The 60,948-nt window shown below is 38.3% G+C and overlaps 1 protein-coding gene across 1 annotated transcript; it reads left to right on the forward strand.

The window, feature by feature from the left end:
• The first annotated feature begins 13,286 nt into the window (after positions 1-13,286).
• On the forward strand, positions 13,287-60,625 carry RRP15 (ribosomal RNA processing 15 homolog). The gene is made up of 5 exons (XM_082857913.1): positions 13,287-13,448; positions 25,506-25,780; positions 28,226-28,323; positions 30,721-30,922; positions 59,029-60,625. Exons 1-5 carry the CDS (start codon positions 13,304-13,306, stop codon positions 59,170-59,172), a joined length of 864 nt encoding a protein of 287 aa, XP_082714039.1. The 5' UTR covers positions 13,287-13,303; the 3' UTR covers positions 59,173-60,625.
• The last annotated feature ends 323 nt before the right edge of the window (positions 60,626-60,948 follow it).

The following is a 60,948-nucleotide window of genomic DNA, read 5'->3' on the forward strand; positions in this document are numbered from 1 at the left end:
GGAGTCCAAAATGCTGGAAAGTTAATATTTCAATAGAGCCTGAAAAGCACAGCCTTGTTTTCCATGGAGAGGCAACGTGATGCTGAAGAAAGAACGCAGAGCTGGGAGTCAGGCCCGTGAGTGTTGGACAGTTCCTCCTCCTGTGTGGCCTTGGGCATATCAGTCTCAACCCACCTGCTCCCATACATCTAAGGCCTTGTCAGGCATTAAAATTCTATGATTAAAAGAAAAAGGGGCACATATCCAGAGAAAACTATAATTCAAAAAGATTCATGCTATGTTCATAGCAGCACTATTCACAATAGCCAAGACGTGGAAACACCCTAAATGTCCATCGACAGATGAATGGATAAAGAAGATGTGGTATGTATATACAATGGAATATTACTCAGCCATAAAAATGAATGAAATAATGCCATGTGCAGCAACATGGATGCAACTAGAGATTATCATACCAAGTGAAGTAAGTCAGAAAGAGAAAGACAAATACCATATGATATCACTTGTATGTGGAATCTAAAATATGACACAAATGAACCTATCTATGAAACAGAAACAGAATCACGGACATAGAGAACAGATTGGTGGTTGCCAAGGGGGAGGGGGTTGGGGGAGGGATGGAGTGGGAGGTTGGGGTCAGCAGATGTAAGCTTTTATATACAGAATGGATAAACAAGGTCCTACTGTATAGCGCAGAGAACTACATTCAATATCCTATGATAAACCATAATGGAAAAGAATACAAAAAAGAATGTGTATATATATATGTATAACTGATTCACTTTGCTGTACAGCAGTAATTAACACAACATTATAAATCAACTATACTTCAATAAAAAAATAAAACAGAAACAAAATGAAAACAATCCACAAGATCACATGCTTTCTTTTAATCCTCCATGACTTCATATGACCATGAGAGACAACAGAAAGACAAATTTCCTTGCTAAGAAAGGGGAGGTTGTCTTTTGGCGATTCATCCCTAATCTCCTTCTCAACTTGAGAGCTCCCTCTCCAGACTCACTGCATATTGGGATCCTTTACTGCCCAGGTCCAGGATCATTCTGAAAATAGAAATGTTCTTCTCACACGGCTGGGCAGCAAGTGTTCAGAACAAGAGTGAAAGGCTAGACAAATCTCTCCATTGTCTAAATGTCAAGATTCTTGGTATCACCCATCTGTGAATCAGAGATTCAGAAAACAGAATCCCTGCTTTCTAAGACAAAGAAGCCTGAGGTCTGAGTGGTGCATTGTGCCACGTGCGGAGCCCATATTTTGAACCCAGCAAGTGGAACCAATACCCCTAAATTCAATAAGAAATAAACACTGAAAAACTCTGTAGGGTAACAGCATCAGTGCTCTGTGCTTAGCATCCCTTCCAGGTACTGAGAGGAAAGCATATTCAGTGCTGGTGGTAGTTAGTGCAGTGAAACAGCAGAAAATCTGGTGACAAAAATCCTTATGGCATAATGTTTAGTGGAAAAGTAGTATATACAACTTTGATCCAAATTATATTTAAACATAAATGTAAATTTTTTTCTTTGTATGCATCTTTTCCAAAATTCTTACAGTAAAATTTGATTAATTTTGTTGTAAACAATACAACCAATTCCATTTTGAAACTATAGAAATATTTAGCAAATCTACGTGAGTTGAGAAGTCACCCCAGTTTTAATTTGTATTTTTCTCAAAATTTTATCCACGTATTGATGACTTTGGCTTGTTATGCCAAAAATTTACATGCTTTTTGCTAAGCACAGGAGAGGTGGATATTATGTTACAGCATTCAAATGCTCTCTTATTCTTTTGTGTGTGTGACCCTGTAGGGCAAGTTGGAAGATTAAGAATAGCAGCCGTAAAATTCCTACCATCCATCTCATAGCACTTGGCATTATATGAATATTTGCCTGCAGTGTTTTATTGTGCAATAACAAAAATGGGGGGTGGTGGCTTTAAAATAGCTAGTTTACAAACATTGTATCTTTACAGATAAAGCTGAATATGGTCGACTTTCCTGAATCAGTGGGGTGGTGCTAATGAAATTACAATTAGAGAATCGATAAAAATAGACAGACCTTAAATACAAAAGACTATGCACTGTACAATTCTGTTTATACGAAATTGTAGAAAAGGCAAAACTAGAGTGTCAGAAAGGAGCTCAGTTGTTGTTAGGGGGCTGGTGGTAGATTGAAGGGGTCTAATAGAAAGAGACACGAGAACACTTTAGGGTGAGGAGATGATGCCGTATCTTAATTATTGTGGTGACGTGATTCTGTACAAGCACTCATCAAACTACACTTTTAAAATTGGTCAATTTTAGTGCATGTAATGCCTTAATAATAATACCTTAATAATAATAACATAATACCTTAACAGGCATAAAAGAGGAGGAAATGGGCAAGATTTGCCTAGACCTATTCATTTGAGGCAACACCTAAAGTTCTAGAAAGGGGACAAATTGCAGCATTTACCATACATGGTAAGAGTTCCATCAAAGATCCACAAGAGGATCTTTAGCTGACATTTTCCTTGTTTATTTCTTGACTGGTTGATGGGATTTTTGTTCACTCAGTCCCATAAGAATATAATCTCCATAAGAAGAAATGTCCTACTTTGTGTCGTTCTTAGCTGTATCTTAAGCACCTATGATAGTGTCTGGCATATAAATATGTTTTGACTGAATAAAATAAACAAATACATAAGAAAATTTCAGATCCCAGTAGGTGCTATGAGGATGCCTTATAGGAAGGAAGGTTCCCAATTAAATTTGCCTGAACGAAATATTTTCTGTATGGTGAGCCCGGATAATAATTTTGAGACATTAAGTTTTTCTCTCTAGACTCCTCCTTTCTTTTTAGTTGCAAGCAGATAACCAGGCCTTTGTAATTTATTGAACCTGAGACTTACAGGGTGATAAACAAGCTGTTTGAAATTTGTTACTCTTCAACTCTTTGTAAAATCATGAATTCAATCTAAGAGATTATATATCCCAGGGCTGTTGGGAAGGGAGGGAATACCTTTAAGTAACAGAGGGGAGAAGGGAAATATCCTGTGGACTGGGAACGGGGAGTTACTCCAGCAACAAAGGAATGCCATGACTGTGAAAAAGGGTCACCTTCAAGCCAGTGGACCACTTTTCCCAGGTGAGATCACCCCTTGCCTAGATTGCTACAGGATTTCCTAGTTGTTCAGCGAGCCCACAGACAGATATCAAAGAAAGACTGACCTGTATCTGAATTTTGCTCCTTTCACTGGCTGACGATCGGATGAACTCCATCATTACTGCATTTCCCTTTTTCTCCCAATTCACCATCTGAAACCTCTGGATCATCCATTTTCACCCAGACACTTGTCCTATGCTGCTTGGAAAACCTCCGATCTGATCCACTCGCTCTACTCCCCCGTCCTCTCAAACCCTTCTACTCCGCCCTACATCATCAGCCAAACCCTGTCATCAGCAAATTCCCTACATCTTCAACCTCTTCCCTCAGGATTCCTTTCATATCCTGTTCAACTGAAACTTGACTGACCTTAGAAATCTCTCATAGGGAGGCTGCTTTTTTTTTTTCCTGTTGCACATGAAGTAGCCAAAGTATTCTTCCTGTTCCTGTTTGCCCATCTTGCTTCTCCTTTTTTAAAACCACATCTTCCTGAAACGTCTGCTCCCACTCAACTTGTTCTGTCATCCTCCAATCTCAGCACCTTATTCATTATGGATTTGAGCACCGTTCTCATCCTTGGTGACCTCAGCAGCCACATAGACTCACGGCTCTCACCTTCACTGTGTATCAGAATGAACCGGAATGCTTGTTGGAAATACCAGGGCTGATGTCCTATCCCCGAAGATTTGGATTTAGTTATTCTGGAATAGGAATTATCTCTCAGTGGGAAGTGGATCTCCCACCTCAGTCCACTCCTATCTGCCCTACGGAAGGAGGCAATAGTGCACCACTCTTCCTGCCCAGTGGTGTCCAAAGAACAGGGAGCTGATTTTCTTCCCACTGCCTGATGGAAGCAGGCAGGGCTTTGATGCCTGCCAAGCGGTGTCAGAGGCTGAGTGAGGAACTGCCCTTTGTCCTCCACTCTGCCAAGTGGTGCTCTGGTTCCCTCACCAGGACAGTGTCAGCAGAGCCCAGCAGACAGCTGCACCTCCACCCCCATCTGGCAGCAAAGAGGCAGAACAAGGCATAATGAGGGGGGCGGAGGTGCAGCCTCGTGTCAGTAGGGCCCCCGCAGCCACAAAGCTCATGTCAGAACTCCACTCCTCCCCTCCCTGGTATCAGCAGTGCCCAACAGAGAGCTGAGCTGACACCTGCATTTGGAAACTACTAAGCAACATGAATGAGTTCTACTTCTCTTGGTTGTTACTATATATTTTTAAGTACAATCACTTGTTATAGTAACAACCAGGAAAATTTGCACTGTAAATGCGAGGAGACAATCAATAGACTCTGAGACCACGATGAATCAGATGTTAAAGCTATGACAAAGATTTAAACAAAAGCCATCTTAAAATGCCTCAACAGTAACTATGAATTTCTTGAAACAAATGAAAAATTAGAAAATCTCAGGAAACAACTGTAAGTTATTTTTTAAAAGGACAGAATGGTATTTATAAAACTGGAAAATACAATCGCCAAAATAAAAACCTGGCTGGATAGGTTCAATAGTAGAGTGGATATGATGGAAGACATGACAGAAGAAGAAGAAGGACTGTATGAATATCAGATAAAGTGGACTTCAGAGCAAAGAAAATCACTAGAGGCAAACAGACATTCTGTAATGATAAGAGGATTAATCCACCAGGAAGGCATTAACAATCCTGCATGTGTACATACCAAGTAACAGAGACTCAAAATACCTAACAACTGATAGAGTTGAAATCTTGATTCTGGGCAGTTCACATGACCTTTTTGAGCCACAACGTCCTCATCTGTAAAATGGGGCTCTTAAACCCCTGTTACATTGCCTGGTACATAACAAGTGCTCAGTAAATAGAGCACAGGAAATCGTAGCCTCCCATGGCCATGCGAGAAGCCTGACCAAATGGTCCAGGCCTCCTGATCTGTTTTACTCAAAGGAAGTCTCCTCTCTCAGCACAAAGCAGCTCAGGATTCAGGCTGCAGCTCACCAGGGAACTCAGGGCTGCTCGAGCCGAGGGCTGCGTGGGGCTCCGCAAAGCTGGGTTTCAAGTTCCTGGCACAGCCAAGCAAAGAGAGTGCTCTTTATAAGCCAAAGGAGGTATGGGTGCCCAGCTGGCTGCCGGCCTTGGTGGCAAAGCCTCTGGTCATGTCAGTGTAGACTTCAAAGACTGTCACGTCTGCCAGATAGGACCAGTAGGGGAGCCTCAGTCTGCGAACAGGAAGGAAGACAGACCACTAGTGCTGACGAGACTCAGGACAGGTGCCCTACCCAGTGTCCTCTGGGAGTAAGCAGGTCTTAGTATGTGCTGGGGAATCCCAGGGAAGAGGAGGTGCAGGGGGAGGGGTGTGAGGACCGTGGTTTGTATCTGGCTGAGCCTCCCTGAACCTCAGCATTGGCTCTCTTCTGTGGAAGGGTCACCACCCCTCCCTCTCAGCCTGAATGAGATGATGAAAATGTTCCCCTGTGCGGCGTTCCCACCGTGACCACTCACAAACTTCTAAGATAGATGAGATCAGAGTGGAGATTTCTACTTTGAAAACACCCTATGAATACAATCTTATCCTCACCTATCTTGGTCTGACAAGAGTATTTAACAAAGATGATGCTAGTCTCCTTTTTGAAACACTTCTCTCTCTTGCTTTCTTAATTTCCTAATTCTTTCTACTTTCTGGCTATCCATTTTCATGCATTGTCTACTCATCTCTAAATATTGGAGTTCCTGCCACCTGGACTGTAGCCTCCTTTTTCTCTTCTGCCTGGAAAACCTGCTCCAGGTTTTAATACCTGGGTGTTAAAACCCACCAAAATGATGTCATATGCTATCAAATTTTATACCTTGTATCTCTATCCCTGGCTTCTCTCTTGAGATCCAAGTACTTATTCAACATCTTGATTTAGATGTTAAGATCTTACACCTAATAAGTCAAAGTAGAAACAATAGATTTTTCCCACTAAGCTGTTCTTCCCAGCCTTCCCCATATCAGCAAATGACACCATGATCCACCTAGCCATTAAATCAAAAAATCTAGGCATAATTTCTATTTCTTTTTCTCTCACATCCTATATCCAAACCATTAACAACTCTTTCCATGTCTAACATATACCCTTAATATGTCAATTTTTATTTATCTCCACCCCAGTCTGAGCCACCATTATCCCTCACATAGAATTTTACAGTAGCCTCCTAACTGGTCTGTGCATTGACACTCTGACCCACAAGTTCTCCAACAGAACTAAAAGGGTCTTTGAGAAATGAGTTCTGATCCTGTTATTACTCTGTTTAAAATAGTACCATGGCTCCCCATTTCTCTTGGCACGAAGTTGAATGTCCTTTCCATGACCTACAAGGACATATTTAACCTGGCCCTTCTTAACCCTCTTATCTCAGCATGTCCTACAACCTCCCCTGCTCACTATGCTTTATTCATGCTGGCTTTTGTTCCTCAAAGGAGCCTGGTTTCTCCTGAAAAATTTCCCCCCAGATTGTTGCATGGCCATCTCAGTCGCACCATTCATATCCCAGCTCAAAGGTCACCCTTAGAGTTTCTCTGACCTCTATCTAAGGTACCCCACTCCAGCCATCACCCTATTCCAAATCATTCTCTATTACATGACCCTGTTTTATTACCTTTCTAACACTATTATCTGCAGCTATTCATTTTATTTTTATTTACTTATTTATTGTTGTCTCACTCACATAGAATGTAAGCCTCAATAAGAGCAAGGACTTTGTCTGTTTTGTTAGGAATCCCTAGTGCCTAAAACAGAACCTGGCACATAGTAAGGGCTCATTAAATATTTGATGAATGAATGAGTGAATGGATGGCATGTCTAGGAAGGCTGGACCCTGGGACCTTACCACTGGACAAATAATCTCTTGTCTTGGATGATGAAGCCATTCAATTTCAGAAGGATGAAATAAGAAGGCCGAGCTCTTAAGACCTCTTCCATCTGTATCACTGGTCTATTAAGGACACACAGATTGGGTTCAACTGTCACCATGAGAAAGAAGTGGCAGTTCCTTGTATACAATTCGGGATGCACTTTGTACTAGTAGAAATGAGAATCTGAAAGTCTGGAAGGATCGAGGTAGCCCACTTTTCTCTTTTGGTTGCTTGATCATTCAAAAATCCAGGGCAAATCTTGCCATGGCTGATGAATACTGCCTAAGAGACTGTTAACTCCCATACGGAGGTGAGTGTTTAATGGAAAGGCTTTATGCAAGGTGGACTATGTCTTCTTGATGCATGAAAGTACCTGTGTCACTAATGAAGGCTCTGAGACCAGGAGTCCAAGAGTAATTTGTTCAAATGAAATAAAGCCTGCTAGTCTTGCCAGTATTCTCCTGCTTCATTGCTTAACACCAACCGGATGATGTAATCTGTCCGTTTCTTGTTTACAGGGATGTTTCTAAAGAGGCAGTCAAACATTGCCTCAGTCTGGTTAGGAATAATGAGGCCACTGCCTGGGTCTTAATTATATCACCGGCAGAAGTTCAGTGCCAGAGAAGAGTAAAGATAAAGAGGAAAGCTATCCTCTTTTTGAGGATGTTCCAAAGCATTCAGAAACATGTGTCCTTAAAATAAAGATGATAAGATTCAGAAACAGCCGTATGAACAGGAGTCTGAAATGCTGGGGTTTTGTTGGTAGTTCCACTTTTCCTTTAGAGAGCAAAGCTACCTGGTTGGAGAGGGAATGGAGCTCTAGTTAGCTGCTCCTTAATGGATTTCAGAAGCCTTAAGGTGACACATGAAAGATCATTCCTAGGAATTTCTAGTCAATCTCCAGAGGAGACACAGAGCCACACACTCATTGGCATCTAAATTCTGCGAGTCCTCTTTTCCCACAAAGGAAGTTTCTCTACTTTGCTGTGTTCAGAGCCTTTCTACACAGGAGAATTTATGTTCATCTTTATATTCTTTCCACTCTGTTACTACTTTAAAAAAACACAGAGTTCAGAGCCAGACATTATCATCAACATCATCATTATTATTGTTACTATTAATTTTAGATTACTGCTATTAAATAACTTAGGAAAAGTTTGCATATCAGTCTTGAACCTTAGATTTTGAACGAAGGGGGGATGGTTTGGGAAAACAATGTCTACCTGGAAATTTATTCTATAATGGCATAGAAATGTAAGCTGAAAAGATTTTTAGAGTTTATTTAGTGCAGCTCCCTTATTTTTAATATGAGGAAACGGAAACACCTTTACCCTTTTGAAGGTAAAGCAACTTGACCAAGGTCATGTAGTGTATCCAGTAGTGTATTTTGGATGTAAAGAACAGAAAACCTGACTTATTATATTATAAACTGACCTAAACAATGATCCAATTTATCTTACTAAAATGAAGGACATGTATAGGGCGGGAGTATTAGTTTTCTAGGGCTGCTGTAGCAAAACACCACGGACTGGGTGGCTTAAATAACATATGCTTATCTTCTCATAGTTCTAGAGGCTTCAAGGTGCCAGCAGGGGTGGTTTCTCCTGAGGCTTCTCTCTTTGGTTTATAAGTGGCCACCTTTTCTGTGTATATGCAGCGTTGGTATCTTTTCCTCTTCTTTTAATGACACCAGTCCTATTGGATTGAGGCCCACCCATAGGCCCTGATTTAACTTCAGTTATCTCTGAAGACTCTATCTCCAAATAGAATCACATTGGCAGTTAGAGTTTCAACTTATGAACTTTGGGGACACAATTCAGTCCCTAACAGTGAATGCAGTTGGGCCTGGTGTTTTCTGTTTGGGGTGGTTATTAATTATTTATTCCATTTATTTGAGAGATTCAGGCTTATTCAGATTGTCTATTTCTTCTTGTGTGAATCTGGGGAAAATGTATCTTTGAAGAAATTGGTCCATTTAATCTAGGTTATCAAATTTGTGGGCATAGAGTTGTTCATAGTACTCCTTTATTATACTTTTTACATCCATAGGATCTGTAGTGATGTCCTATCTTTTGTTTCTAATATTTGTAATTTTTGAACTTCTTGAAGTTCTTTTATTCTTCGCCTGGCTAGAGGCTTATCCATTTTATTGATCTTTTCAAAGAAGCAGCTTTTGTGTTCATCGATTTTCTCTATTGAGATTCTCCCTTCAATTTTATTGATTTCTGCTCTAACGCTTATTATTTCTTTTCTCCTGCTTACTTTGATTTAATTTGCTTTTCTCCTTCTAGTTTCCTAAAGTAGAAACTTAGATTAGTGACTTTAGATCTTTCTTCTTTATATATATATCACTATATATATATATATATATATAAAATCAGTATATATATATAGAAATCAGTATATATATACATATATATATATAGAATCAGTATATAAATAAGTATATATATATGTGTGTGCTTTTATTTCCTGACTTTCTAGTTTGTTCAGTTGATCTATTTGTCTACTTGATGGCCATACTATACCATTTTAATAACTGTAGGCTTATAATGTCTTGAAATTATATAGTGCTAACTCTTCAACTTTGTCCTTTTTCATTTGTTTTTTTGGCTATTCTAGGTTTTTTGAATTTTCATATGAATTTTAGAATCGGATTTTCAATTTCTACAAAAAAAGTCTGTTGGAATTTTGATTGGGATTTCATTGAATCTATAGATCAATTTGGGAAGAACTGATAATAATGTTGCATCTTCTGATCCATGAACATGGTAGACCTCTCCATGTATTTGGATCTTCTTTAATTTTGGCTCAGCAATGCTTTGTAGTCTTCAGCATATAGGTCTTTCACATCTTTTACCCCTAAGTATTTTGTGGTTTTTGATGCTATTGTAAATAGCTCAAGCCCCTCTCCTGTAAGTCAACCCATTGCATGTGCAAATGTTATCTAGCTCTTTTTGAGTCACTCTGTGGTGGGGCTCGGAGAAATGTCTAAAAAATTGCTGATACTCTTGCTACTACTATTGCTCTGAATAATAAATAATCTGCCCTTCCACTCTTACCCAAAAGTCTTGTCTTGTGATCATGAAATTTTGGCAGGCTTCTTGTTACCTTGCAAATAAGATAAAATCTCATACCCTTAAGTTTTTGATAGATACTCTAACCAGTACCCTGTGTGTTGTGAGATTTTGCCAGTCTGGCTGGTGGGAATAGGCACTATTCCCAGTCCCACGTGTGCATAAGTAGCTGTTGACTCTAATTCTTTTGGGTGGTTCTTGGGTAGTTCCTCACGTGTATGTGTTGATCAGTACTGACCTAAATCCCTGAGGGAGCCTCTTCACAGATCTCTTGAGTTGTCTCTCTTCTCTCTGGTACTCTATCCTGCTAACTCTAGTTGCCTTGGTCTTCCCTGACTCTCAGCTGTATCTTTCCAACTTGAAAAGTCTTCCAGGCTCAGCTTCGATCCCCTCTCTCTGTGCCCGGGTCTGGAAACTTTCTCCAAGCAGTATGCTGAGGAGATCATGGGATCACCTAGTTTGTTTCCCATCTCTCATTGGTCATTATCCTTCATTATCTAATGTCTGGTTCTTGAAAAATGTTGCTCTGTTTATTTTGTCTATTTTTTGTTTCAGGTGGGAGGATAAATTTGCCCCCTGTTACTCCACCTTGACCAGATGTGAAAGTCATATGAATTCTTCATGTAGTCATCTCAAAATCGATTTTCTGTCTTATTCACATTCTATTTACCTTTATATTTTGGTCATTTTCTTAGATACACAGTTTTTGGTTTTTATATAATTACATCTATTGTTCTCTTTTTCAGAATTACTTCCATTGATTTTAAACTTGGAAAGTTGTTTCTACAATCCAATAAATCAGACTTTCACTTCTTTTTTTTTCCTTATATTTATTTCATATTTAATCCTGGAATTAATTTTAGGGTAAGATGTGAGCCTCTAATTTCTTTTCTCACTAAACAGTTAATTTTACTAAAATAAGTTTTGCAGAATTTTTCTCTTCTCTCTTTTCCTCGTGATAGTTCCTGCATAATATTTTAAGTTTTTACATATTCTAGAGTTTGTTTCATTATCACTTATTTTTCTTTTGATCTGTACATTTTAATTATTGTAGCTTTACGTATAGTATATTCTAATATCTGAACAGGCAAGCTTTGTCTCAAGACTCCTCTTTTTAAAGAATATTATTATCATTTACTTATTTTGAACCTTAGAATTATTTTATCAAGACTTTGCTCTTTTCCTTTCTTCTCCCCAAACTTTCCAATGGCACTTTTGTTGGAATAAATAAATTGCTTTAGAAAATTTGATCTGTCTTTCAGGAATATAGTACATCATTTCTTTTCTTTTTCTTTTTTTAAGTTTTCCTTTACATCTCTTGTTAAAGTGACAAATCAATTAAATAGTTATGATTTCTTTTCCTGTGAGTCCACATTTGATGACAATCACTTCTTTTGGAGAATGTGTCCCACTAGTGTTTAGAGACCTAGCATTGCTCTTCTCGTAACTCTCTATCCTCATCCCTCTTTCTTATGCCTTCCCACAGAGCAACACTGATCATCATTCCCTATGATCATTCTCACTGATCATTCCCTATGATCCTAAGATATCTTCTTTCTCTTTACACTCTCCTTTTATAGATTCCTTTCTCTGTAGAGAACCCAAGAATTATTACTTAACCCAGAATATCTTTCCGGAGCATGCAGACCTTGCAGACCCAGCACCCCCTGCTCTGGATACACTGTGCAATTACCTCTCCTTCTCATCTCTTCCATGTCCAGTAGTTCAAAGCTCTTCGATGCACTCACATCAGCCAAGCTGCAACAAATCATCCAGAAGAAATTGTTTTATCTGTTATCGTCCTATAAATATTTGCATTTTTAACAAGGAACTCTACTCTGAATACCCCCACTCTTCTAAAAATGACTAAACCTTAACGGAACGGTTTAACGGTGCTGCAGGCTGGTGGGGACAGTATTTGGGTACTGATAATATTTCCATCACAACACTGATCTTTGTATCAGTTAAGGCCAATCAGGAGATGGAAACCACTTAGTAATTTGATTCGGAAAGTTTAATATACAGAATTGTTAACTTTAACAGAGGATTGGAATAACAAGGGATTGGCTAGTAAGACGTGAAGAGAACTCTACAGAAGATAGTAATAGCAGATAAAAGGAGCAGAGAGATAAGAGCACCCAAAGAAGAAGTGTGCCCCTCCCCCTTTAGAAATTTTGGGTTTTAAAGAAAAACAAGAAATGCTCTTCCAGGAAAATGCTAAGCTTAGGGAAAGTCTTTAGAATACGCCTGGCCGATGGAACACGATGTAAGAGTTTGCTACATTATCCGTTTGACTCATTAACTTTGTGAATGGTTGTATCCTGTCATTCATTCATTCATTCATTTCTTCCAAAAATATGTTTGGGTTCCTATCACGGGCCAGGCTCCGTTGCTGGCCTCGGAGGTAGGGTAGTGAATGATATATGGTCCTTATTATCCAGGAGCCGACAAGTTAGGGAAAGGAAATAGGGGCAGCTTGTGGGAGCAGCTTCGAGGGAAAGCGGGGCTGGGAAAGCTGGTGTCAAAGGCTGACCTCAGGGAGAAGCTGGCCCCGGGAGGGAGGCAGGAGCAGCCCGCGGAGAGCAAAGCTGCTGTTTTCTCGGTCTCCACCGCGCGGTCGGGCGCCTTGAGCGGGCGGGGCGGAGCTAGGTGGGAGGGAGGGGTGGGGGCTGGAACCCTTCACACCTGAGACCCAAGGGAAGAACGCGAGATTCTATTCGGTTGGCAATTGGAAGCCACTCAGGGGTTAATCAGAGCGAGATTTCGACCCCTCACGCGACTGTCCTCGCTTCCTCCCTTCTAGTGCGTTTAGTAGGCACGTTCCGGACGTTAGTCCAACACCATAAACCAACATACGGCAGCAGATACGGAAACAGCCGTGGGGAGGAAATGAAAGTGGACCGGGTCGGGTTGGGGGTCAGAGTGGGGCGGCGGACCAGGACAAGGGCGAGCTGGCAGAGGAGTCGGCCGAGAACGTATATTCACTGATTTTTATTATTATTATTGTCTTTTACTGGAGCAGATAGCACGTAAAGACAGCCAATCAGTCCTCTTTCCAATCCATATTGTGAGCCTCCAGCCCGAAAACTCCCGGCTAAATGGCACCGCCCCGGAACCTTGTATCACCGGAACTAGATGCTGAAGTCCTTTGTGTTACAGCCGGACGCAACGCTCACGGAACGCTTCCGCTTAGGAATCATGGCTGCGGCCGTTCGAGAGTCACGTGTGAGTGCGGGGAAAAAGCTGAAAAATTCACTAAAGAAGAAGGGGAAGATGAAAATGATATCCCCGGCTGCAGCATCGGAGCTGGAAGATAAGGACACACATGCTACCGATAATGAAGGTAACGTACTAGGGCTGAGTTTCGCTGCTCAGAGGAAAGGCCGGCATGAGTTTGCGGGAAGCAGGGTATGCGAATGCACTTGCCGCTAGCCGCCCGAATTTCGTCTCCTCAGGACGGCAAAGGGGCGACTTTGGCTCCTTGAGAAGGCTTGGGAAAGTGGTGTTCAGGGAAGGGTCCCTGTTGCGTGTTAAAGCTTCCAAGTTCTTTTATTAGACATTTTTATCGTCACTGTAATTAATTAAAACAGATGAAACTGCTCCTTCTTATAGCAGCAAAACGAAGCTTACAGTAGCAAGGGACGAAAGGAAGGGGGATATTTGGAATTACAAGAATGAGTTAGTTCTCATATGGAGCAAGGAGCAAAAGGCCGAAAGAGGAAGACGGATGGTATACTTGAATTTTCTTGTGCGGTAGGTGCGTGCATCTGTTGGGGAGTTAGAGATGAGATAGTAAATGGAAGAAGAGTAGGTGGTTAAAGTAGAATAAATAAAAGTAGCAGTTGATAACTCTCTCTCAGAGACGTTTGCTATTGAAAGGAAGGAAATATATTTTAAGGCTTTCAGCCATGATGTGTCCATGCTTCTACTCTTTACTGTCGTTCTTGGCACTAGTTTCTTAGGTTAAAGGGGTCGCAGACGACCCCTGACTTACTACCGCCAGTGATTGCTCCTTTGTACTGTCTAGAGCTTTGTAACAGCCAGACCTATTCTTTTATAATGTACCTCAGATCATGTCAGTTATCTGCTCAAGATGAGCAGTGGCTACCCATCTCAGAATAACATCCAAAGTCCTTAGCCTGTGTATGATCTAGTTCAGGCATCTCTCTCATCATCTGCCCCTCTGCTCTGCCCCTTACTAGCCACATTGATATCCTGTGGTTTGTTATACATGTTAAACATAACTCTCACACCATGGGTTCTGCACTTGCTGGTTTCACTGCCTAGAATACTTTTCAGATGCTTGCATGGCTCTCTCTCTCGCTCACTCCTTCAGTCTCTGATTCAATGCCTTGTCTGCGAGACTCGTCCCTGACCGCCCTATCTAATGTACACCACTACTCTTCTCCGTGTCTCCCTGCCTTCACTTTTTGAGTTACTACCCTGCTTTATTTTCCTCAGCATTTCTCAAACCCTCTGACATATTGTGTATTTGCTGTGTGTCTCTCCCAGCTGGAATGTAAGTTCCATAAGAGGAGAGACTGCTCTGTACCCAGTGCCTAAGACAGTGCCTGCCGTGTTGTGGATCCTTCGCAGCTATTTAAGTAAATAAGTGAATAAACCTCGACTTCCAGGACTAAGAAGAAGAAACTGTTATATACTACTGCAGTCCCTAGGTAATTGGAATCCTTATCTCCTGCCAAAGGAGTTAAGGAAAACAGACTATTCATTGAGCAGGGATTGGAACACCTCCATATATATATATATTTGCTGTTCGCGGGCCTCTCACTGTTGTGGCCTCTCCCGTTGCGGAGCACAGGCTCCAGACGCACAGGCTCAGTGCCATGGCTCACGGGCCCAGCCGCTCCGCGGCATGTGGGATCTTCCTGGACCGGGGCACGAACCCGTGTCCCCTGCATCGGCAGGCGGACTCTCAACCACTGCGCCACCAAGGGAAGCCCTCCCAATATTTTTTGAACTCAATAGACTAGTTCCTGTGGGGTTGTCAGAGAAAGAAGTACTACTGCATTTGGAGCAGAATATCAGTATTGCTTACAGATTTAGGTGGAAAGTAGATTTCTCTATTCAAGTACTGGATAATTTCAAGTTAGAGCTCTCCTGACTTCTCAGTGCATTATTGTAAATATGATTAGGTTCTAGGGTTCTCTTGCTATTATAGTTCAATTACATTTTGGGTTAAGAAGGCTTTTGGCTAATATAGAGACCTTATTATTCAATTCAGTTCAATGAACAATTGTGTTCTTCTGTATTCTGGTCACCCTCTGGGTGTTGAGGATACAAAGGATGAGTAAATTCCTGCCCTAGAATTAGTCTTCGGGAAGATAGATATTAAACACAGGACTGTAATACAATGTATTGAGTATTATTAAGAGCTCATTATAAAGGTTATAGTTACCATGATCCTGGTCCAGTTAAAAATGGTAAGGATGGAGACAGAAATCCGTATCCTATAGAACCCAGCCTAGGCGTTGCTTCCTTCTATCTTATACATATTACTTACGATGTACTGTATTATTATTTTATTTTAACGTGTCTCTCTCCTTTTGGATATACGTTCAAGTGCTGGAACGATGTCTTATGTATCTTTATTTTCATAGGGCCTTCCTTACACATTTTGGTACTAAGTACGTTTTCTTGCTGAATGAATATGGATAAGTAAGGTGTCATTTCATCGAAGCCTTAGTTTTCTAGGTCTGGGGGTGGAGAGGACAGTTTTCTCAGACATAGGAAAAGCACATACAGTGGCATGCAGCTTCTTAAAACTCATGGCTGGTTAGGTTGAGATGAATTGTTGGCTGTGGCTCTAGCTCTTCAGAGGAGTCACTGAGACTAGGAACAGAGGATAAAGCCAGATTGTAAAGGACCTTGTTTGCCATATGAAGGAAATAGGATTCTCTATTTGTAGGCAGTAAGGAGCACTTGAGACCTTTTAAGCAAGAGGGCGACACATCTTTATAAACATCACTGCTAACTGTATGGTGACTGCCATAGAGAGCCAGAACAATCAGGCAATTGCAAAACTCTTTCAGGGATTGCACTAGCAAAGTACAGGGAAGACAGAGAGAAGGTCCCCACTTGAAATGTGTTTCAGAAGGAAAGCATTCAATTTTCCAGATAACCAACTTCCAAATAAACTTGTAGCACCATAAATTTCGGGTGTACTATACTGTTAGAGGAATTAGGTAATAATAACAGTAATATTAGCTTAGGCACTGTTCTAAGCTCCCTATGTATCACTTTAATTCTGACAACAACCGTGTGAGACAGGGTTATTATTATCCTCATTTTACTTATAAGAAACTGAGACACAGAGAGGTTTTATCTTGCTCCCCCAATGCACAAGCTGATAAACAAGTTGGTAAATGACACGACCATTACTGAAGTTTGCTCTAGAGCCTGACCCCTAACTCCGCTGATATGGTTGAGGAACCAGGAGGATAGAGATGATCAAAAAAAAAAAAAAAGCTCTCCGGAAAGTAAAAGAGCAAGGGCATAGAATCTTAAGAAAGATTGGGTATGAGGAAACCTTGGTGTTGAGACAGATTTTTCTTCCACTCAGGGAGGTTCCATCACTAAGGGGTGTTTTTGTGGTCAGATTTCTGTAGCATTCCTTCCGCTGTTTTTAACTGTGTAGTCTTCGTTCCTTCCTCACTTATTCCAGCCTTCCTTCTTTTCTCCTAATATCCATGTATTATCTCTAGAAATGAATGATCACTTTTACTCAGTTGTATAAGAGGCACCTGTGTTTGTACTGCTTCTTTACTGACCTGCCTCAGTTTCCTCATCCCTAAAATGGAGGTGATAAGTGTCTCCTCAGGATTTTTGCAAAGGTTCAATGAGCTCATATATGTAAAGCATTTAATGTTTGGCACAAGGCACCTACTCATAAATATTTGGGTTAATGATCATGACATTTTTTCTGATCTAACAAAACTGCTAGTCCCATCTCTTGACCACCCAATAAGCCTTCCAGCCCTTGATAACCGTGATGTTTATAAGCTGGAGCTTTCTCCAGAAGAAAGATTAGAATTTCCTCTGGTAACCCTGCAAGGTAGCTGATGGCGTTTCTGTTTTACAGATGCGGAGACAGAGGCTTGGAGATACTGTTTCCATTGTGCCTCCCAATGGAAAACTGTTCAGTCCATAGTTGCAGGATGTTGTCTCTTAATTCTGTCCTTCTTACTCCATAATCCAATCATTTAGTCATGTATTTGTGGTAAAATTCAGGATTAATAATAGTGATTTTGACAACTATGGGTTGTCTATGCTTAGTTGTTCCATAGATACCTCACACTTAATATTTGCAAGGCTGGACAGGAATAAAGACACAGACCTTCAAAAAATGTCATGAAGAACCTAGGGGTAAGACAGGAATAAAGACACAGACCTAGAGAACGGACTTGAGGATATGGCGAGGGGGAAGGGTGAGCTGTGACAATGCGAGAGAGAGGCACTACCAAAAAGGCACTACTCTCACTACCAAATGTAAGGTAGATAGCTAGTGGGAAGATAGCTAGTGGGAAGCAGCCGCATAGCACAGGGAGATGAGCTCGGTGCTTTGTGACCTCCTGGAGGGGTGGGATGAGGGGGTGGGATAGGGAGGGTGGGAGGGAGGGAGACGCAAGAGGGAAGAGATATGGGAACATATGTATATGTATAACTGATTCACTTTGTTATAAAGCAGAAACTAACACACCATTGTAAAGCAATTATACCCCAATAAAGATATTAATATATATATATATGTATATATATATATTTGCAAGGCTGAATTCATAATTTCATTTTCCCAAATACAGAAGCCAGTGAATGAGGAGGATGGACTATATCATTGTGAACTGGTGGTAGTCTGCATACCCAGCCTCCACGATCTGACGGCTGCTTACTCCTCAAGGCTCACACCTTGTCGCCCCCCAGCTCGCTAGTGTCACAGTTTCTGAACTCCTCGTTCCGTGAACACATTTGCTCTCCTCCCTCCTAGCCATGCTTATGCTGTCCTAGTAGCTGCTATTTTTTCTTCACTTTCTCGTAACCAGCTTCTCTGTGTCCTTTAGATTTCTACTTAGTTGTCTCCCTCTGCTGTTTCTTTCAGGATTTAGAATGTGTCTCTTCAATAGACATAAATAATAAAGGGCCTTTTATTTAATAAATTCAGTAATGTAGGTCCTTTGGATGGGACGTTTTCCTTTGGTTTAACTCAGAATTTGCTATTTAATATAAGAAGTTGATTTTTTTCCTCTTGTGAAATCAGATATTTCTGGAAAAAAGTGAACCATGGAAACAGCTTTTCTAGTTCAGATATTTGTGTACATGTGGCCTTGGCAGAACTATTAAGTTATCAAAAATTTATAGAGAATGGATTCTGAGAGATTATAAAGGCAGACGATTGAAGCTGACTTCAGACACATGAGGAATCAGCAAATTATAGACTTATTATTAAAGTGTACCAGCTCATTTTATCAGGAAGTTGAATTAGAGACTAGAGACTTATCTTTGAATTTTAATTGGTTCATAAAAATTGATAGGGATGTGCCTTATATCAACATTTGAAAGCAACTTCCTTTAGCAAGATGCTACTTAAATTCCATAGAAAACACACAGGTATAACCCATGTGTTGTTTTAACTTTACTTTTTATCTTCTGGCTTTAATTTCTTTTGACACATTGTTTAAGAAAGGTAGAAAATTGTGCATTTATGAATGTAAACCTCTTAAGTATTATTTGTCAGACTTTGCAGAAGTTTCCTAGTTCAGTGGGGAGAGACCTTGAAAGCTTTGGTTACAGCTGTGTCTCAGAACTTGGCATAAATCCTGAAACATGGTGTAGTACTCAATATCCATTTATTATAAATTGGAAAACTCTCTTAATGTGATTTTTACACTCTTTTCTCATGTACCAGGTATTTTTAGCTGAAGTTAAAAATTAACAGAAGTTGTATGTAATATAAACTTGAATGATAGCAAAATGATTCAGGCTGAAGTTTTGGTAAATTGTAATACTCTTCAGTAGGGTTTGAAATCTGGTCATAGTAAAATTGCAGATGATCATGAATCAGAGGTATGTGAAAGGTAAAATGCTGTAGTCAACATTCGAGTAACACATAAATGTCAAGCATTATAAAGGAGAGGATGCCACCCCTAAGTGAGTTAACCTGGAACTACTCAGATTTATTGAATTGATACCTTCTTGGAGGTTTAGATACAATGTATACTTGGCTCTTAAGTTTGTAGTCTAAATAAAAAACAGGTACACCTAGCCTTCCCAGTCAGTAAATCGTGAAAAAAATGAGAACACTGGTGATGATATCAGGTATTATAAAGAGGAGTATGATAACCTCTACCTCTGAGTTATCATTGACCTACTCAGATTTATGGAATTTATGCACTGTTGGAGATTTAGACACAATACCTACTTGCTTCTTAAACTAATAGTCTTTATTTAAAAAAAAAAAAAGCTCTGTAGTCAGTGAATCAACCCAAGTGAAAAAAGCCTTGGTCCAGTGCCGTGAAGTGATTGGCCCCTCCCTCACAGAATGTGTCCATATGCCTATAAACTAGTAGAGAGGAATGGTAATTTCATTCTTTTCTGAATTATCTGGTTACATACTTGAAAAATGGCCATATACTTCTAACACAAGACTTGATAACAATCGGTTTAGAAGATCCGAGGAGCTATCCCTTCATTTTTGATAAACTACAAAACAGTGTTCAAGATGTAATAACCTAGCAGATAAATGGGCTTTTCATCAAACTGTAGCTTATAGCCTCCTTCATCGTTTAAGTTACTTAAATAGCAAAGGAACATGCCTAAGAAATGAAGTATATCATAGTCCTACTTGAGTGGTTTAGCAATTTATAGGACAGACTCAGGAAACAGACTACTTCCAGGCTCTGTCTGCTCTGGCTTGGCCAGATAGCACACAGTAATCACATCCGATAGTTTGTCCTGTGGTAGAACTTTCATTTTATTTTTGGTTATTTTTATGGAAACCTGGGGTAACTTCCCCCTTTTTTTTTTTTAAGAGGTAAATGCTTTTTAAAAACGTTTTCAAGTATCAGTTTTGAATATTCTAAACTAAGTACTAATGGGCAGGAAAGATCACGTGACATGATCGATCGGAACAGATGATTTAAACCTGGAGTGGGGAGCAGTAGTTTTGTAGAGCTCTGCATAGCTAGGGGCGGAATGAGAATGGGCGCAAGCAATGGCTGTTCTGTTACCTGTGGCCTAGGGAGAAATTCCTTTTTAATTCAAGCTTTATTAAGCTATTTTGTGAATACTTTCTGCATTAGTTCAGTACACATTAGTCTGAGCTGAATCTCTGATTCAAAGCTTTGTAGTGCCTTAGAAATCAACAGCCCTATCATCCTACCTTATTAACTTTGTGACTTTGGCCATTTTTTTAAGCTTGAGAACCGTTCCCTTTGTAAATAGAATAATAATAGCAACTCAGAGAGTATTGTGAGGATTAAATGATAACGCATAAAAAGGGTTTTAAATAGCGCCTAGCCCTAAACACATGTTTTAGAGTGCTCGGAAAGCTGTAGGATGGAGACATCGACCACTTCTGAAATAGAGTCAAAGGTGGCTTCTCACCATGAACGCCTGGTGCATGGGTTATAGACGATAGCCAAGACGGTGGGTAGAATTATAGTGGAAGGAAAATTTATTCCCCCTTCCCCGCAGTTTTTTGGCATCCTTTTTAAAGCTTTTGGGATTCCCCCCTGCTCTGGCTCCCAGGTTCTTAGTACCTTTGTCTGTCTTCTGGTTACTGTCATCTCTTTAGTGCCTACTATGTGCCAGGGCTGTGCTAAGTGCTTTTCATGTGTTATTTAATCATCATAACAACCCAGTGAGGTAGGTACTGTTTTTATTCCCATTTTACAGAGACACAGGGATTAGGTAACCTGCCCAAGATTATCCTGGTAGGAAGTAATGGAAACAGGACATAGCGCCAAGTCTGCCTAATTTTATAATCTGAGCTCTTAACCCCTGTGCTGTAACTGATCATCTAAAGCTTCCCATTCAGCACCTCACATGTCCTGTAGATTCCAGCCACCAGAGTTATTTCTTCTTTGTTCCTCTCTTCTCCACAGCCACGTTGTTTGTGTCCTGTGTGTGGTGTGTAATTGACATGTAAACATTTACTATGGGCTAGGCATTCTTCAAGAACTTCGTATATATTAACTCATTTAATTATCACAAAACCCGATGAAGTAGACACTATTTTATTGCCATTTGTACAGACAAGGAAATTAAGGTTGAGAACATAAAAACCTTCAGAAAAGTCACATAGATTTCTGTCTGTAGATAAGATTGAATCAGGCAGCCTGAGTTCTGTGTCTTTACTCTTTAGCCACTGCTAGCTGATCTCAGTCAAATTTTTATGAGAGTTCTGTTTGATTTAGAGTAAATTCTAAAGGTGTGAAGTAATATCAGGGTTAACCAATAGCCTTAATGCTCCCAGATGATATTTGTATTTTAAAAGAACAACCTTAATCCAATAGAGAAACTTTTTTCAAAGTAAGGACTTGAGGTAGGTGGTAAGAGAAAAAAGCACTAGCAGTTTGGCCACTTACTGGAAGTACACACCTATAGTGCAGAACTTGGGGCTTGATGTATATTTTATTTCTTGGATGATAAATCAGGCCAGCTTATTTATGTAAACCAACCAGCTTTTCATACCCAATTCTTACCGTCCAATCCCCAAATCTCCAGTTTCAGCCAGTGTGAACTTCTTGTTATTTTATAAATATCTTACCTTCTTCAACATTCCCATGCTTTTGGACATGCTGGTTTCTTCTGCCTGGAATGTCAATAATAATGATGATTACAGTAATAGTTTTAATTTTAATACAGAGCATTGACTCAAATCTAGGATGTTTTTGGTTCTAGATTCAGTGATCTTGCCCCCTGCCTCTTTCAGTTGGCCTCATTGTAGAAACTTATTTCTTTGGCCTTTTTCCTTCTCTTGTCATTCAAACTCTTGCTTTACTTTTAAGAAACAACTTGAAATCATCTTTGTAAAAGATACCCCTAAGCAATCACCCTTTTCTTCATTGTTTTTCTTTTAGAAGAACACTTACAAATTTTACAGATTGTAAAACCAAATTTTACAATCGGTTTTAACTAATTTATATATCCTACTAAACATCTGGCTTCTTCGAGGAGAATTTGATTTTTCATTTTCGCCTTCCTTCGTCTTCATTCACGATTCTTGGTAAATATTGAAGGACTGCGAGTCTTCTTTAAAAACTTTATCCCAAAGGCTAAGGTAAATAGCTCACTTTTCTGCCAGCAGCTAACCATATATCTGGGATCAGGGACAGATGGCAAGTTTGAAAGGCTGGTGGAAGTTTGGGGAAAAGGCAGCAAGAAATGGAGAAATGCCTGTGTCTACCTCATTATCTCAGAGGTCTAACCCTGCCCTGTGCAATATGATAGCCACTAGTCACTTTAAATTTAAAATAACTAAAATTAAATAAAGTTAAAAATTCAGTGACTCAGCTGTGCCACATTTGAAGTACTCAGTAGGCTCTTGTGGCTGGTGGCTAGTGGGCAGCTCTGATAATAGAACATTTCCATGAATGCAGAAAGTTCTGTTGGAACCTTGAGTTATTACTTCCAATAAGCATTCTTTGTAGCCCTTCCTTAATTTCCAGATTTTTAAAATAGAATGCAGAATTAGAGTTAATGTTTAAAATAACACACACGACTTCAAAGGAATTTTTTGCTTATCTACATCCACTTAACTTCTTTTAAATATCAGTTCATGGTCAATTCAAAAAATCTCGTCCTCATAGGCTACAGTAAATTTTTAAGGACCAGTTCTATTTTCTGATTTGCATAGTGATTATCTTTGGTATCCTAGAAGTAAATCCTGTTTTTTAGTATGCTGGAAGACCTCATTACAGTGGCATTTTAAATTTATATAAAATATCATCATTTCCATCGGCAGTGAATGCGTGACTAAAAACTTCTGAGCTAGAGCTTCTTAAAAAAATAATAAAATAAAAATTACGACTTCAGTAAATTATTCTGGGATTTTTTTTTTTTAATTGGTGGGGTAAGTGCAGGTGGTATGAAATGGTGTTATAAAACGTCATGGATTTTATTGTGTCCATCACATGCATGTTGTGGTAGTCAGGCTGGATAAGAAACACACCAAAGAAAAATAGCCAGGGTTTAGAAATGGAGAAATTGGAGTGGCTTACACAACCATAAAGCCTTTGGCTGCCTTTACAGTGTAGGTGAAACTGAAATTCGCTGCAATTTGTGTGTGAATTCATCAGGACAAAACACTAGATGTCAGTGTTGTAGTTTTGACATTTTACCAGGAGCTAGTAAAGACTTCTGCTTTTAATCACTCAGAGATTCTTCATTGACACAAACTTTTAAGCTGTTGTGCCTCTTTACATTTGGATAAATGCTTACTTAGAAGAAGTACTTTTCAAAGAATTGTTTATTTTGTTATTCGTGCCTGTCTAGTGCTGCTGACTGAGGAATAAACATATGCGATATTAACATATATGTTTTTCAGCTAAATATGTTCTCCAAACTTTGTTTCTCAACCCACTTCCCAGGGAACACTGATCCTAGGAGATGCTTCTGGGGGAAAAATAATGTGACTCTGGAATCTGGTATATAGCAGAAACTCAGATTTTCATTGAATGATAGTGCTTTCGGCTTTTGTTTGGCAAAATTTAGAAACTTTTTCTTATATTGCAGGCAGTAAGATTTCTTATATCACCTTAGATTTGCATGAAGCCCAAAGATACTTCATTTTTTACTCCTATGCTTGAGGCTCATTTTTATATGTGTATAAAATGTTTTGTTTTATATATTTTTATTTGCTCTTTTCTAATATGTTACAAGTTTAGTTTCAATATGTTAAATGTTTAGTTTTCCATTGTTTTATTTCATGAATTCTCAACAATTAAAAAATAAAGGTATTGGGGCTTCCCTGGTGGTGCAGTCGTTGAGAGTCCGCCTGCCGATGAGGGGACACGGGTTCGTGCCCCGGTCCGGGAAGATCCCACATGCCGCGGAGCGGCTGGGCCCGTGAGCCATGGCCGCTGAGCCTGCGCGTCCGGAGCCTGTGCTCCGCAACGGGAGAGGCCACAACAGTGAGAGGCCCGTGGGGGGAAAAAAAAAAGGTTTATGCAAAAGTAATACCAAAAAGCAAATATAATGATGACTAGCTAAAAGTCAGCTCTTTTCAGCAGTTCTCTTAATTCATGGCTTAAAGTCAAGAGTTTAGAGAGGATCACTCAGAATTGAAGAGCTGACTACACATTCAGTTCCTTTCACTTTGATCGTAGCCATAAGCTGATATAAAACTACTTTTGAAGTATTTCCTAATAGTTCCATGGGTTTCTGAAGAGCAAAGCAGAAGCTCTTCAGAAGGCTCTGGATCATATAGTTACCTGCACACTGTGCTGGCGCTTGTGTTCTTGTTGTTTAAGTACAGTGAGCTTCAGAATTTGAGATAGGCTGCAAACCTTAAAAGTACCCAGATCTTCTTGGCAAGTTGATTTTTGAGTAAGGTCACCAACTGGATTGTTGTTTAGGCCACTCCTCTGATCCCAGCCATTTGAATCTTACATGATGACATAGTTTGCTGGTAACCTGTATATGCTTGTTTTGGTGGTTCCGCATGAGAAAATTCAACAGTATACGAATTTGTATCCTCAACCCAGAACTTGATATTTTCACTCAGTCACCCAGCAGTGCAGTCAAACCCTGGGCACGTATCACTTCATTAGATTATTTTTCAGAAATGTTGAAACACCCCAATTGATTAATGTCATATGCAGATTCTATAAAAGGAAGTTGGTTTTTAGATTTTTCTGCACACAAATTCAGAATTTTAAACATCTGGGCCAAAGCCCTCAGAGAACTTGATCTGACTTCTCTGTGCCATGGGATCACTATACCATCTTCTTGACAGATTAAAGTTTTTGTTGTTATTTGTTTTTAAAGTAACCTTCATTACTCTCTTCAAGTAGTTTAATGACACAAAGCCTGGGGATTTGAACACACTCTGCACTGGCACCATGTCAGCGTCTGTCACCACCTTGATGACAAGATGTGGTGGGGCTGTTGGATTTTTTTTCTACTCCCTGGGTCCTGGGTGCTGAAGCCACTGCGGCCTCCCCGTCCACATGGCTGGGCCAGGTCTTTGGGGGAGGATGGCAGTAGGATGGAGGGTCCTGCCATTCTCCGCTATTACTGCAGCTGTGGGACTCGGAAAAGTCTCCCCTTGCAAGAATGGAGACTGATGGAGAACTGTTAGCCTTACGAAGGGCCCCCGGGGTCTTACCATGGCCTTGCCAAGGTCTGCCTCTGGTTTTAAAGTTTAATTTGTTTCTACTCTTAGGTTCTGTAGGAAGCTGTGGATCGGAAAAGGATCACTTTTCCTCTGGTGAAGAAGCAGTAGAAGCTGACAATGAGGATGAAGCTGAGCCCTGTGACGATGGCAGTGAAAATGCTGTAGAAGCTAGCGTTGGAACTAATGTGGGCTGGGCAGATGCCATGGCTAAAATCCTTAACAAGAAGACTCCTAAAAGTAAACCCGCCATTCTGGTCAAAAACAAGGAGCTGGAAAAGGAAAAAGAGAAGTTAAAGCAAGAGAGACTAGAGAAAAGAAAACAGGTGTGTCCTACCAGTTGTTCTGTAGATTAGGTTGTCTAGTCTAGTTCTTATCTGCACCAGATTGTTCCCTGCAGTGTTTGTCCAATTAACATTACAGTTTGCAACTTGCGTTTTACGTGAGGGTGCATAACCAAGGTTGTGTTCAGAAATCTAGTCTGAATCATTCTGTTGAGCATGTTCACTTTTTGTTCATCTAAGCAAAGCAATAGAAATGTAAACACCAAGGAAATTTATCCTTTTAAAATCAAGTAGTTATACATGTGACAGTGACTCCTGGGTTTGAGTATCTTATTCAACTTAGCTGTCCAGATACTAACTTTATTAATTCTGAACTAATAGAATCATGTTAGTTACTTTTTGCTCAAAATCTGTTTTATGGTATAAATCTTTGATGATGTCATTGTCAGGGGTTGGTTGCAGTTCTGAAAACAAACTGTTTCACTGTTGGATAAACTTGAGTTCCTGGTACCTTTTGTTAAACCACTGGTGGAAGAAGTTAGACTAGTGCCGCCTATTAATGAAAGGGAAAGGCCAAAAGTTGGACTTAAGTTTGCTGTTGTGTATTACAGAGGAGATAGAGAAACAATAATAAGGTTTTATATCCCCTGATGAGGTATTTCTATGTCTAAAAATATTTGGTTACTGAAATAGGTATTTTTTAATGAGAGAAAAACAACTTTCTACAATTGTACTGACAATATAAAAGTACTCATTTCCAAGAGTTATGTTATAGGTAAAAATGAAAGAAAAATAGATTTCAGTGGCATTTATTTCCTTTTAAGTTCACCATCCCCTTATCTTGTTTCAAGGTGAATGTTTTCTTTGTTCCTAATACTGGTTGGCTCTCTGTAAGAGGCTATATAAAGATGGAACTTTTCAAGTGTTGCTCTTAGAAACAACCTGCTCTTTTATTAATTCGATATTCTCATTGTACTTTATTTAAGATCAGTTTTATCTCTAAATCTTACTGATAGCTTTTCAACTGAAAATTTGAATCTTTGTTTTCTATCTGGCAAAAGCTAGAAGAGGCTTTAATCCTTAATTACCTGTAGTCCTCGTGTTCCAATGAGAGAACAGCATTTTGAAGCCAACAGAAACGAGTCTGTAACTCTGCTCTAGGCCAAAGCTTTGAGGGCTAGAGATGGTACTGTCCACATAATGCATGAAAGCACTCGTGTGGATACCAGAAACACAACACAGCAGCCACAAACACTCTGAGTGTATATTTCTGGGTAGAGGCTATGTAAATTATCATCGCTTTTTAATGTTAAATATTACTGGTTTCCAGAATATTGGCTACTTATTTCTAATCATAAGTATAAAAGTACATTTCAAAGTTAAAAAATATTTTGGGATCCTGCATGCCTGTTATCCCCTGGGTACAATAGAAAATTAAGAATCAACTGTTTTAAAAGTAAGATTTTTTAATTTCTGGCATAGTCTGATAATGAATTTCATGATAGTTAAAATAAATTACATGATTTGGGGAAGAATCTACTCCTTTAAAAAGGAATCAGAGTAATCTTGATACCAAGAGCAAAGATTTGGTTTTACCGTGATCAGATGTTTTTATTAATACAAAATGAGAGATTAAATGAATGGAGAAAAGGAAAAGATAAAAGGAGACTTTTTTCCACTGATTCTTACTGGTTTTGATGTTCATCAGCTTCTTGGTGATTAGTTCATCATTTCAGTATATTTGATATTGGTGATAGGTTGGCCTGAGGAGGGGACCTGGAGAAGCTGAGGTACCTGAGCTACCAAATCAGGTACCTGAGCCCAGGATACCCCCGGAAAACAGTTTTGAATTAGATTGTGTTGTCTTTGAGATTTCCTTATCTCCTGATCCCTTTCTATTTCTCCATTATAGCAAAGAATCAATTTGTTGTAGTTTGTGACTGATATGCCATATTTGGCAAGGATATTGGTCAGATGTGCCATAAGAGAAAAGAAAAATAGTCACTGTATAAACAGGGTATATCTGGATATGACGCTATTCTTTTCAAAGCTGATACAAATTCTTAATAGTTCTGACTGCTGAGGAAGTCAGTTTCTAAAAATAAAGAGAAACGGTATTTAAACTTGTGGTTACGGAAGAGGGTAGTTTGGAGCCTTGCTGATGCTCCCCTCCGAGGATCTGGTGATGGCAGGGCGGGAACGGGGCTGCGCACACCCTGCCTTGTCCTGCCCGGCTGGCGGCTCTCCAGGCCCCTGCTGTCAGAGAGCCTGCCGTCAGCTCACTTGGTGCCTCTCACATGACACTCGGAGTGCTAACCACAGGCTCCCTGAGCCGAACCCCTGAAAGTGTGGGTTTTTGAAAGTCCCTGTGACAAACTAAGCCAGAATGATTTATTACCTTTGTCCTTTCACAGAGTATCATATCAAAGTATGCTGCACTTTCAAAAATGCCTAATATTCTTTCACATAACAATATTTATAACACAGCTTGATAAGAAGCGGGAATGGGAAATGATGTGCAGAGTAAAGCCAGATGTTGTCAAAGACAAAGAAACAGAGAGAAATCTTCAGAGAATTGCAACGAGGTAAGACAGTGTTCTTGCCCCTTAAAAAATAAGTACTCTAAAGCTGTGGAGTGATCCATTTCTGACTAGCTTTGATTCTTAAGGTCTGCCTTCCCAGAGCCAAGTGATTTATGTCTGAGCCTCTGCCTATTTAATACTGGATTCAGCCGCAGATTTTGGAGGTCTCGTGAGGCAAGAATATAACGTGCTAAGTGGATATTTGGTATGAACCTATTTCATATCATCTTGTATTTTATAGTCACAAGAACAGTATAATCAGACCTCTTACTGCATTTCTCTTAGGATGCTTGTCTTAAATTATGGCGCTAGATGATTATTTTTGTTATTTTGCACTATATGACGTCACAAATTGCACATTATAGCAGCTTCGTGCTGTCCTTTCACTCAGCATTTTTTTTTATCATTGGCACCAAACATTCATTTGTTGCCCTCCGTGTTCAAAGATAAATAGAAGCTGGTGGCTGCTGCATGGTCTTTGCCCACTTACGTATAGGAGTTCTAGTCTCTTTGTAAATAAAGGTACGTCTGATGTGTTAGGAACATATGATGGGAGACTGTAGGGGAGTTGCAGCAGGCTCCACGGTGGAGGTAACAGTTGGGTAACAGAATATAGCAATTACATTTAGTGGAATTCCTTTAAATGTCCTGTTTGCCTACAACAGTCCATCTGGGTGTTGTACAGTAAGACAGTGAGGCTGCATGGGTAAGAGAGGGAGCAGTAGAGCCAGACTGCTGACCTGTCCCTGCACACTGGCTGACTAGCTGGGTGTCCCTGGGCATTTACTTACTTTCTCTCTGTCTCAGTTTATTTTTCCTTAGAAAAAGGAGAGAATATTATACCTACCCTATAGGATTTCTCTGAGAATTAAATAATTAATACCCGTGCAGAGCTTAGAAGAGTGCAGGATTAGTGCCAGAGAATAAGTGCCTCCTTAAATTTTATACCCTGGGCATCTCACTCTCCTCACTTTGGTCCCAGCCCTGCTGTGAAGGGTATGGAATTTTACCCTCCTTATAAACAAATAAGCCAGCTTGGTAAAGTTTCTTCGATGCTGGCAGGAGACAAGAGGCTTGTGGGCCAGAGACAAAGGACTTTGTTACTCACGGCAAAAGCAGTAGCCAGAGCTTCACGTTCCCACTGGTTCCCTGTGTCCCACGGGGGCAGTGCAGGTGCCCTAGATGGATGCCTGTGCCTGTGGTGGGTTGTGTTACAGGAGAGGAACTCTGTACCTGGGAGTCTGTTGCTTTTATGGTGAATGGTAACAAGCCTGCTCTTTGTCCAGGGGGAGACATTACCTCATCTTTCAAGGTTGCGTACTGCAAACACAACCCTGAGAAATGGCCTGGGTAAAGAGCAGTCGGGGCCTTGCATTCTTGAAGAACCCAGCAAGAACGTGCAGGGATGCTCAGGGCCTGTGGCGGATTGCCTCTGCCAGTGATGATTAGAGCAGGAAAATTAATAGGTTGTAGACTTTTAGAGCTGGAAGGGATGTTAATGGTCTAAATCATTGCTGTCCAGTAGAAATATAATGTGATCCATGTGTGTAATTTAAAATTTTCTTATAGCCACATTGAAAAAAGTATAAAGAAAGAGATGAAATTAATTTAAATAATACATTTAACTCAGTATAGTCAAATTATTATTTCAGCGTGTAATCAGTATAAAACAATTATTAAAGAGATTTTAAAATTCTCTTTTTCATACTGAGTCTTCAAAATCCAGTGTGTATTTTAAACTTGGAGCACATTGCAGTTCATACTGGCCATATTTTGTGTGTTCACTAGCTACGTGTGCCTCATGGCTACTGTAATGGACATGACAGTTCTTAATCTTCAGAGTTTATCTTTCGGTGAGTTTAACTATAGCACAAAGTACTTCAAAAAAAATATTTTTTTAAATTAGTCTTATAAGAATTGCAGGTAACATAGCTGAATACTTTTTAAGCGTCTTGAGTGTTGTTTTTCCCATTTACAGATGAAATTGAGATCCAGAAAATCTTTCCTAGCATCAGATGATTAGACAGCTAACTGTAAATAAAGGCTGTGCTCATTCCATTTACACTGTAAAGCCTTTATATTTTGAGAAGTAGATGTTTGTGTTAAAACATCTTAGTTCTGATTCTTAGTTCTAGTTGCACAAAAGTTGATTTAGAAAGACTAAAGCTGAAAAAAAATCACAAATCAATCCACATATATTTATTCTCTATTCAGAAGTTTATATTCATTCATTGAAATGTATGTTCACTTTTCAGATTTATTCAGTGCTTTTCACTTGAGTGCCTATTAAATTAGTGCCTCTTTTCTGAGCAGTGAAAATACATTGTTTCTGTCCTCAGAGTTTGTGTTCTAGTGTAATTGTTACTTAACTACATTGCTCTGGTCATTTATGTTCTATAGGGGTGTGGTGCAATTATTTAATGCTGTTCAAAAGCATCAGAAGAACGTTGATGAAAAGGTTAAAGAAGCTGGAGGCTCTATTAGAAAGCGTGCTAAGCTGATATCAACTGTTTCCAAGAAAGATTTCATCAGTGTTCTCAGAGGGATGGATGGAAGCACAAATGAGAAATGTTTGACTGGGAAGAACTCAAAAGCCAAACAGGTAAGACCGTTAGATAGGATTCAGTGCATCAGATGTCAGCTCTTAGAGTTTTGAGGTGAAAAAGCATACTATAAAATTATAGGGTTGGTTTTGTTTTGTTTTTTTTCAGATTTTATTAAAATGTCTACATGCCCACAGCCTAATTTAAAAGTTTGTATTCTTAAATTTCATGATGACTTATTCAGTATGGAAGTTGCCAGTTATAGATGTTGTTAGAACTCAGGAACCAGTAGATTCAGGTAAATTTTTTAGAGACAAGAGCAGTCTCTCTCCTATCTGAAATCCTGCGTTTTGTGCATTTTGTAGAAGACTAAGTGAGGGATACAGCTTCAATTGAGACTGTTACCCACAGCGGTAATTGTGATGGTGTGTAACTTCTGAAATGAAGAATTGGAGCTTTGGGAAATATGGTGAGAATTCATCCTTGTGCTGAGGGAGCTTTGAAGATACTTGGCTGTTTGGGAGATGAAGAACATAAATACTTTTCATGATCTTTGGCATGAATCTCTGCTTCTCCAGCCTTTTGACCTATGAACCCCCACTAGCTTTCTTTTTACTCTACCAGGTGAAAGGTTCTGAAATGTGCTTTACTCTCAGAAGGGCTGTGTTTTTTTTTTAAATTAAAGCAAAGTACCTAGTTGCATTTGATGGCTTGGTTTCTATGGCCAACAAAGGGTACTTCAATCAGAAAACTAGAGTTGCTTTTGTAAGTTTTTTGTTTGTATTTTGGGAAGACAATGGGAACTCTGGCAAGAAGAGCATTTAGGAATTTCATGCTAGCCTAGTGTGGAAGTATTTTTCAAGTTTCTTGATTAAGTGGCCATTTTACCTAATTTTGACAAAAATTTTCTAAGCTGTTTATACTTTGCTGATCTCTTGAATATCAAAGGACTCAGATTTTGTATATTTATGTAAATGTGGTGCTCACTGGTGCTGCCTTTTTAAAGTGTTTGTCAGAAGTAATTATGAACACATGAATACTGTGCATGGGGATTTGTACTTTTTAGTTAAAAAGTCTAACAGGCTGTGTTCTGTTCTCACTTGTGATGTAATGATATTTTACTGTAAGAACTGGAGAAAGATCCAGCAGCATTGGATGAGAAAGAGCTAATGGGGCAATGGAAAAGGAAAGACTTTTTTTCCCTTTTCCTCGTTGGTTTCAAAGTAAGTTTTAGTAGAAGCATTTGTTTTTGCTTTGGGATTAGTTTTTTCATGAGTTATGAAAATACATGAAGGGTTCTTTTCAGTGGAATTACTGCATTTTCTTTGTTACCATTTGCTCTTTTGCCCTTGACCTTCTTTTCTTCTACTTGAGTGATCACAGGCATGGTATTAATCTGAGACAAGGTCAAAAATTCCTTGAGATTTAAACCAAAGTGGCTTTGCTTTAAAAGTAATTTGTTTCTAGAACTACCTATCCCACACCAGTGCTACCCTGGCACGTTTTTTCCTTTTAAAAATGTTTGTTTTCATTTTGATCTTATACTTATGGAAAAACGTAAAGTACCTATTTGTACCAGGTGCTATCCTTGTATCTTTTAAAGGCTTACAATTCAGACAGACACATGATCTCAAGTAAATAAGATTAACATGACAACATACAAATTCTCAATTAGTATGTCTAGACTATTATCATCAATTACACTAGGTACAATAGACTATAAATTAAGTGGCTATTCCCATCTATGGGGAGAATTTCAAAGTAACCTACATTATTCATTTAGGACATAGAACAGTTAAGTCTATGTAGGTTACTTGAAATAGGTGGACTTTTAAGGCAATTGAAGAGAAGGAGGGAAGGCCAAGGTGGGAATCGGTTTGGTGTGCCAAAACACCATTCGGAAATGAGTCATGTATTAATGGACTGGATAAAGGAGGACGTTAATTAAGTAGAGAATAAGATTTCAGCTTTTTCTCTTAGTTCACCTTATCCTAGCACCACTGCTGCTACACATTTGCCTAATAAATGCTCCTTCTCTCCTCATACAGTCTGACAGAAGAGATTTTAATGGAAGTTGCTAATTGGTGTCTCTTTTCTGAGCATAATGGTATTCAGAACACAGGCTTTTAATCTCTTATTTCTAATATTGTGAAATCTTTAGCATCCATCCACATATAAACTGGATTCACTGGCAGCTGTCTGTCAGGATACCAATCTAGAAAGACCTTCATATCTTCAGGCCCTTTACCCGGTGGTTGTGACATTAAAGTTCAAAACAAACAAGAGCCAGTCGTGTATATTAAGCAAAGCTGGGTAGAGTGGTAATAATCTAACATAGAGGTCGGGTCCATTACTGTCAGTATACCTCAGGAGTGCTCTTGGTGTTGTGTGTGGTTGGTTGGTTTATTTGTTTGTCTGTTTGTCCGTTTTTGAATCCTTAGGAAGACATGTGACTTGGGGATTTAAGAACCCTGTTTCAAGAATTTCCATACTCCTGCAAGATATTAGAAACTTTGAGACATTGTGACAAACGTTTCTTAGCTATATTACGGCCCTGAACAAGTTACTTTTCTCAGAACCTTTTCTTTTTTGCTGCATTAATTTTTTTTTTAATTTTATTTTCAACACAATAGGAACACTGCTCCAAAAGGGAACTATGACTAAATAAAATACCCTTCCCCATCCCCCTCTACCCCTTGTCTTGTCCCTTCGCCCCAAGGTAATAGATCTTTCTTCTAGTGTTTACCTCCATATATTAAATAATATTCATACTGTTTTGTTATCAATATTAGATATTATCTTTTATGGAAGGTAAAGAATTGGCGTTCTTAACGTTCCTTCGATCCCATACATCTCATACTCGGTCCTTCCAATATAGTATATTCATGTTTTTGGCTAAATCAGTATTCAATGTAAACATTATTCACTGCTAAGCCGAGTAATATATGATAATATTTTCTTTCTTTATTTCCTTACAGTTTTTGTTTTCCTGGAATTAACATTTGCTTTGTTTTATGCACCAAAGGCTTGCTACACTCTTCAAGAGAACTCTTAAACCCTTCTCAGTACTATTTTCTTCATGGTCACCCTGCTACAGTCCAGACTGATTGTTTTTTACCTGCTAGGCACTGTCTATTTTCGACTTTGCTTTATCACTGTCCTGGGAATTCCCTTTGCCTCTTCCCTGTGCAGTAGTCTCTGTTTCTTGGACTAAATGTCTTATTTTCTCTTGGCTTTCTCCCTCATTTTGATGAGGTTACATTTACCAGTAGCTTTCTGGGAACGTATTTGGGTATCCTCATTTTTAATTGATGCATTGGCTAGATATATGTAGTGGGTTGAATGGTGGCCCCCGAAATAAGTCCACGTCCTGATACCTGTGATGTACCTTATTTGGAAAAAGGGTCTTTGCAGATGTAATTAAGTTAAGGATGTTGAGATGAAGAGATCATACTGAATTATCTGCATGGGCCCTAAGTCCAGTGACAAGTGTCCTTGTAAGAGACACATGGGAGATCTGACAGGCAGAAGCAGGAGGGGCAGTGTCACAGCGGAGGCAGAGGCTGGAGTGACAGCCATGAGTCAGAGTGCCGACAGCCCCCAGGAGCTGGAGGAAGCACAGAAGCGCTTCTCTCCCACAGCCCTCAGGAAGGGGGGCCTGGCCACACTCTCAACTGTGGCACGCTAAATGGCTGTTGTTTTAAGCCACCCACTTGGTGGTAGTGATATTATGGCAGACATGGGAAACTAATGTAGTATAGATGTGTGTGTTAGAAATAATCTTCCCTCAGAGATTTGAAGTTATTGTTTCTTTTTTTTTTTTGCCAGTGAGAGGCCCTGTGCTGTTTTGATTTCTGGCTCTTTACCCCTTGGAACCTTTGGGCTCGTCTCTCTATCTCTGCTGTTCTGAAACTCTGCAGTGAAATGTGCCGGGCGGCTTGCTCACTCCCTGTGCTGAGCCCGTGGTGGCTCTCAACCCAGTGAGAAGTTCACGTTCCTCCCTTCTAGACACGTTGTTTGGTTTCTTGGATTTAATATCTTTGATGATTTTTGTGCCTTTTTTTTTTTCTGTGTTCTCTTTCTGGAATTTCTGCTAATTGGTTGTTAGATCTTCTGGATTGATCCTCTTATTTTCATAACTTTTTTCCCCTCTAATTTTCTCTCTCTCTGGCACCTTTCTGGGGGAAGTTCTTTGATTTCTAGCCCTTAAATTGAGTTTTAAAAATATATGACTTCATATTTTTTAATTTTGAAGAACACTTTTTGTTCTTTTGTTTTATTCTTGGGATCCTATTATTGTTTCACGAATGCACTATCTGTTCTCTTTGGGGAATTAATTATAGGCATCTTAAATTTGTCTTCTGCTCTGCGTTGTTTTAGTCTCTTCTGAGCTCATTTTTGCTGTTTGCTTTGGCCTCAGTCTTTCCAGTTGGAGGCCTTCCTTAGTACATGGCGATCCTCAGTGTCTACTCATATTTACGAGTAAAGTACTAGAGAATGGATTGAGCATCCCAGCATGAGCCCAGGCTTTACTGGTTGGTGAGCTCAGCTATAGAAGAGTCAGGAGAGTTGGTGCTTTTGTTGGGGAATGTCCAAATGTCAGCTTCTGTAGGACTTTCTTCTGGAACTTTATATCTTTTCTAGAGAAGACTCTTAAGAATCCTCTACCTATGTATGGGGTAAGAACTTGCTGCCAGTATTCTTGGAGCAGAATGTAGGAATAGTCTTTGGGGCTCCAGCATTCAGTATGTAGACTTATCCAGTACAAGCTCTTTGTGTTAGCCAGTGCTCCAGCGTCCAGGACCTCTCTGGTTTAATATTTTCAGGGAGTAAACTACTGTCCATGTTAGTGTCAGTCACCTGCCTCCATAAGCTGGCGAGGGGGCCAAGAGGTCTAATAACTGCTGCTTACACGGACTATCAGCCATTCTTCTGTTTTATCACACCCATTTCCCCTACCTCCGCCCACTGCCCCCAGTTCCTGAGCATGGATCCACTGTTTGTCACTTAAACGTCAGCTCATTTTTCTCTGTTAATTGGTTGCTACTACTCTGTCTAGTTTTCATCCCCCCAAAATTTGCTGGCGTATTGTGTCTCCTGTTGTTTTCCCTTCTGTATTGTTTCCTTGTATGTTTATAACTTTTATACCTTTATTTTAATTTTTGTAGGCTTTCCTGTAAGAATTGGAGATAAATGCATGTCTGGGGGTTAATTGGAAGACCTCCTTTTTATTTTAAAAGCAAAAAGGTTCATCTGTCGTAGCTTCTTATTACTTTAATGGAATTACTGGTAGTCTTAAGTTGATTATAAAGTATTTCACAAACAATAAACCTTTAAATTTTGACATTTTTAAATGTTTTGAAGTGAATTGTTTGAAAAATACATTATAGGCACACTTCCTAAAATTTTAGCCATATAAAGAGGGAAACGTCCACGTGAAGCAGATATATTCACCTCTATTTCTATGGGTTTGCATCTTCTTTGGAAACAATCGTTGTGATTATCTCTCTTCCTTTGAGAGTCTTTAGCTATTTAGATTCATGCTCTGGCACATGTGCGTTTAGCATCGTTTCTTAGAAAATAAAGAAGAAAAGAGAGTATATGCTTTTTAAAAAATATGACTAGTCTGTTAATTTTTGTTACGTAATCTGATTGATAGATAACGAGAATTACTAATTCATTTCTTTACAAGTCACATATCTATGATTTATAACTCTTTTTTAAGGGTGATATGTATTTGTGCACTATACATCTACATTTGACTTACTTCATTTTATGTTTTTATATTTACTGTTTTTGTGAGCTTCAACTTAAGCTGTTTAAAGTCTGCTTATTTCATTTAAAACCATGATCTTCTTCAAGGCTTTTGGTGCCTAGATTGGAGTACTGTTTGATATGTTCCAAGACTGCCTTTCATATCATTAGCTCTTTATCAAGACATTTTTCCTCCTCTGATCCTGCTGACTTGGATAATGCTGTTGCCCTTAGAAGTTTTTAAATCTTTTTCTTTCCTAATTTTGTTGTAGGTAGTCATTATTTCTAGAGCAAAGTACTTGGGAACTCACATGTTAGAAACCCCTCCTTAGGGCAGAAAAGGTGTAATTGCTTTTTAAAGATCATTTTTAGGGAAAGAGATTTTGAAATGACTTACAAGTATTTTAAAAGATGTCACACTGATATATTAAATTACATTTGAGTCACCAATTACTGTACTTTACTCCTTGGAGCTGAGCTTGGGTACTGTGAAGTAAGACAAAAAGGTACTTGATGGGCTTGTTTCAGAAGAAATAACAGCTAATATTTGTAAATCAAAAAAAGCCTTCACTCTAGTGCCTAGGGCAGTTATTATTCTAAGTATTTTTCATCTCTAAAAAAATGAGCTGTTTCTTCAGTTACATATGTATGGTTTATTTTTTTTTCTTAATAAATAATTGTGTATCTCTTTCATCATGTTAAGCCAGGTCATTTGTACAGATGATATACATCACGTTAATAAATGTAAACACATTACACCTTGGCATTCACAAATTTAACACTCTTTTTTTTTTGCTTTTTCCTTTTTTAAAAAGTTCCTCATATTGTAAAGCTTATATGCAGAAGTATGTCACTTACTGGTGAGTTCACTACCCAGTATCCACTTTTATGCCCATTGTTTTCTCTATTCCCTATCATATCATGTCACAGTAAATCTTGTTAAATCAATACAGGGGACTTAGTTTATTTTTATTTTTTATTTTATTTAAATTTTGTGAGATAGGGCTATGAAATGCAACATTGTTAGTGGAAGTTAGAAAGCCTAAGAAAAGAGTGATTCTTAGCCAAAAAAATAAAAATTTGGGGTAAAGTATTGAATGTCAAATTCAGTGGAGGTTGGTTCTTTGAATGAATCAGTCCATCGAATATTTCACATAGAAACGCAAAGAGAAACCATTTGAAAAATTGTTTTAGTACGTGTTCCAGGTGGTACAGATGTTAGCTCATGAAATTAGAAAGTTTTAAAGTTGGAAAAATTATGATGTGAGAATGTTCATAGAAAATGTGACTCTCAAGAGGAATGTGCTTTGGAAGAATATAAGAACCTTAGCTTTGATTTTAAAATGTCATGAAGCAAACGTAGTGGTGGCACTAGTTCATCCATTGAACCAACCTAGCCTGTAGGTAAAGGTGCTTTGAGTAACTGAAGAAGCATTTTTCATTGTATAATGGTGAATTCAGATGATAACAGGGAAGGAGGCAGCAGTGAGTGATACTTCTGTTGAAGTGTTTACCTTCAAGCTAAAGAATTTCGTAAAGAAAGTCACAAATTGGAACAAGTGTTCAGTGTTGCTGAAACCAGCCTATACTGAGACAGTCTTTGAAAACACTTAAATAAGGCATCAGAGAATGAAGCCATAATCAGTAGACATTTTCACTAGTAATAATTCAAGGAAAAAAAAGACCGTGCATCTCATTTTTACTTCTTTTCAAGGCACACTTAAGCAGTTGGTTAGGAGGAAAAGAACTGCCAATCTTTGTACTACTGTAAGGGGAAAAAGCCTAAGAGTTTTCCAGTTTTTCACATTCTTTATAATTTTCTTTCTTTTCTCTTTTCTTCTTCCATAGGGGTTGTAATATAGGGTGTTTGCTGATGGGTGGGGAGCTAGAAAAGGGGATTCTGAGTAAGTTGGGATCAGATTTTTTAGTCTCATACCTTCAGTTAAGGAATTTGGACTTTATCCTTTAGGCATTTGGGAGCCAGTTGTAATTTTTCATCAGGTAAGTGATGTGATCAGGTTTGATTATTTTTAAGAAAAAGAAGGCTGGAGGATGTAAAGCCAGTGTCAGAAGACCAACCAGTGGGAGGCTATTGTGGTAATCAGAGCAGGAGGGGAGAACTAAAAGGGGGTGAGCTAAGCTTGCATGGGGGTGAGAAGAAAAGAGGAGCCAGATTTGAGAGGCAGTTTTGAGGCTGACTGGGTCTGGGACTCACCTGATTCAGAGGGATGAAGGAGAGGGAGGGACTGTGGGTGGGGTGACTGTGAGGTCGACGACAGCTTGGGAGATTCAGAAATGGTGACAGCTTTCACCAAATCAAGACTGTAAAAGGTGGAACGTGTCTGAGAGGTAAAGACTTTTGGAGGCAGTGTCTGCTCCAGGTTGTAATGAGAAATGAGACGAATGACAGTAAATCAGGTCAAAAACGTCAAGCGCGGGGCAGAGGCCCTGGGTTAGTGCGGGAAGCCTGACACAGAGGAACAGGCGGCCCGAAGAGCAGTGTGTGTGAAGGCCGCTTAGTGCAGGAGCTCACGAGTCTGTCTGTCTCTGCAGGGTCCCGGACACAGAGGACAATTAGTCTGTTTACCCAGTCGGGGAAGGTGAATAGTGTACTTTAGAAATGGAAACATTTCTAGGTTTAAAGAATTAATTGTCACCTATTCGGAGGGAATGCTTTAATCCAGAATCTGTAAATCCCTCCCTTGGACCAAATAAATGCAGCCCTGAATGTACCAGCCACATACCAACATGTGGCAGGGCACGTTGGCTGCTTCCTTGATGTTGACCTTGAGTGAATTTCTTTTTTTTAAGATAAGATTGTATTTAGGACACTCTGTTTAAGGAAGCAACAAAAACTTACATTTTGTATAAGAAAAGTTTTCACTAGAGATTAGTTTTAATCCTTAAGGGAATAGTACCTTCCTTCCCCCATTCAGAACACATACCAGTCTAGAGTGATGTTTTCCCAGTATGTTGAATAATCAAGGTTTTAATAATTAGAGCTGCTAATTTTTTTCCTTACCTTTCAAAGTTGTGATTATTCCTTTTGCTCTTTTCTTGAAAAGTTGACTAAAATTCAGTCAGATTTCTTGGAACTCAAGTTCCTGTTTCCTTAAAGGTGGCACAGAAGCAAAGGTGATGCAATTTAAATCTGTTAAGTCTCTAAGGAGAGCATATTGGCTGCTGTTAGGAGATCATTGACTATATGTTATTAACACTCTTGAAATTACAGACTTTCTGCAGTGTTTTCATTTATTTGAAATTGTCAATATATCAGTTTGGGCTTTTGTTAAAACGAAACCGCAATAATAATTTTGTAGTAAGAGAAAGTGCTAGCTAGTTTCTGTTAGACAGTAATTTCCTTACTGATTGCAGGACAACAAATTTCAATCAAAATCAAGGGGAAAAGTTACTGGAAGAGACTAGGTATTTACTTTTTTCTGATTTTGTGATATGAGTGCTTTAAGTGTCAAGCATAGAGGTAAGTTAGGGGGCTCTGTTTCTCATACATTTCTCATAAATGACAACCATGTGATTTCTTCACAGCTAGGTATTTAGTGGTGGGAATACTTTTGAAATACCTGGCTTCTTTGGTATCTTGGTAACTTAGACCTAGACTCTGAATTGCTGTGTACTTTTAAAATTGTGCATTCCTGTTGGTTCATACACCTACTGAATTCTCCTCCCAAGGGAGAAAGCCTAGGAATGGAGGGACTCCTCACACAGGTCCCTAGGTGGTCCCCCGGCCATTTCCAGGCCTCAGTTTTTAAACGGAGTTGGGGGTGTGGAAGGCAGGCAAGGGGTGGAGAAAGGTGCTGTCCTTAAGTTGCCCCTACATTGCAGGGCAGCACTGTTTTACTCTCACATGAAAGCGGCTCTAACAGGAATGTGTGGAATGCTCACTTTGTAAATAATTCAGCTTAATGTTTGTTTACTGAAAATGCCTAAATAGATTAGAGTTTAGACAAAAGAGAGACTCCAAGTTTGAAGTAAGAATGAGCATGATTGTACACTTTGCTGTTGATGGGAACAGCCTAAAGCCAGTTTCTCTTTGTACTCACTTTTAAAATATGCTGTTTAATTTGAACATAGGGTGGTTTCTGATTTGAACAGCAGTTTTAATCAAAGTGAACTTACGTTTGGCAGTGTGGTAACATACAGCATTTGACATGGGGGAAATATGGGTATAAGTGAAAAATATAATTATGGAGCTGCTGTGGAAATCTTTAGTTACTGTTAAAATAAAAATTAATAGTGGTGCCGTACATCTTCTGGCCTGCTTTGAAGAAATGTTCTATTTGAAGGGGCTGAAGTGGCTGCTTGCATGGGATTTTCATCAGTGAGATTGAGGCTTTTTCTTTCTTTCTTTGATTTTTGTTTTTTAATTTAAATGTCCTGCACAAGATGTGTCTTACACCCATGTGTTTGCACTTATGGTGCATTTTTAAAAATCAAAAGAATTATTTTACACACAGACTAGAGAACGAGACCGCCTGGGTTCAGAATACTTGGTCTGCCGCTAACTGCAGATGGGTTGCTTACCCACACCAAACCTAGGATACTTCTCTGTTTAAGACAGTCATTCTAGGAGTTATAACGACCTCACAGAGATACTGTGAGAGTCAGGTGATTTAGTATATGTAAAGTGCTTAGAATTAGAAAGCTTGGCATCTAGGAAGCACTATATAAATGTTTGCAATAGCATGTCATTAGAATGAGTTTCTTATAGTCAGTTCTTATTTTTTCCTACCAGATAATAGTTAAAGATGAATCTGAATTTGGAAGCTAGTTTGTAAGGAAACTGTTGTTACTACTGCTGAATTACTGGATCGTCCAAAAATTATCTAATAATTGAATAAAAATTGTGTTTAGGTTTGGAAGGTTCTCTCTCATTTAGGTGTGTCTGGCCTAGTAATGCATACTTCTTACAAAGTAATAAAACTAGATTTTGAGGACGTAGAAATGTGTCCACTTTCTCTTACCCGACACTTCAAGCTGTGGTTGAACTGTGTAACTTTTTTCCTTAGCAAGGGGGATTTGGTTTCTAAGTGGGTGCTTTCCTACTATTTGAACGTTCTCAACTTTGTGAATAGTGCGCAGAACATTAGAAGATCACAGATGTCCTCAGTCGGGGGCTCTGTGTGTACGTGATGACTCAGGGCATTAGTGGTAGGGACAGGGTAAATGGGCTGGGAGGGGCCTTATTATTGTTTGCTTTGCGCCAGGTACTATGGAAGGTGTTTTTATATAATTATCATTTTAAGAAATACTAGAACTCTCATTTAAAGATGAGAAACCCAAAGTCAGATTAAATGACTTGCCTCAGGACACACTGATAATAATTGACAGACTCGGGATGAAAACCTAGTCTCTATTGCTCCAGAACTGTCTTTCAGCCATTAGTGCCCGTGTGCTTAAAATAGTGAGGTACTTTTTTAGAAGCAGAACAGAAAACTGTCTCCATTCTCTCACCTAGATGAGCTGGAGAGAAGGGGGGCTGTCTGGCGAGCCCCAGTGTTGCCTGCCCAGACTAGACAGAGAGGTAAGCAAGGCAGCTTGCTGAGTTCTGGGTCTCACCTCCCCTTCACTGGTTATGTAGTAGCACTTGGGGAATGACCCACTTTAAAACCTCATTCCTTAAAACTGGTTAAGGAGGAAGTAAGATAAAATATTATAGTAAAACACTTCAGAATTATGAAACTCATTAGACTCATTTAGAAAATTCTTTGGGGAATTCTCTGGTGGTCCAGTGGTTAGGACTTGGCGCTTTCACTGCTGTGGGCCTGGTCGGGGACCTAAGATCCCGGAAGCCATGCAGTGTGGCCAAAAAAAAAAAAAAAGAAAGAAAGAAAATTCTTTATAAGTTTACTGTTAGAATTGACTTTCTATTCATTTATCAAGGAACTTAAAGTTACTGGATATCATTTAATCATTGTTTGCCTAATAGAAATTTTAGAATCCTTTTTTTTCAGTTATTTTATAGAAAATTTTTGAACAGGAAAAACATGTGAAAGACCAGTATTTCTGTCACCTAGTTTCTAAAATTGTTAGCACTTGTCCATGTGTTTATTTTATAGCTGTCTGCCTATGCTCTCTCCACCTAGTTTTTGTTTGTTTGGGGTGATTATTTGAAGGTAGTCCCTATACTGTCCCAGAGATTCTTTTTTTAAAATTAGGTTTATTGTTGTGTGATTCACATACCACAGAATTCAAAGGATTCTTTTATAACTTCGAGAACTGGAATCCAGTCGAGGTTCACACCGAGCATTTGCTTGTATCCTGGTCTCTTTTCTTCTTGACCAGTCCCTTGTCCTCTCCCACCCCACCCCACCTTTTTTTAAGAAGAATATATAAAGAGACAAACCAGTTGTCTTGAAGAATGAATCCAGATTCTGAATTTGCCTGATGGTTTTGTCATGATATCTTTTAACTTGTTCCTCTCTGCCCCTTTTTTAGTAGGCTGGAAGTTAGGACTAAAGGTTAGGATTTAGGTTAAACTCTTTGGGCCTATTTCATAGGTGTGATACTTAGATGCTCTGTACTTACTATTGCATCACATCCATATTAGTGATGGTAGTTTTTCATTTGGTTAAAGTGGTAATAATAAAATAGTCCCTTATTACAAGTGCATTTTCCCCCTACAGTTATAAAGTAATTTCTGGGATGAATAACTTTGGAAGGAGCAAGTACCTTTCTCCATCTTTCCTTTGCCTTTTAGCATCAATTGATGATCCTTGTCTGAAACAGTTATGTCATTGGAGTTTACAGAATGGTGATTTTCTCATTTATTTTTTATTTATTTAATTTTTCTAGAGATGAATTTAATTTCCTAAAGATGGGGGCTAATGTTCCCTTCCCTTTAATTAGTGCTTTCTGGAGTGAGGAGTTGGGTTAGCAGTCATCTCCAGTGCTGGCAAGAGAGCCTTCTCTCCCCCCGCCTTTTGTTGTTTTTTGTTTAGTATCATGGACATAAGAATTTTTATTTGTTCAGTATTTTACAAACATTATGCTTTTTGATGCTTAAATTCACAAATGAGGTAATGGGAACCAGTGCAAACTGGCTCTTGTGCCCTTTTGACATGACCCCATTTTTCTTTGAGTACTTCTTGCCTTCTGGGATAACAAGATGTCCCAGACCAAACCTTGAACTTCCTGTGTCCCAGACTTGGAATCACCCATTTGTACAAGGAACTCTAGTGAGACAATCCATTTATTTTTAAATCTTTTGTTGACTTCACTAGATTGATTGATAGTATGCATATTATCTACCAGATATAACTTAGTTTTGTTTGTATAGCTAGCTTTTCATGGTTTTACAAAGAACTTTTCCATATTTTGAAAAAATTTTTTCCTTGTTGATACCCCATCTCATAAACTAACTGCAGTGTTGGACTAGCAAGAAGTCTGTACGTTTCATTGCTGCAAGGACCTTGGGGGTTGGGTACTTCAAGAAATTAAGGAGAAGAATGGAGGAATAATAATCACATATTACATTTAAAAGAATGACAAGGAGTTTTGTGTTGGCAAAAGCAGCCATTTATTTATATCAGTGACCTTTATGGCTATGTGTGTATGTGATATGTGAGGGAGAGAGTATTTACTATTATCATCCCTCATATTTCAGAAGAGGAAATAGGTAACATGCTGTCTTAGCCCATTCAAGTTGCTATAATAGATTAGCACAGACTAGGTGGCCTAAACAACAGACATTCATTTCTCAAAGTTCTGGAGTCTGGGAGTCCAAGATCAGGGCACTGGCAGATTTGGTGTCTGGTGAGGACCCGCTTCCTGGTTCATAGACATGTCTTCTTGCTGTGTCCTCACATGGAGGAGGGGCTTATGTATGTTTTTTTTCATTTAAGCTTTTAACAAAGTTGTGATATTAAAAGTTGTCTCTTTTCTAGATAAATTCATAGCTCTGCTAATTTGTTTATAAATCTCAATTCTCACTAATGTACTATGTAGTGTAGTAGATATAAGAATAAGGATGTGCTTTAAGAGACTGACTGGCAGAGTGTATTCTAAATATTTCATGATCCTAATTGAGTATGAAAATGTATAGAGCACTTGTGTCAAAAGGATCCTTGAGATGTTCTGTTTGTCTTTTTAGGCAGTATAGTCAGCTTTTAACAATTCTTAAGAGAATATAAACAATGAAGAAAATCAGGGATGCAGGAATGTTTCCTAAGACTTAATTTTGTGGAGCTAGATGTATATAGATAGCAAGTTAGAACAGAAGAAACCAAATAGAACCACTTTGAACAAGGACATAAGTGTTAAGTGCATAGTAAAGTGAAGACCAGCAAATGAAATAAAAGCAAAAAACAGTATAGTGGATGAAAAAAAATGCATCAAAAAAGCTTGTTTTCCAGGAATATTAGGCCTGAATTCTTGGAAAGCCAGGCAGCATTAGGTTTTCTTAGAGAGTTCTGTACATTTAATATGTGCTTGGGCTGTAATTAAAGGTGACATGATTTCAGCATCTTGATCTTTTTTCCTGGGATCTCTTATTAAATGCTTTTCTAGTTTGCTTGGATCTTAGAAATTACCCATCTGAATTTGTAAACTGTACAAGAATCTGGAAACTAAACAAAAAGTTAACAAAAATGAAGCCCAGTGGGCTTGTTGCCTGGAATACCATCCTAGTAAAAGAGTTAAACAAGCTTGTGAAGGAATAGAGAAGGCAAAAATTGATAAAGGCAAGTAGCAATTGCTTATTAAGAATTCTGTGAGAATCAGAGAAAAGTTTGAGTTTGTTTAGATATGGGATCTTTCATATAAACTTGAATCAGTAGGTTCTTCATTGGAATTCTCGTATATTCTAGATTGAAAATTTTCAGTCCTTTATGATTGAATTTTCAGTTCTTTAGAGGTATGTTAACAATGTCTCGCACAATTAGAAAATCATTTGTGCTCTTATTTAAATTCTAAAGATTTGGGGCTATATTTTACTTCTTTTGATTTCTACCAGAATACATTTTTTTATATAAAGGGATTTCTCATATACCCTTCATTTCAAGGCAGAACTTTTAGATAGGATTTAATATGTCAACCAAAAAAAAAAAAAAAAAGAAAAAAAAAAAGAAGCAGGAGTCTGCAAATAAGAAAAGAGTTTATTTGGCGTCTTAAGAATTGCAGTTTGGGAGATGCAGACGATTCGGTCGATCCCAGAAGAGTGTTACAGGGAAGAGAAAGTTTCATCATAAAGATGAAAAGCCATGAGGTTGTTAAAAGTCACCCGACGAGAATTGTGATTGACTCTGACTGAAGTCAGAAAATATTTTTGTCCTTAAGAAATCATGAGTTGTTTTAGGGTAGGGTCCAATAAGTAGATAGGCTATGCTGTCACGAATTTCTGGTAGATGTTCTGGGTGGCTTCATCAGGTCAAAGGGTGAGATTCCATCCAGGCTGAGATGTGCATAAGTCACACTTCTTTAATGGCCCCTTGGCTGTGTTTTAGAGGGCTCTCTTAGCAATACTGACTCCATTTTGATTTTATGTAGGGGAGATTACTAACTACAGCTGTAAATAGCTTACAAAAATTTGCAACAACAAAAGGTATTAAGATGACTTTAACCAGTGGTATGAACCTTTTTTAGTTTAGGTGAAAATAAATTAAAATGGAAACAGAACGCTCTTCTTAGGGAAAGCAATGAAATCAGCTATTGCTGATTGCTAAATTTAGATATGATTATAATGTTTATTTTTTTAGGATTTGACTTTAATTTTCCCCCTTCAAAACTGAAATGAGGTTAAGCTCTTAATTATTTGGTATTAGACTAATGAATAATTCCAAACCTCTGTTTTCAGTTTTCTTTTCAATAGCTGCCAGTGTATGTTTGAACCTTGAAATGGAAGCTGATTAACATTTTTAAGGGTTGTCTTCATCTTCAAAATCAACACAGACTGCTTCTGTATGATCTTGATTAAATATTTGTGTAAAACCAGGCCAGTGAGGGTGGGGACTATTTTGTTTCCTTGCGTCATATGGTTTTCATTAAGTTTTTTGCAGTTAAGTCAGTTTTATTTTTCAGTTGATGTAGGCACAGAGAGTTGTCTTGTAGGTTGCTTTAGGTCATTGAGTCATTGCTGCCTTGCAGTAACCCTGACAGACTTCGTAAGTTGCTAAATTTTTATCAATCCCGTCTTAGATGTCAAGACATCCAGACTTAGATGTCGAAACGACTTCCATCTGATGCTGGTAAATATCTGTGCCTCACATGTACAGTATGATTAACTGTCTCTTACATTACATTTATACCAAGGTTAAGAAAGGGAAGTACATTTAATTTCTTTCAAGTCTCGGACCTCTATCTAAACTTTCTCATTTGTAGTGTTGTAGTCAGTGGTTAACAATGATTCACATCCAGAACTCTCTTGGTTTTTTATTCCTGTTGTAAACATAATACATCATATTGCCACTACTTCTATTTTACAAATAAAACAAAAACCTTTAATTCTCGTGATGTCTTAACATTTAATGAAATCTATCTAGGGATCACCCTAGGGAAATTTTACCAACAAATGACACATTTGGAATTTGCTTCAAGCTTTCTCCTTTTCTTATATTAATCTCTGATCCACCTTTTCTTTGTGGGTGCTCCAAGCATTTAGGAGGTTTTCCACTTAATGGTTAAGTCATCTTTATGGAAAAGATCCAGTAAGTTGAAATTATGTAAATCTGTTGTGTGAGATAATTTGCCCAAGTTTTGACTTTCATAGAAATTATCTGAAAGTGTATTCAGTTGTTTTCAGTGTACTTTAGTACTCACTCTACTGTGTAATTTTTAGGTTATAACAGATGACTTAGTAATATATTGTGTTCATATTGATTAAGTTGTAGAGCAGTGTAGTATTATGGAAAGAACTTGGGCTTTGGAATCAAATGGATCTGGATTTAAGTATTGACTCAGCTGTTTATTAACTCTGACTTAAATAAGTTGCTTCACTTCTTTGAGCCTTAGTTTCCTTATTAAAGATGAGAAGGATGATGGCAATCTGGCTAGGAAACTTAGGAGAATTAGAAGCAAGGGAATATTATATAAAGTGTCTGGCACATAATAGCTTCATAGTATAATTCTTTTTTTCATTGAATAAGTTAGAAAGGAAAGCAGAATCATTATGGTTAATAAAACCAGAAAGGTTTCTTGGGGGAGATTTTTTTAGGAAGATGTTGGAGGAGGCTTGTAAAACTTGGGGATTTGTGGAAATGATTGAAGAATAGTTGGTTTTCTCCTTGTTGTCCTGTTTTTTCCTTTTTAAATTAATTTTTACTTAGGCATATAGTTTAAAAGACCACATTTTGCCAAAAAGTTCATGATCAAATAAAGCAGTTTTCTGCACCATTCTGTCTACTCTGCACGGCTCTGACCCCAGGGCAACCTGGGCAACCAGGACAGCTGGCTCCTGTGGCTAGTTCTGCTGGCACTTACACGTCTCATATTCCCAGCTATCACAGAGCCAGATCTTTTGATTTGTCAATTTGAGGTGTTACCTATTGGCTTTCTCTTATTGTAGGCAAATATTTCATTCCTCTTACACATTCTGTTTCCTCCCGGATGTCCTTTCAATATAGTTAGTTTATAATTTTTTGCTAATTCAGTGTTCAGCATATATTATTATGCCTGTACAAGTATTATTTACAGCTGAAGATTGTAATATTCCTTACTTATGTTTCCTTTCTATTTGTTTTCCCTGAAATGAATAATTGCCTTGATTTTCATATTTAATGTCCACAATTTATTTAGTTTTTCAAAATGAAATTACCTCAGGTAATGTATCTATTATAAAAACTTTATTGGAGACATTCTCTCCTAGAATCCTCTATTTTCCTTTTTCTGGGTTGATTGCCCCCTTGGGCCGCTTCACAGTTGTCATCCTGGGACGTAAATTTCTTCTGATCCTTGGAATGTCTGCTGGATTGGATTCCCTACTTCCTGGATCTCGTATCTTCTTCTTCCTTGGTTTACTCCCACTGTTTCGGTAAAGCATACCCTCTAGGGGTTTTGTCCAGTTAAAATGATGGGACTGTGGCAGTTGGCTGGTGATGACAGCTCTCAGCAGCCTTTCCTGAGGTCACTGCTGCAAGCTTTCCTCCCTGCCTGACTAGTCACCGTGCTGGAGTCTCCATTCAGTCTCATCCTGGACATGCCCTTCTCTTTCCTGCATTGGATGTCCTTATTTTTTTCTTTCCTGTGTCTTTCTCTGCTTGATTTACTCCACCTTTTTGTGGAGGGCATTCTCAGTAGTTTCTCGAGAAAGGCTTAATTGGAAGTAAAGTTTTGGGTACCTCATGTGTCTGAAAGTGCCTCTATTCTGTCCTCACACTTGAATAACAGTGTATCTGGGTATTAAATGTTCAATTGGAAATTCTTTTCTTTTAGCATTTGGAAAGCATTCATCTATTGCTTTTTTGCTTCCAGTGGTGCTGTAGGAAAATCTGAATCTTATTCTGATTCCTGATCATCTGTATGTACGTGATTTATTTGTTTGCTTTCTGGCAGCTTATAGCGCATTCTTTTAGCACCCCTTTGTTCTGAAATTGTACATGGTGTCCTTGATGTGGCTCAATTTTTCTTTAGTGTTTTGGACTTTCAGGAGGGCTCCTTTCACTCTGGAAATGTGTGTCCTTCACTTTCGGGAAATTTTCTTGAAGTATTTCATCAATTTTCCTCCTCTCCATTTTTGCATATCTCTGTCTGTAGACCTGTTATTTGTATGTTAAACCTCTTGGACTGGTTCTCCAATTATCTTACTTTTTCTTCTGTTTTCCATCACATTTTTCTTTTTACTCTTTTCTGCGTGGTTTCCTTAACTTTATCTTCTCACCCTTATAATAATTTTTTTATTTCTGCCATCGTGTTTTAAATTTCAAGCTCTTTGTTATTCTCTTAATGTTTATTTTAAAATAGTAACTGTTCTCTCTTTGTGGATGCAATATAATCTTCTAACTCTTCAAGGATATTAATGGTATTTTCCCCTAAATTTTCTTTATTTGAATAGTTTTTTTTTTTTTAAAGAAATAAGTGAAAAAGCTCAATTCCCACTCTTCTCCAGTGATCATATCAGGAGGATTATGAGAAATACTATTAATATGGACTATGCCCCAGGCACTAAAAACGAAACCACACCCAGGCAGTATTGTCCTGTCATGCATTTTGTCCTAGCAGAAACATCTTGTTTTCCCCAGAGCTTCTTGTTTTTGTAAAAGACACTAAAAGCAACTGACTAAAGTTTATCTAGTATATTCTCTTTTTAATTTAATTTATTTTTTAAACAGCAGATTCTTATTAGTTATCTATTTTATACATATTAGTGTGTATATGTCAGTTGCAATCTCCCAATTCATCCCACCACCACTCCTCCCCCCGCCGCCACTTTCCCCCCTTGCTGTCCATTCGTTTGTTCCCTACATCTGTGTCTCAATTTCTGCCCTGCAAACCAGTTCATCTGTACCATTTTTCTAGGTTCCACATATATGCATTAATATACGATATTTGTTTTTCTCTTTCTGACTTAACTTCACTCTATATGACAGACTCTAGATCCATCCACATCTCTACAAATGACTCAATTTCGTTCCTTTTTATGGCTGAGTAATATTCCATTGTATATATGTACCACATCTTCTTTATCCATTCGTCTGTCGGTGGGCGTTTAGCTTGCTTCCATGACTTGGCTATTGTAAATAGTGCTGCAATGAACATTGGGGTGCATGTGTCTTTTTGAATTATGGTTTTCTCTGGGTATATGCCCAGTAGTGGGATTACTGGGTCATATGGTAGTTCTATTTTTAGTTTTTTAAGGAACCTCCATACTGTTCTCCATAGTAGCTGTATCAATTACATTCCCACCAACAGTGCAAGAGGGTTCCCTTTTCTCCACACCCTCTCCAACATTTGTTGTTTGTAGATTTTCTGTGGATGCCCATTCTAACTGGTGTGAGGTGATACCTCATGGTAGTTTTGATTTGCATTTCTCTAATAATTAGTGATGTTGAGCAGCTTTTCATGTGCTTCTTGGCCATCTGTATGTCTTCTTTGGAGAAATGTCTATTTAGGTCCTTTTTTGGAGTGGGTTGTTTGTTTTCTTAATATTGAGCTGCATGAGCTGTTTATATATTTTGGAGATTAATCCTTTGTCCATTGATTCCTTTGCAAATATTTTCTCCCATTCTGAGGGTTGTCTTTTCGTCTTGTTTGTAGTTTCCTTTGCTTTGCAAAAGCTTTTAAGTTTCATTAGGTCCCATTTGTTTATTTTTGTTTTTATTTCCATTACTCTAGGAGGTGGATCAAAAAAGATCTTTCTGTGATTTATATGAAAGAGTGTTCTTCCTATGTTTTCCTCTAAGAGTTTTATAGTGTCTGGTCTTACATTTAGGTCTCTGATCCATTTTGAGTTTATTTTTGTGTATGGTGTTAGGGAGTGTTCTAATTTCATTCTTTTACATGTAGCTGTCCAGTTTTCCCTGCACCACTTATTGAAGAGACTGTCTTTTCTCCACTGAATATCCTTGCCTCCTTTGTCATAGATTAGTTGATGATAGGTGCGTGGGTTTATCTCTGGGCTTTCTATCCTGTTCCATTGATCTATATTTCTGTTTTTGTGCCAGTACCATACTGTCTTGATTACTGTAGCTTTGTAGTATAGTCTGAAGTCAGGGAGTCTGATTCCTCCAGCTCTGTTTTTTTCCCTCAAGACTGCTGTGGCTATTTGGGATCTTTTGTGTCTCCAAACAAGTTTTAAGATTTTTTGTTCTAGTTCTGTAAAAAATGCCATTGGTAATTTGATAGGGATTGCACTGAATCTGTAGATTGCTTTGGGTAGTAAGTCATTTTCACAATATTGATTCTTCCAATCCAAGAACATGGTATATCTCTCCATCTGTTTGTATCATCCTTAATTTCTTTCATCAGCATCTTATAGTTTTCTGAGTACAGGTCTTTTACCTCCTTAGACAGGTTTATTCCTGGGTATTTTATTCTTTATGTTGCAATGGTAAATGGGATTGTTTCCTTAATTTCTGTTTCTGATCTTTTGTTGTTAGTGTATAGGAATGCAAGAGATTTCTGTGCATTAATTTTGTATCCTGCAACTTTACCAAATTCATTGATTAGCTCTAGTAGTTTTCTGGTGGCCTCTTTAGGATTCTCTATGTATAGTATCATGTCATCTGCAAACAGTGACAGTTTTACTTCTTCTTTTCCCATTTGTATTCCTTTTATTTCTTTTTCTTCTATGATTGCCGTGGCTAGGACTTCCAAAGCTATGTTGAATAATAGTGGTGAGAGTGGACATCCTTGTCTTGTTCCTGATCTTAGAGGAAATGCTTTCAGTTTTTCACCATTGAGAATGATGTTTGCTATGGGTTTGTCGTATATGGCCTTTATTATGTTGAGGTAGGTTCCCTCTATGCTCACTTTCTGGAGAGTTTTTATCATAAATGGGTGTTGAATTTTGTCAAAAACTTTTTCTGCATCTATTGAGATGATCATATGGGGTTTTTTTTCAATTTCTTAATATGGTTATCACATTGATTGATTTGCATATATTGAAGATTCCTTGCATCCCTGGGATAAATCCAACTTGATCATGGTGTATGATCCTTTTAATGTGTTGTTGGATTCTGTTTGCTAGTATTTTGTTGAGGATTTTTGTATCTATCTTCATCAGTGATATTGGTCTGTAATTTTCTCTTATTATAGTATCTTTGTCTAGTTGTGGTATCAGGGTGATGGTGGCCTCATAGAATGAGTTTGGGAGTGTTCCTTCCTCTGCAATTTTTTGGAAGAGTTTGAGAAGGATGGATGTTAGCTCTTCTCTAAATATTTGATGGAATTCACCTGTGAAGCCATGTGGTCCTGGACTTTTGTTTGTTGGAAGATTTTTAATCACAGTTTCAATTTCACTACTTGTGATTGGTCTGTTCATATATTCTATTTCTTCCTTGTTCAGTTTTGGAAGGTTATACCTTTCTAAAAGTTTGTCCATTTCTTCCAGGTTGTCCATTTTATTGGCATAGAGTTGCTTGTAGTAGTCTCTTAGGATAGGATGCTTTGCATTTCTGCGGTATCTGTTGTAACTTCTCCTTTTTCATTTCTAATTTTATTGATTTGAGTCCTCTCCCTCTTTTTCTTGATGAGTCTGGCTAAGGGTTTATCGATTTTGTTTATCTTTCCAAAGAACCAGCTTTTAGTTTTATCGATTTTTGCTATTGTCTTCTTTGTTTCTGTTTCATTTATTTCTGCTCTTGTCTTTATGATTTCTTTCCCTCTACTAACTTTGGGTTTTGTTTGTTGTTCTTTCTCTAGTTCCTTTAGGTGTAAGGTTAGGTTGTTTATTTGAGATGTTTGTTGTTTCTTGAGGTAGGATTGTATTGCTGTAAACTTCCCTCTTAGAACTTCCTTTGCTGCAATCCCATAGGTTTTGGTTCGTCACGTTTTCATTTTCATTTGTCTCTAGGTACTTTTTGGTTTCCTCTTTGATTTCATCAGTGATTTCTTGGTTATTTAGTAACGTATTGTTTAGCCTCCATGTGTTTGTGTTTTTTACATTTTTTCCCCTGTAATTGATTTCTAATCACATAGCATTGTGGTCAGAAAAGATGCTTGATATGATTTCAATTTTCTTACATTTCCTGAGACTTGATTTGTGACCCAAGCAAGATGTGATCTATCCTGGAGAATGTTCTGTGTGCACTTGAGAAGAAAGTGTAATCTGCTGTTTTTGTATGGAATGTCCTATAAATATCAATTAAGTCCATCCTGTTTAATGTATCATTTAAAGCTTGTGTTTCCTTATTTATTTTCATTTTGGATGATCTGTCCATTGGTGTAAGTGAGGTGTTAAAGTCCCCCACTATTACTGTGTTACTGTCAATTTCCTCTTTTATAGCTGTTAGCAGTTGCCTTATGTATTGAGGTGCTCCTATGTTGGGTGCATATATATGTATAATTGTTATGTCTTCTTCTTGGATTGATCCCTTGATCATTATGTAGTGTCCTTTCCTTGTCTCTTGTAACATTCTTTATTTTAAAGTCTATTTTATCTGGTATGAGTATTGCTACTCCAGCTTTCTTTTGATTTCCATTTGCATGGAATACCTTTTTCCATCCCCTCACTTTCAGTCTGTATGTGTCCCTAGGTCTGAAGTGGGTCTGTCATAGACAGCATATATATGGGTCTTGTTTTTGTATCCATTCAGCGAGCCTGTGTCTTCTGGTTGGAGTATTTAATCCATTCACGTTTAAGGTAATTATCGATATGTATGCTCCTATTACCATTTTCTTAATTGCTTTGGGTTTGTTTTTGTAGGTCCTTTTCTTCTGTTGTGTTTCCCATTTAGAGAAGTTCCTTTAGCATTTGTTGTAGAGCTGGTTTGGTGGTGCTGAATTCTCTTAGCTTTTGCTTGTCTGTAAAGCTTTTGACTTCTCCATTGAATCTGAATGAGCTGCTTGTCAGGTAGAGTAATCTTGGTTGTAGGTTCTTCCCTTTCATCACTTTAAATATGTCATGCCACTCCCTTCTGGCTTGTAGGGTTTCTGCTGAGAAATCAGCTGTTAACCTTATGGGAGACCCCTTGTATGTTATTTGTCGTTTTTCCCTTGCTGCTTTCAATAATTTTTCTTTGTCTTTAATTTTTGCCAATTTGATTACTGTGTGTCTCGGCATGTTTCTCCTTGGATTTATCTTGTATGGGAGTCTCTGCGCTTCCTGGACTTGGGTGGCTATTTCCTTTCCCATGCTAGGGAAGTTTTTGACTATAGTCTCTTCAGATATTTTCTCTGGTCCTTTCTCTCTCTGTTCTCCTTCTGGGACCCGTATAATGTGAATGTTGTTGAGTTTAATGTTGTCCCAGAGGTCTCTTAGGCTGTTTTCAATTCTTTTCATTCTTTTTTCTCTATTCTGTTCCACAACAGTGAATTCCACCATTCTGTCTTCCAGGTCACTTATCTGTTCTTCTGCCTCAGTTATTCTGCTGTTGATTCCTTCTAGTGTATTTTTCATTTCAGTTATTGTATTGTTCATCTCTGTTTATTTTTTAATTCTTCTGGGTCTTTGTTAAACATTTCTTGCATCTTCTCGATCTTTGCCTCCATTCTTTTTCTGAGGTCCTGGATCGTCTTCACTATCATTATTCTGAATTCTTTTTCAGGAAGGTTGCCTATCTGCACTTCATTTAGTTGTTTTTCTGGGTTTTTATCTTGTTCCTTCATCTGGTACATAGCCCTCTGCCTTTTCATCTTGTCTGTCTTTCTGTGAATGTGGTTTTTGTTCCACAGGCTGCAGGATTGTAGTTCTTCTTGCTTCTGCTGTCTGCCTGAATAGTTTCTTTTTCCTGCAATTTGCTTTTTATTTTTCATTTATTTATTGAATTTTATTTATTTTTTATACAGCAGGTTCTTATTAATTATCTGTTTTATACATATTAGTGTATATATGTCAATCCAGTCTCCCAAGCAAGTTGCTTTTTAAATGCTTGTGTTTATGTTATTCTCTGTCTTCTTTCTGATAAACCTTAGTTGTCTGTTCATGACTAGAACAAATAATCCTAAAAAGGTTACTGGAAACTCTGAGTATGTGGATATTGTCCACATGACATGTGAGCTTTAATGTAGGCTTCTCTCTATGGGTTATTTATTATTAACTGGTCAGATTTTCTAGAGTATTCCTGATCTCCTGCCTGGAGAAAAAAGATCTGCTGACCAGCATTTTGGGAGCCCAATGTGAGAAGAAGGCTGGGACTCATTGTTGGAGGTGGAGTGTGTGTGTGTGTGTGTGTGTGTAACCTAATCCCTTGGTTTTGGTACTGCACCTGTGCCTTCATCTGTGCTAGCTCATAACCTCTCCAGGGGTTAAACCTCAAATGTTCTGCCAGGGGAGTGTGGAGTGGGGAACGGATCTAGAGACCTGATTGTTTCTTAAGATAACTGTCACCCAGTTCTCTTTATTTTGGTTCCTCTGTTCTTACCCTCACTTCCAGAAGTACCCAGAACTGCCCGTTTCTAACTTCTGGTTTCCCCTGAACATTCTGCCGGTGGTTTGGGTTAGCTGTCAGCCTGACAGTCGCAGTTGTAGGGTTCACCTTCCTTGGCTTTGCCAAGGCAGTTGCCTCCAGTCCATCTGCTTCCACCGTCTAAAACTTTGTGGCTGTTTTTCTCTTTGGATCTTGTCCTAGTGGATTATGTCTTTAAAACAACAGTCACTTTTCCTTTGTTGCTTAAGCTGTGCGGTTGAGCAGGACTAGTTGTCTGTGTTCAAACAGCCGCCTTCACACGGATCCCCTGCCTTCTTTCTTGCTGCATATTTCTTCAGCACGTGGAGGCATTCGAAGTTAAAGGGTCATCTTGAGAGAGGTTTTTTTTCTTGAGCTGCCGTCTTGAGAGATACTATAGAAAATACCTGTTTTTAAACTATATTAACCTACACTTGTTCGTACTAAATTTTATGTTGTCAGTTTTTTTCTCCATATTGTTGCTTTGTGGTATAAAAATGCCACTGTAATGTAGCTTGAATGATGGCAGTCTGTCAAGCATCCAGTGCTGTGTCTGCATTGGATTCCAAAATCTGAAATCTTTTCTCTCTCAGCCGTAAAGTGTACTTAGTCTTACAGCAGTGAAAGAAAACTGTCTCTAAGAAATATTTGTCCTTTCATTTGGTGGTTCTCAGGCTTTAGTGAGCATCAGAAGCGCTGGTTGGCTTATTAAAACAGATTAAACCAGAGTTTCTGATTCAGTAGGTCCGGAAGAGGGCCCAAGTTTGGGGGGTTGCTGTTTTTTTAATGTTTCTGTATTTATGGGCCTGAGATTGTGAATTCCTAACAAGTGATGCTGATGCTGGTGTGAGGGCCACACTTTGAGACTGACTGAAGCAGACTGTATGAGTGCTTGAAAACCAGAACGCCACCACCAAGACCCCCCAGTAAAGCTTTACTTCATCATCTTCCAGTTGGACAATTGAGAAGAGCTTTGAATTTATGCTATGATCGCTCTCTTTGCCTAAAACATACGTTTACTTGATCGTCTTGATCGAGACAGTAGGTCTCACCATTTAAATTAATGAATCCTTTCCTTTGGTCCACTGTTATTCCTTTCTTTCTTTCTGAACTGCCTGTTTAAGATTTTGTCCTCGTCTCCCCTTCTTCCTTCCCTCGTTTCTTGTGGTGCCTGCAACTCTGTGATGCGGCAGAAGTTGGCTGTCAGGGTGAGCTCTCATGTAGAAGCAGGTCTGCATTGAGGTCGGTCACGTGGGGTCTGCCTGCTCTGGGTCGGTAACGTGTTCATAGCATGTTGGGTGTAGTTATTTAAACATGGAGCCTTACCATTAAGGTTGTGCATACTCGCATGTAAACACAAACATTAATGTCAGGCTGTCTTTACTAGTTAGTAATTTGTGTATGCCTATACCAGGAAGCATACACTTTTTAGAATTTAATTGAAAACTTTGAATAATTAATTTGGCAGGAGAAGTGTTACAGTTATTGGTTCTAAGTGGATCTCTGTTCATTGGGAGCAACTGTCTCTCTTAAGTAAGGTGAAGAGATTGGCAAAGAAAACTTCAGTTGAATCAGGGAAAATGGCCTTTTATCCAGTTAGGTAATTTAATCTGACAGAAGCAGAAATCGTTTTTAGGAATGTAGGTTTGACACTGTAGAGATGAGGGATGGGGAGGTGTTAGCATCCTCTGTGAGCAGCGTTATAAATTGCCTTTCTACTTCATTACTCTCTATCAGTGTGGCGTGAAAAGCATTGGAACTGTTTTACTGTTGGGTTTAACCTAGCACAGATGTTTTTGTTTCTTTATGCTGGTTAAATTATAGTACAAAGTGCACTGTTTGATTCACTAAGTCATTTCTGCAAATCTTTGGTCACATTTATATGCTGTCCAGTCTTTGGGTTCTACTGAGGGACAAGCCCTGAGGAGTAAGCCAATAGGAGATTTTTCCCGCTTGTAATAGTGTCCTTTTTTTTTTTTTTTTTATGGTATGACTGTTTCAGGGCTATATTTTTTAAAATAAAAGATAGCTTCAGCAGAATTAGATAAGTAATCTCTTAACCCAGTAAATGTCTTTAACATCTTTTCCCTTAATAATTGCTTTTTATATGATTAATGGCTCCCATAAGGTAACAGTATTTTCTAACTAAATAGGTTCTTGTATATTTAGAGAGATTTTTCCCACATTGTGTATTTCTGTGAATGGCATGAGTAGAAAAGCACAGACTGTTAGCCCCATGAAGACAGGGACTTTGTTTTGTTCATCACTCTGTTTCTAACCCTAAGAAAGGTATTTGATATGCAGTTCTCAGTAAATATTTGTGGAATGAAGGAAAGAAACCAGTTTAGAGTTCAGCATCCTGCATTACCTAATTAATGCCACAAGGTGGTACTGTTGTAGCATGAAATAAGAGGCTGTAATTCTTAGCCTCTCTTACATAGTTTTATATAAATCCTATGAATAAACAAAATGAATTGACTACCTATTATGTTTATTGCCTGTTTCAGATATTTATGGTTTTAGCATTGATTAGTCTTTTGAGTCCATGATTTGGCCAGGCAGTGAGATTATAACCTAAATAAAGAACATTTGGTTCAATTTTTTTTTTTTTTGAAATTTGGAGTGAGTTTTATTAATTAATTTATTATTTTTGCTGTGTTGGGTCTTCGTTTCTCTGCGAGGGCTTTCTCTAGTTGCGGAGAGCGGGGGCCACTCCTCATTGCGGTGCGCGGGCCTCTCACTATCGCGGCCTCTCTTGTTGCGGAGCACAGGCTCCAGACACGCAGGCTCAGCAGTTGTGGCTCACGGGCCCAGTTGCTCCGCGGCATGTGGGATCCTCCCAGACCAGGGCTCAAACCTGTGTCCCCTGCATTAACAGGCAGATTCTCAACCACTGCGCCACCAGGGAAGCCCTGGTTCAAATTTTTATCAAATGTTAAATGAGATAGCATCTATTAAAACCTAGCACAGTATCAGGTTAGTTTCATTTTCTCGCCTTTAATTTATTTTGGGTTAAAAACCTTTGTTAAATTTCTCTTTGTGTTAAAATAATTTGCCAAACATTTTCTAATAAGTTATCACTGAATGTTAAACGATATTTTGTAAGTCTGTTTTGATTGTCAGAAGATTTTAAAAATTGATACCAAACCTAGATTTTACTGTGTTATACCCCCCACTGCAAAAAAAAAAAGTTTAATTCTGCTCCATGGTTCTTTTATAAGGCTGAAATATTTTAACATAGTACTACATATTTGTGCATATATGATCATAGTGTATAAATAAAGTCAGTCTATAATTTGTCTTGATTTCACTCCTATTATAAAAGTGTTGAGAGGTTCGTTTTATAGCTTGGAATTTTAAAATTTCCTTATGATGAAATTGACTTCTGAATATTTTGATTGTATAATTTTCCACAGACTGAAGCAAAATCAGAAGAGGGCCCAGGATGGGCTATCCTACGTGATAATTTCATGATGGGAGCATCCATGAAAGACTGGGACAAAGGAAGTGATGGACCAGATGACAACAGACCGGGGTCTGGAAGTGACTCTGACACATAAAGCTATATAAGAAACACAGTTTCCATTTTATTTTTCCTAGAAAAATACTCGTGCTCTGAAAGTTGGGGAATTATAAAGATACCATTTGTAAGAGAGCCAAAAGACTTTCACTATTATCAACTTTGGTGTTTCTCTTTTTCATGTAAACTTGGTTAAAATGATATTTCAAACCTTGTATAATTTTAAGCATTGTTCTTTAGAACGTTCGTAGAAAGAAATATTTCTACTTGAGATATGCATTTTGCCAAGTTCATTATAGGTTTACCTGTTGCTTTTGGATATTGGTGTTTTATTTAAGTATCACCAAGGGTTGTAGAAATGCAATATCAATTCATAATTAAAATGAACTCCTTGAAGTTAATATTTTTCAGCCTCTAACTTACAGACCTATATATGTATATTTTTTGTGGGGAAGGGTTGGTGTGTTTTTTTTGGTGAGCTATTGAGAAAAACTGTGTAGCAAATTTTTAAATTATAGCATTTCTGATTTGGGCTGATGATTTTATTTTTAGACACTCTGGCAATTATGATTTAAGAAACATCAAATTTCTACTTATATTATTTCCTTTTATATGCTAAGTAATATATATAAATAATGGCTTAGATTTATTTTAAGTGTTAGGTTATTTTTGTATGAGAGATTTACTGAGGTGGAAATTCTCATATTTAACTTATGCAATGAGGCATAATTTCTTAGGAAGCATATTTGACATGTTCTAGTTTCTCTTATTTTCCCTAAATATTTGAGTTAGCTTAAATTCTTTTTTTATGGACTGGCTGACCAGTGAAATGGTAGTTAGACAACAGATAGTCTGCATCAGATACTGCATCTGATCTGAGACTTGATTTCTTATAGTTGTCTTAAAGATTATTAAATTGGATGACTTTCAGAATCTAGGTGTTAAACAAAAAGAAAAGAGAAAGCAGGGCTATTTAATATCATTCCAAAATTTCTGTGAAACTGGGCCTAAGATGCAAACTTTGTAGGGGAATTATTTAATAAAAGTGATCTGTTCTTTTTTAAAAGGGTCCATCCCTTACTCCATCTTTCCATAGTAAAAATAGTTCCCTCCTACTACCAAATTGCACATGCTTGCATCTGTTATATATCGAAGGATAATCCTCCCCTCAAAACTGTGCTAGAGCAGGGACGTTTATATTTGCAAACCCATTTGGGTGTTACAAGTATTATGTAACCAAAGTTAAATTAGTCCATGGCCTGGTATTTGTTATCCTAAAGGAAGGTATACATCTAAGATATCAAATGATTAAACCAGCAGAGCTCAAAGTACATTTTTGTATGTATCCAAACTTTTGAAATTTAGTGTCTTCTTAAATTATAGAACTGCTATTTTGTCAGTGTAATATAAGTAAATGTGAACAACTAGTCCTCAGTAGTAACATGAGCATGCTAAACATCTCAGTATAACTTAACACAGATAAATATTTCAATACAGCCTTACACATAGATAATTTTGAGAAACAAATTTGCAGCACCTAAAAACTTTTATCTTCTCAGAATTAAAGATTTTACTTTTTTTTCCTGCTATTAATCTGTTTCTGAATCATATTAAAGCTTTGCAAAATTTCTTCTGAATAGGACATCAGGTGATAGAAATGGGTAAATAACTTCTTGTTTAGTAAAAAAGTTGTTTTTTAACATAAACTTATCATATAGTCATTAGTTTAATTTAGAAAAATTGAGCAAGATTTTCAAACTGAAAGGAAGGAAGAGAATATTGGCAGATTTTCTTCTTTCAGAAATCATTTTATTCC

The sequence above is a fragment of the Leucopleurus acutus genome (genome assembly GCF_964270905.1).
Source record: "Leucopleurus acutus genome assembly, chromosome: 2".
Classification (NCBI taxonomy): Eukaryota; Metazoa; Chordata; class Mammalia; order Artiodactyla; family Delphinidae; genus Leucopleurus; species Leucopleurus acutus.

Coding starts and splice junctions, on each gene's coding strand:
- RRP15 (XM_082857913.1), top strand. CDS start 13,304: ATGGCTGCGGCCGTTCGAGAGTCACGTGTGAGTGCGGGGAAAAAGCTG. Junction 25,781..28,225: donor GACTAGAGAAAAGAAAACAG/GTGTGTCCTACC, acceptor TTTATAACACAG/CTTGATAAGAAGCGGGAATG. Junction 28,324..30,720: donor CTTCAGAGAATTGCAACGAG/GTAAGACAGTGT, acceptor TATGTTCTATAG/GGGTGTGGTGCAATTATTTA.